This window comes from Cryptomeria japonica, chromosome 3 (genome assembly GCF_030272615.1).
Source record: "Cryptomeria japonica chromosome 3, Sugi_1.0, whole genome shotgun sequence".
NCBI lineage: Eukaryota > Viridiplantae > Streptophyta > Pinopsida > Cupressales > Cupressaceae > Cryptomeria > Cryptomeria japonica.
In genome coordinates, this window is record NC_081407.1 from 146,479,307 (window position 1) to 146,551,395 (window position 72,089).

The window sequence follows — 72,089 nt, forward strand, 5'->3', positions numbered from 1 at the left end:
ATCCTATTTAATTTAGTCCATTAATCTTTAATACACAAACACATATTTAATCAAATTAAATACTGAGGACTAATTAATCAATTTAACCATACACACCAGACACGCAGACCAAGAAGGTCAACCAGACAGACGACTCGCAAACCCAACCAAAAGGGAATACCGACGACGACTGACGGTGCTCACTTGAGCACGACTATGGTCAAACTAGGGTCTTACGACCACCTAATCCAACTCTAAGGATTAAAGAGGTACATTCAAACCTGCAAATCCAAGTGAAGATGAATCTCGTACTCATGCGGTGTTGTACTTGAAATCTCTCGCAACCAAGAGTCATACATGCATACATATATAAACTTAATGAAAGTGTTAGCCCGATTTTAATACCATGAAATAGGAACACTAAACAACTTGCATACAACTGGTGTGAAAACCACATTAACAGATATGCACTAAATCAACGCATCTGACTATAATCATTATATTACGATAAACTAACCAAGATTAAACCGAGATTAGAAATTGATTAGGGCAGGGGTACTACACAATATCCATAACTAAATAAACTAAATAATAAATCAATCACTTACTCAAAGAACTTACATAAATAATTGAATGATCAAACTCACAATGCCACATACTCACAAGTCATGGTGACGATGACGACGTGGTGATCTTCGCCAGGACATCAAACCATGACCTAGAGTGCAAGAAGGGAACCAACGACATCTCCAAACCAGATATTGCCATTGGGAAGAGGCACACTCACACCTATCAAGCCAGGGGAGCTCACACCCTGTTGCCCAAGAGGAATGAATGCCTTAGTACCTGCAACCTTGCAACCACAAAATGATACATGTGCATATATATATGTGTGTGTGTGTATACATAACAAGAAAGTGGACGAATGTCACAACGACACATCCCGCTCGCAATGAGTGATGTGACGTTGATTCCCCCACACATGTACAATCAAGAAATAGTCATACAATGAGCAATGTATCATACGTAAATCACAACTAGGGGTTAGTATATCCATCACAAGATGAAGCAAAAGTCAATGAAATCTATCCATCTAAGCATCAACATGACATAAATACATCTAGCAATGAAAGCATCATCATGATATCTAGATCACATAAGGTCACAACGAAGCATGAGCAAAAATCAATATTATCTATTGTCACAAGGCATACAATATCTATCAATGATCATCAATGAAGCATGTATAAAATCCAAAATACATTTATGCATCATATGAATCCAAACAAGTCCATCATATCCATCACACAAAATGAATGTCTAATCGAGTCTATCAAAATGGAATAAGAGTCTGCTCAATTGTGAGCATTACAATAATTAAAATGGTTTAATAAATCCAATTTGGAGGTCGATCATTACAATTTCATTTTAAATAAAGAGAGGGGTTTGGTTTATATATAAATTAGTTATCACAACTTTTAATTAACAATAAATAATAAAGGCAATGATTAGGGTTGTTATATTGGCCAATATTGATTTTGAGTTAGAAATGATTAAATTTGTCAGTGTTGATAAGTTGGTAAAACATGCGACACAACTCTATATTTTAACCCTAAAGTTATTAAAAACCTCATAGGGTAACATGATTTGAGGATTTGATATTACTATAATGGGTTGAGTCCCAATTAATGAGGATATGTTATTTGAAATCTCCTTTTAAATAAAAATTTGTGTCAACCTATATGATGTAGTTCCCGCATCAGTCCTTAAATTTGCGACCCCCACACACAATGAACTCTCGCATCACTTTAACAAATGCTATTCCTTTTTGGTTTGACATCATGGACCCATTTTGATGAACACAAAGTTTTTTAGCTCATCTTGAAGATGTTATAACTATTGAAAAATACATTTTTAACAACCCACAATTCCCTTTAAAGTAGCATTACCTTTATTTAAGTCATTTCAAACATTCCATAATTATGTATACAAACTTCACCAAAGACTATCGATATTCCATTATATTTCCAATGCCCTCCTTCATATAGTATGAAAAACTAAAAGTGGTAGCTAGGGTTTCTAACAATGCTACACCCCCTTTTGACATTATAAATATCAGATGCACACACACACACACACACACATACACACACACATTTATATGTCTCAAAAAATATCAACTAGAAGAACTCGAACAAATACTCTTCAAATATTAGCACAATTATGAATCCTATTTGAATCCACCTTTGTTAATTTTATGGTAGTGTTCGTTAACCACAAGAAAACATCAAATTTGTTGCCTTCCCAACCATAGACGATAAGCTCTTATTGTCACCCTCGAGTACACTACATGTCCTCCATGTTATTGAATTCATATCTATTGATGCAATAATGAATTTTCATATATATGAATCAATACCTCCTAATAAACCTCAAGTCAACCATATACTTTTGGCACCAAGGATAGGGTCAGACATATATATATATATATATATATATATATATATATATATATATATATATATATATATATATATATATTACAAGTTACATATGAGTCTCCCTTAGTTGCAAGTTACATTTAATTTAATCACAAGTTACACACAAGTGGTTCGCCCAAATAGGGCCTGCCCCAAATTAGACTCATACAACTGAGATATCCAAATGCCAAGGCCAACATGCCACTTGGCATTTTGTGTACTAGGTTGGCCCTAGAAGGGATCCAACCTAGCTACACAACAACACTCCCTCTTAGATAGGGAGTATTCCTTCTGAATAACCAAGTCACATAGTGACTACCACCATGGCTACTCCCATGAGTAATACATTCACCATAGCTACTCCTAGAGGGTGAACAAGCACATCATGGAATTTCTTCGATGATACCCACCATACCTACTCGCAGAGGGTGGGCTCACCATACCTACTCGTAGAGGGTGGCTCCACCATGCCTACTCGCAAAGGGTGGAACAAGGGCTCTAACCTCAGACTTCTCCCAAAGAAGAATGCATATCCACCATGCTTACTGGAAGGGGGTGGATCAACCATACCTACTCGTAGAGGGTGGACTGAGGGCTTTAACCTCATACTTCTCCCAGAGAAAAATGCACCACCAAGGGATTGCACCTTGAACTTCTCCCTCACAGAGAAGAACTCATTAACAAGGGATTGCACCTCAAACTTCTCCTTCATAGAGAATAACTCATTAACAAGGGATTGCACCTTGAACTTCTCCCTCATAGAGAAGAACTCATTAACAAGGGCTTTCACCTCAAATTTTTGCATCACAGAGAAAAATACATTAACCAAATCTTCATGATGATGTGGCTCCCTCTAAAGAAGGAATAAATATCTGATGCCTATGCAGGCATCAACGAAACAAATGCTTCATGTGACTCTCGAAGCTTCTAGGATAATGTGAGAGTTGTTACAAGACGTTATTGCACAGGGGCCTTCTCCACCATTCCTGATCTTTAGGTGCCTCCATTCGCTTTCGTCCCCATACATACACATTTCACATTTGTGTACATCTTAATGTGATCATCACCAAACTCGCCAATATGTTGTTGCTCGATCTCAATCTTCCATTACACTGAGAAGTCGATAGCATGTGTACTGAATTGCGTCACTTCGTTGAATCCTCAGAATGCTTGCTACCACCTTGTCAATGTCGCTAGCCATGAGAGTCCTGAAGCGAATGATCTTTGCCACTTTCATTTGCTAGTAAAATGTTACGATTGCTAGAGAGAATCCTCCACAAAATGTTCTCCTCCCCGAATGAAGAATTATAATATAGAATGTTAAAACAGACAGAGATGTCCATAGTGACTCCACTTACCAACATTTCGATACTAGGCTTGATGACTTTCAACACCAAGGCATCATATTGAATCTGTCATTGAGCACCAATGACAGATCTATGGCGATCATCGACACCTCAACGGGCATTACTCATCGTAGAGCATATGCGATGCTCACTTCTAAGTTGAGAGGCTCGGTAATTGACTTTTGTCTGCACTTAAATTTCTTAGTCTACAAATTACTTTGACTGAACTCCCTTAAAAGAACAAGATCTACCTTCAAGTGGTTAGGTTCTATAGAAGGAACCCGCTTTAATACCATGTTAATTTTATGGTAGTGCTCGTTAACCACAGGAAAACATCAGATCTGTTGCCTTCCCAACCATAGATGATAAGCTCTTATCATCACCCCCGAGCACACTACATGTCCTTCATGTTATTGAATTCATATCTGTTGATGCAATCATGACTTTGCATATATATGAATCAATACCTCCTAATAGACCTCAAGTCAGCCATATACTTTTGGCGCCAAGGATATGGTCATACCTATATATATTACAAGTTACATATGAGTCTCCCTTAGTTGCAAGTTACATTTAACTTAATCACAGGTTACACATAAGTGGTTCGCCCAAATAGGGCCTGCCCCAAATTAGACTCATACAACTGAGATATCCAAATGGCAAGGCCAACAGGCCACTTGGCATTTTGTGCACTAGGTCGGCCCTAGAAGGGATCCAACCTAGCTACACAACAACAACCTTTGCATTGACAAGGAATCAATTCTTCTGTGAAGCTAATTCTCTTAGGATTTTCAACTTAGGCTTTCAAATTGAACAAAATGTCCAATCTTCATAATATTAAGTGATTTTTCCAAAAGATATCCAGTTTTGATTTACAATCCCCTTTATATCACCTTTCAAGAAATTAATTTTATTTCTCATAAAATGCCCATTTTCATTTTTTATATAATTTTGAACCAAAATAAATCACTTTATAATTAAATGTTGAACTTTTATGAAAATAATTTTAATTAAATATTCCCTTATCAACCTTATTGTTAGTCTATAAAAATGAGAATGAAACATTACAAATAATAAACATAATTAAATAAAATATATAAGAAAATCACATAAAATTTTGAAATTAAATTATAATTTTTAGAGAGATATATAAACATAATTTATTATTTAACAATTAAATAATTAATTAAAATATAAGAAAATAAAAAATGATCAACTGTTTTATTTAATTAAAATTTATCTAGATATTTAAAAAATATATATTAATTAACCTTTAAGAAATCCTATTTAAATAAAATAAAACTTTAATAAACAAATTAGTTAAAATATCTATACTAGTTTAATGGAATCAAATCAGAATTACAAAATATAGCAACATTTTTTTCAATGAATATTCCTATTAAACAGTGAACATATATTTGCTTGCTAGTAGAATAGCGTAAAAATGTCCAAAACTAGGGCATGCATTTGAAATTGTTCGGAATTATCACAAGGGAATCGCGACCCAGTAGACATTTTAGATCCTCCGGAAAATATTTGATTAGCTCTATAGATTATTAACAAGGTTTTTTGAAGTTTTCTAAACGGGAATGTCAATATGATAGGAAACCCTGAAAGACCTTCAGCTGTAGCAGCATGATGGAAAATGCGGACGCAAACATTACTCCATTCTACAATATACCGAAGCAAGGATTTCTTCCTCCACTACCCAATGATCAAAATGTTTCAAATTTACATATCATTTATTCAAGAGCAAAACTACTGTACTGTCAACAACAATACATCTCAATACCTGCAGAAAAGACAGTTTCGCCCATCGGGAAATGAGCTCCGCAGCTTAACACAAAGTGCTGTATGCAGAAACCGTAGGTATTTCATTTGTGGTTTTCCCCCTTTTGATGGAATTATTTCGGTACTACATTTGAGGAGTTTTTCTGGTTATTCAGATACAAATTCCAAGCAATGCTCTGTTATTAGGGCAGTCTCTTCAGTTGGGTCAGACTCTCAGGATGGGTCAAAACCAGAGGATGATGCCAACGAGCATACCGTGGCTGGTAATTCCAGAAGAATTTGTGAACTTGTAAAACTAGGTGAAGAAATAATGGAAAATAAACTCACTGAGATGAATGTTAGACTATCCCCACAATTAGTTCTAAAAGTTATCAGAAATACATCAAAACATGCAAATTCGGCATTAAGGTTTTTCACATGGGCAAAATCTCAGCCTCAATATAGTCATAACTCTGCTGCCTATAATGAGATTATCAACATAGCTGGGGGTAGCGGGGACTTTGAAGCAGTTGGTTCTTTGATAGAAGAAATGGTAGCAAAAGGGTATTCATTGATGGAGAGGGCATTCTCATTTACACTTTCCTGTCGTTCTATAAGGCGTGTCACTGAAAACTTGGTGAATATATTTGGTAAATTGGAGCGTTTGGCTCGATTGACTGCATTTTACAGTCTCTTATGTTTTCTCCACAGGCAAAAATTTCTTGCTATTGCAAATTGGGTTTTACAACAAATGGCTGATAGAGGGCAATATTTAAGTGTATCTTATTTTAATGCCTTAATTGCTGCAAGATGTCTGCGGAGACAAATTTTGGAGGCCAAAATGCTTCTTGACGAGATGAAGAAATATGGATGTGAGCCAAATACAAATTCATATAATTACCTTATAGGTACCTTATGCAAAATGGGAAAGATTGCTGATGTTTGTCAGCTGCTTGATTTGATGGAGAAGTCGGGCCATCAGCCAGATCCTATTACTTATGAGATACTGATTTGCCATGCTTGTAAATCGAATGAAATATATGGTGCTCTTGAATTTCTCAATAAAATGATTGCAGAAGGTTTGAGACCACGGTTTAGTACATATGCTGCTTTCATTAAGGGATACTTCCGCACTAAACAGTTTGAAGAGGCCTATAGTTTCTTAGTTGAAACTAGTAAGAAGGATCCATCTGCAGATTCGATGAATTATATGTTACTTGCAAGCTTATTTCAGAAGTCAGAGATGATGATTGAGGCCCAGAGTGTGTTGCTTAAAATGATTGAGAAGGGCCTCATTCCCAAGTTTTCACTTTGCAAGAAAGTCAGCACAAGTCTTTCTCAAAATGGTAAGCAAGAAATGGCGCAAGAGCTCCAGTGCAAATTTGCTGAGATCAGAAATACTCTAAGGAAAAGCACGCCATCAGGCAAAAGCATGTCAAAATCTAGCCCTACAGATGACTCAACATGACATTTCCTGTCAGATGTGTGTACAAAAGACTTTGAGTTTGTCAATCTGGAAAGCATTGTGCAGTACCTAACTTTTGCTGTCATGTGGATCCAGCATTGTTCAGCGCCCAACTTTTGCTGTCATGTTGATCCAGCATTGTTCAGTGTCCAACTTTTGCTGTCATGTGGATTTTTGGAGGCTACGAGTGAAATGAAGAAATTGCAGTAAAGAGTACAATCTATACTGCAAGTTAAGATGATTCTTGCTAGGACTTTCAGAGGGTGCTGTTTCAATGAAGATATTCTACCATCTGGAAAACCTACTCCTGGAGGCTTATGTTGTGCATTGCCTGCAAGGTAGCACCTGTGTATTCACGCAAGAGGCTCAGGTAGGGCAAGCTTGCTATTAATTGCATATTCTTAAAACTCCAGAAGCTTAAACATCGCTTTAATTAACTTAGGACACTCGTTCCTTTTAAAACCAATACAAGGATGACTTCTTTGATGCTTTTGCATAAACATGATAATCAGTCAATATTGCTAGTACATTCACAGATCTCAGGAGCTTCAGTAACATGCATCGGTTTGAGTGCTAAGGCAACCTAGCTAAATACCAGCATCAATAGTTTTTTGCTTTCCATTGTTTAAATTAAAACACAATTATTTAGCATGAGCAGACTTGTGTACTGTATCATGACTAGAGAAAAATTACAAGTCTATTAACGGACTAAGTCAGAAACTGTTAATATTCTAGTTGCGTACCCTTTTTCTTAAAATTGCTAATACACAATGAAATATTGGATATCAGCATTTGATATAATTTTATCTGTTTTAAAATTCTAATATATAATAACTCACTTGTATTACCGGCTTCGACTTTATATAAAAATGTACTCCAAGGCCCACCTTAAAAACTTTTTTGAATAACTCTGGTAAATTTTCTGAACAACTTTTTTACGCTCTCTCTATTGTTCTTTTCAGCTATGGACTGTGATTCCAAACTTGCATATATCAATTCTAGTGTCTTTCTCCACTTTGATTATTTAGTGCCCTTTCTTGCCACGTTTATTCTCTTCTCTTTGCAACTCCTGAATCTCTGCCTTTGACCTTTTGTTTCCCAGCCTGCTGCCTGCTGCATTAGTATTCTCCTCTCATATCTGTCTGTACTCTGCAAATAATGGCCCAAGTGTCTACCATTTTTTCTGAAATATTTTTTTATCATTTTCAACATATTTTTCTTCTTTCTTTCCACTAACACAATCCTCTTGCCCCTTTTCTGCTGCCATTTCCCTTTTCTCTTGAACTAACCACTCCAAGGTCCCTCACTCTTCTCAGATGCTTCTCTGAAATTGCTTTGTTTCTTCCCCTGGGTGCTTCAATTAGATGCTGCTATATTCTTTCATTTTCCAAAGACGCTTAAACCAATTCCTTCTTATTTTTCCTCTTCTTGCATGGGTGTGAGCTCAACAATTTCTAACTAATTATTTTTTGTTGAGACATGGACCAGCTAGGACTCGATGTTGATTTTGTAACTAGGTTAGGAAAATAAATAGGATTCGGATTGCCTTAAGGCATCATCCAAATCCTTATGGGGCAGGGCCCTATCTATTGTATTTATATGTAATGTGTAAAACAAATAGGGCTGGGCCCTATTCCAATGTTGTCTGAATCCCAAAAGGGGGCTGGGCCCTGCTTCATTAAGGAGGCGTGTAAATAGGGCTGGGCCCTATCTCTATGTGCACAAACTCGAATAGGGCTGGGCCCCTTTATCTCCTACACGCCAAGCAACATGAAAGGCATTCATCATATTATAGGGCCGACCCTATATCACTTCATGTAACGTGTGGCCCTAAATAGGTGCGCTCCCCTTGCAATATAACTTAATCATTATTAAGATGCCAAAATAGGGCAAGACTTAAAGCAACTTGTAAGCCTTATAATTGCAATTAAATCTTGGCACAAAACTTAAGGTAAAGCCGACTTGAATTGGTCCCCACGCCACATACAAATAGAGATTCATTTGTATGTATTTATCATTCAGTTTTAATCATATAAAAGTGAAGTTAGCTCTGCAAGATCTGGAGGTTAGCGAATATTCATTGAAGGCAAGTGAACCACCTCTGAAGATCAGCGAATTACTTCTGCCATCAGCATTTGCCATACATGCGATCTTGGACAGTGAATACATTGAAGAGGATAGCGAGTTCCTCTTGAAGGTCCACAAACATCATTAGGTCTGCAATCTTCAGTGAAGAACTACGAAGAGCTGGAAGTTGTATGCTGATAAGTCTGTTATCTTCTGCTGTTGTATTGTGCCCTAGCTGGGTAAGTGAATCTATATTTTTCAGAATAATAAAAGGATCTAGATCTGATTTGTTGCTGGGTTTTTCCTCCAAGAGGGAGGTTTTCCCAGGGTAGTCTTGTGTTGTGTGATCCTCTATTTGTATGCTTTACTATGCAACTTTAGTTTTCTGTTTATTGTGGATAATCTGATCACGAAAACTAACAATCGAACCTAGCACCTTCCATACGCTGCTGGAGTGCTCTACCACTGAGCTACTGGCCCCTCTTGGACTAGTCCATTGTCGGTCCGGGTGTGGCTTATTTCCAACACCAACACCCCCCCTTAAGCCACACCTCTCGTGTGCTTGGGGCTCCTAGCCTGGACCTGGCTCTGATACCATGTTGAGACATGGACCAGCTAGTACTCGAACCTAGGACTTTCCATATGCTGCTGGAGTGCTCTACCACTGAGCTACTGGCCCCTCTTGGACTAGTCCATCTTCGGTCCGGGTGTGGCTTATTTCCAACACCAACACCCCCCCTTAAGCCAACCTCTCGTGTGCTTGGGGCTCCTAGCCTGGACCTGGCTCTGATACCACTTGTTACAAGCTAGGGTTGTCGTTGTACCAAAAGATCGACCTTTCAATGCCCGATACAACCACTAGACTTATATAATCCACAGGAGGCTGTTAAACCATGTCGTGAATCACCGCGAGGGATGTTGGCCCACTGCCAACAATCCCCCTCCCAGCGTCACTCATCGCGGCCTGTGTGATTTGAACCCGTGACCAAGCTCTGATACCATGTTGAGACATGGACCAGCTAGGACTCGAACCTAGGACCTTCCATACGCTGCTGGAGTGCTCTACCACTGAGCTACTGGCCCCTCTTGGACCAGTCCATTGTCAGTCCGGGTGTGGCTTATTTCCAACACCAACATTTTTCGCTAAAAGTAAGAAGTATTCACACACCCATGATCTTCACAATGGGGTCTATAGATGCTTGTAAGTATAAGCTGAGATCTAAGAGTGATCCATAAACTCCATGGATATTACAAAGGTAGTTTCACCAACTTGAATCTTTTATTCATTAACTAAATACTTACAAATTATATGCCTAAAATTGAGCAATATGGAAAACTTTTATTAAATTAGATGGCAAATATTCACATTATCTAACCTCTTTGTATCTTAGCTTTGAATACTTGGAAAACATAGCATATGCCAAATAAATTAAAAGAACACAACAAAATATGAGATTTGCTCTGGAGAAATCCAATGTGAATGAAAGCTTGAGCAAAAATTCCACTATCACAATCAGATTGTACTAGCTTTCTCCCTTGAAAGCCCTCTAAGAACACATCTTTTTTATGGTTTCTCACTTGCATCTAATTTAGTGAACTTAAATATGGTCTTTGTACAATCACAGATGCATCAAGAAACATGGCAATGGACTAGCATGATTAGAATGCAACTTCCTCAAGTGAACTCTATCTCTCTAATTCTTCCTCACCTTCCTAAGAAGGAAAAATCTCCCTTCCCACATACGTCAATGGGTGTATTTATGCTCAAGGATGAACTCAAGAGTCGAGAAGAGATATTGAAACTTCTACTGTATGAAGAGACAAAATAAGAACCAATTCAACTTCCCAAATGAGTTTCAGCTCTGCTATTTTGTTGTACATCAGATGAGTTTGATCACAAATGAACCTATAAGGTGCACCTAGTCCCATCAGACAGTTGAACCTGTAAGACAAGTGCGACCTCAGTTGAATCTTTTACTGATACTGATAATTATACTTGCAACTTGTAGAGGCTTTAGAGTCAATTGAGGTGATTTTATTTAAATGTGGAATATTTTTTAGAGTAATTTGAACACATTAAAGTTTTCACTCAGAGAACTCCCTTATGCTGCTTCTTCCCCTGCAACGGGACTGCATTTTGTAGCTGTCAACCGTCCAGCTGTATGTGAATGTTGGTCCAATAATTTTCGGTTTAATGATGTCCAAGTTAAATGCCAAGTTTATGTTAATACAAGAAGATGGCCATTATAGAATTGAATATAAACCTTGCTGTTGTTATTTGCATAAACAAAATCTCTAGTTGTTCTTCACATTCTGCAAAATGAAACTGAAATTGTAAACTCTCAGCTATCTGATTTGCTGTAATGTATATTTATGTTTTGCAGTATCTTCTTCCTGTCAAAAAAATTACTGAACCTCTAGAGTTGTTCTTCATATTGCAGCAGTCAACGTAATTTCAAACAATGTGAACATTAGTGTCGCCCAAATTTCCAATTGGATATTTTCTATGTTTCTCACTTTTTCTTTCTTCATTTTAAAGTTCTTGTATGCTGACACAGTTGATTGCCCCACTAAAAAAACTCGGTTCCAGTCCACATTGTTTATTCATTGGCATAATATATCTATAACAATTGGTTTGTGAATATATGACAAGATACAACTTTGCCACACTATTTTCCACCTCAAGTTTGTTGAAAGCATTACTGTCTCTCCTGTCAAAAACTTGAGCAATGTCATATGGAAACTGTAATTTTCATTGCAAACTTTTTCCAAAAGTCTTTCATACTTCTTGGCACTGGCTTCTTATGTTCTTAAATTTTACTGGGATTTTGCATCACCAATCAAAACTTCCTTGCGAGTTGTGTCACTATTCAAACTTAGATTGCATTTCCTGTCCAAAACTTTAGCAGTGGCATATGGAAACTGTAACATTCATTGCAAATTTCTTTCAAAAGCATTGCACACTTCTCCCATATTGCACTGGCTTCCTATGTTTTACTTGGATTCTGCATCACCAACCAAATCTTCTTTCTGATTTGTGTCACTAATCAAACTTAGGTTGCACCTTTACACATTGAATATAAGAAAGTTGCAACCATCAACAGGTATGGTCCTATAAGTAGTTTAAGCACTGTGCATAAACTGAGACATCTCTACTGGCAACCCTGCTGAAGACATAATTTTCTTTTCTGCAATAGGTTCTATCTGTTTTCTATTGAGATTCTTTTCCTTCCAAGATATCTTGATCACCTTCTGCCCTGTACCTCGTGATTTGATGAAAATTCTTCTGTTTTTAGCACAGAAGAGCTAAATATGACTATTCTCATTTCCTTAATTTTTTAAAGATGTTAAAAGGTTCTTTTCACTATCCTTTTATCATGACACAAGTGTTTGCCTCCCCATCGTAATAAATGGCCTTCTGCATATAGCATTTATGTCACATCGCCAAGGCCTCCCAAGCACCAAATGTCATACACTCATGGTATCGCATAGGATTTTTCTTTATATATATATATATATATATATATATCTTATAGGGTTCAACAAAACAGAACACAGTTGACTTATTTAGATATCATATCTCTTATGATTTTTGTTTTTAAAATAATTAGTGAAGAATCTAAAGGGTTCCTCACCCTTGAAACTTAAAGCTAAACATTTGGCATAAAATGGTCAATAACTAATGGTGGACTGTAATCCACTGATTTCATCTTCTTTGACTATAAGATCTTACATTCTTTTGAAATTTGGCTTTGCTGCATGACACATATTTCCAGCCATCTAGCTGTGGAGAGGTCTTATTTAACGTTGGCATCTTCATAATACTGGCCTTTTAGGAGAAAATCTATCTCTGAATTCTCCATATTCCTTGAAGATAGATCCCTACCAAAATTTTAGGACTGGCAGCTTCAAAATACCTTCCTCCTTATTCCTTTTTTGAGGGGCTACCAGCTTCCTTCCGTGAGCAGTAGATGTATATGCTCAGATGTATATTCTCGATTTTCTCTAGAATAATATTTCTTCCAAATCCTTCTATAATAGTATACTTTTGAGGGAAAACCTGTTGAAGCTCTGCACTATCTTTAAGGCTTGAATATGCCTCAGCCATAGACTTCCTCATATCAATAACTTGATTAATCTCCTTAGGAGGAACCTACATAGGATTATTGAAATTCAGAGATTCATTCTCCTGTCCGACTTCTTTCATTTTCTTGTCCAGAGGCATCTTTGTTTTATTCTGAGCAACCACAGAAGGCAAGGTTTCAGCTACTAAATTCTGCCTTGAGGAAAAGGTCAAGACTCGAGTTTTCCATTGTACCGAGCAAGCATAAACATATTCTGCTTCTCAGCATTATGCCACCATAACACTTTACCATAAGATTTTCTTATTCTGCCTTGACAAGAAACAGACAAATGGCCAATTTCAAAACAGATTCTAAATCTAAAAGCCAGCTTTTTGTAATCAAGGTGCTGCTTCCATATACTATTTCCTACTTTCAGCTAACTTTTTGCCGGCAACCTCATCAACAAATTCGTTTACTATTATACCAGAATTTATGCAAAGTAGAAAGAGAAATCTTTTCAGTTTCAGAAGAAATGGATACACATTTTCTCGGTGAATTTCCTGTACTTCTTTTTCTTAGTTGGAGGGTATTATGTCAAACCCAGAACATTTTTGCAACCCAATACAAGAGCATGAATCTAAGCTGACTCCTTTTTGGCTGTGGACTTTGTAAACCATTCAAGTGAGTAGTTCTCAATGCTTTTGTCACTATCCTGGTCATCTCTGTGCTCAACTAAATCCATTTTGAACTTCGCATTTTGAGAGGACATTGAATGTCCTACAAAAAAAGAAACTAATCAGATCCTCTTTTGCCCTAATATTCTGTCTGTGTTTTGTCTTTAACATTTTATTTGTCCTCATTCTTCTCTCTGGTACATGACAAGTATAATAAATGTTAGCTTACTCTCTATTTTTTATTCCAATGCTCTATAATGACTTTCAATCACGTAAAACACTCTATAGCAATATAACTCTGTCCTCCAATATCCTATTTTATTTTGTCAACATCATGGCATATTTCCATGCTATGAAACAAGTTGACTTGCAAGTATGGTGGTACGTGTGGCTGTTCCCTTGTGAACAAGGCTGCCCTCCAGGGTTGACCTGCATCATTCTGACTATCCATATCATATCTCCATGACAACTTGTTGGCTATGTTTGAGGTTTTGGTTGCTTCTTTCTTGTCTTTCTTGTCCTTGATTTTACTTATAATTTATGTGATGAAGATGATGACCAGGTTATCCATTACACTTGTTGGGGTTTTTAACTATAGTAATGTTACTATGTGGCCTGTTTCCATTTTTTTTGGCTATTACATTCAGCAGTCTGCTTCATGAATACCAATTTTGTCGGATATTAATGGTTACCCTTAAAATCAAGTCAACCTCCTGATGGACAATTGCTCCTGAATTCAAGTCTATTGACCTTCAAATTCATTGGCAATTTACATCTTCCAGACAAGTTCTGCTTAAGCTTGATTCTGATCCAACATTTTCTGCTGGAGCCTCCTATCAATGTGTCATAAATATTGTCTTTATGCCCCAGGATGATATGGTTTGCTGGAATATAAGGTTTTGGCCCCAGTGGTTTGTCTATGACATTGAACATTGCAGGAACTGGAAGTTTGAAAAAATAAATGTGCTTCTGATTTCGTTGTTGTTTGCCCATGTTATTTTTAACAAGGAAAGAATTTTTAAATGTAGGACCTGGTTTTGTAATCTGTCAGGACTTTTCATATGCTGCTGGACTATCATGTTCTATTATAACGGAGTTTCCTTCTAAAATGCTAGTTTGGAGCCGTGATATGCTTCAGGTAAGTAGCGTTTGACTTGGTGGAAATGTGTCAATCTCTGCTTTTAGTATGGATCCTAGTATAGCTAAGTTATGCTAGAAATTGTATTTACATTGGCACTAAATAGCTTCTCTTGGAAACCATAAAATTGAAGCTTTGGGTATGTGTTTTGAAACAACTATTATATCTTGGAGCTCTAACTTTCAGATGTCAGATCTGTCACAAGAACAATTGTTTCTCAAGAAGTTATAGAGGTGCTGATTTCATGGGGAAACTTTATTTCAGACTTCAGTAATGATCCCAGTGCTGTTTTATAGATCAAAACAGAGCTCCCATTGTTTTAATCCATCCCAATCTTTTGTTGCCTCTTCTGTCACTGGTCTTGGAACTGCCATTCCTTTCTCACAAGGAAGGCACTTACTAAGCATTTCTATGATACATTTGTTCAAATTGGAGCTCTTAAACGACAAATAAAGAAACTATAGTGATTTAATTTCTTCTGTATTAAGGGGTTGAGGAGATATTTAATCGGAACATGTATGCGGTCATTGAGAGTTGGGTTAAGTGCATTATTAGGAAATTTATTCTTTACCTTGAATCGGCATGGTTGAGGTTGGTGGAATCAGCATGGTTTGAGGAAATTTATTCTTTACGTTGAAACACAGCGCTGACAAATACAGTATGCACTTAGTGATGATTTGAGTCTGTATTTCCTGATAAATATGATACCCTCGTTTGAAATGGCTTGGTGATGATAGAATGAGCAAGTTCTGACAAATAAATATACTTGGTTTGAACGCAGTCTTCCTACTTGTTGTGACCATTTCACACATCGCCCCATTAGAATGGGGACCTGTTGACGTGTATTTTGTACACCATCATACACAGAATAAAATACCTAAGGGTATCTTATCCTCTCTTGAATAAAGTCGCTAACTGCTGAAGATTCGCATGAAGGATCAGTTAGGATGACTCCAAGGTTCCTTTTGGTAGGGTCTCTACATGTGGATAAGCTCGCCGTGGTATGATGTGATTTGCTGGAATCACAAGGGGACTTACATGTGATGATTGAACTTCCGATCTGCTTTGCTGGACACAGGCTCTTACTGACTTAGATTTGAAAAAATGGAAAAGGATGAGGGCGAAGAGAGGATCTAATCCTAATACTAAGAATGTAGGAGCAATGACTTGATTTTTTGATGAAACTCTAACTAGGTCTTGTTTTGACATCAATGGAACATCTACACAAGACTAGTGCGATCTTCTAAGGGAAGCTTTATGATGTTCAAATCATCACCGCAGGCATAGATACCATCCAAGTTGATGCATATCAATGAAGAGGCGACAAATTGAAATTGAGCTTAAGCTGAACGATTCCAGTTGACTACGCAAGGCAAGTCTGCAATCAACAAACTGCTAGTAGTATGGATGTACGAATTCCATCATCAATCAATCACATTTCCTCCATTCATCTAATCATCTACCATCTAGGATTGAAGACTAAACAAGAAACCATGCAAACTGCAAGAAAACGACATATTTCACCATTACTTCAATGAAAATGGAGTTTGTTTACAATCAATGGCAACAATTTCTTGCCTTGTCCTCCTATTCTACTCTAATTGCTTCCAACTATTCTCTAACTATTCTAACTATTTACATACTATCTCTCACAATTGCTAATTAACCTTTACAAATGAAATGCCTGGGCTTATATAGTGCCCACAATACAATTCGATGGCTCAGATCAATTCAAGATCAATGGCCAAGATTCAACAATGAAAACCCTAATTAGGGTTTGTTACAACCATTACATAACATTTAATGCTTGACCAATGACAAAATTGTATTGCTTGGACACATGTCCCTTCTAGAAAAATCGACCAATGGATAGCCGGGGTAGGTACATCGGAGTTTGTGCCACCTTCCATGAGTTAAGTACATTGAATCTGGACATGCTGAGGTGGACCTCACTGATTGGAGAAATGATGACTAGGACGCCACCTCATCTGACACTTGTAGCTTGCTAGATATTCAATTTGATGTCGTTGAGAGGCTATCTTCAATTAAATCTTGTCCTAACTCCTTTTGTCCTTGATTTGCAAGATGATGATGTACCTCGCCTTGGAATGCTGGATTGAAAGAGGTCGCCCTTGTCCCGGCTTGATCGTCCTGGCGAAGACCGTCCTTGATCCGGCTTGATTTTTCTTGAAGAGATCTCCATTTGATGCCTACACAACATTTCATAATTAGCAACATGATTTTGCAATGAATAACTAGATTAGATTAATTTTAGGAAACTTCATGATAAATCCTTGAGTTATCATTTCCTAAAACGATTGAGCTATTACAATTCAAAATTTCAAAATTCAAAATTTAAGCTATGACGATCAACGTTCAAAAATCAAAACAATAAATCCATATCGCCATACCTCTTTTGAGAGCTTAACTCAACATGCAAAACAAAGAATTTGCCTAGGCAAAAATCAAAATTTGATGGCCTTCAACGTGATCTTTTTTTTCAAAATAGCAATTTCGCCACCTTTGATATGTCTTTGACGTGATCTTCAAGCCTTGGCAAATTCGCTCAAATGAAAACTTTAAGTTCGCACCACCTTGCTTTGAAACAAAATTCGCTCCTTTGAATACAACTTCGCACTTCTCCCTTTAATCGCATTTGAATGATAAAATGGTGATGTAAAAATGAAATCTTTCACCCTCCTTATATAAGCGCCTCTCATCATTCACCCTAAGGCCGACTTTTGTGAAATAAAGCAATTTTAAACGATTTTTAATTAAATAATAAAGGCCGACCTCCCTATCTAAGCGCTCCTCTTGATTTTTATTAATTAATAAATAATTAATTAAATGCCTTTATCATTTAAATTGACAAATTCGATTTTTACAAGGCAAAATAATTAATTAACATTAAGCGCAATATTTAAATGCTATTTTTAATAAAATATCGATTTTGTTAGCATTTAAATAAATTAAAAAAATGTGTTTTAAGCGCCAAAATGAAAAAGTGAGAAGATACGTACCTCATCGCCCTGGTCCCTGACTGGGGGACAGGAGCGATCCATCAATTTGATCATAATTCTTGCATTTTTTACGTCCAAGGTCTTCATTTCTACGTTGAATTTGCCATTTTCCTTGGGATCTTCGAACTTGATTGACTTATCCTTGCGATTGAATGTCCTTTTGTGGTGATATCGCCCTGGTCCCTTGAAGAGGGACAGGAGCGATCCTTAAATTTCCACATTTAATTTGCATTTTTGATCTTCGATCTTCATTGTGATATCCTCCAAACGTCATCCCTTGCCTCGCTTAACCTCGCCTTGTTTCGATTTTGGAGGAATATGAGCGCTTTTGATAGGATCGCCCTGGTCCTTGTCCAAAGGACAGGAGCGATGGGAGCTTTTCACCTTGATCGGCAATGTTTGGACGTTGAAAACTCTTGCATTTATCTTCAAACGATGCCTTGGACCATGCATTACCTCATGAAATCTTGTTCTTACGTAAATCTTGCACAAAATGACTAATGCATCTAACATTGCCCTGGTCCCTTGGAGAGGGACAGGAGCGATCTATGCCCTAGGATGCGAATTTCATCATTGTGACGACCTTTTAATGCTTGTGCTTGCTAAAGACGCCTTGAAATGTCCCTCGCCACTTTGTCTTGACTTGGATCGACCTTGAACTTTGGAAGAACGACCTTGAACTTGCATAAGAAGCATCATCACCATTGTATCGCCCTTGTCCCTTGGAGAGGGACAGGAGCGATCCTCCCTTTATGGCCATTATTTTCACCTTGCCAGGTTCCAAGTTTATATTCAACGGACTCGTCACGCTCTACTCCATTCGTCCATGCCTTAACATCATCTGTAACTTTGCAAGAAAATCATTTATATCAAAAATCGCTCTGGTCCCTTCCTGAGGGACAGGAGCGAACTAGGCATTTAGGACCTTGTGGACGTCTAAAAAAATCTTCAATTTGTATTCAATGCGTCCATCTCATGTTTTCCCTTGTTTTTGAACGTAAACTTGCCTTGACATTTGCCTGGATTCTGTCTAATGAAGGAAATCGCTCTGGTCCCTGGGAGAGGGACGAGAGCTACAAGGTACCTCGCCCTGGTCCCTTGGAGAGGGACAGGAGCGATTTGGTCATTCTAGGTCATTCTCCTTCATTTCTGCATCTCAAATTATATTCATTTGGCAAAGCATCTTCCTTTGGACCCTTTCAAATTGCTAAGTCATCAAAATCTTGCAAGGACAAGGCGAAATTTGATTTGTAGCTCCGGTCCTTCATTGAGGGACAGGAGCGATTTTCCTCCTGGAGGCATTTCTGTGCTCATGAAAATCTTCAATTTATATTCAATGGAAAGATATCGCCGTTCTCCATCACTTCCAACTCGAAATTTGTCCGGACTCTGCAGGAGTAGTGAGATATTTGAAAATGAGCTCCCGTCCTTCACTGAGGGACAGGAGCGATTTTGCTCCTACAGGCCAAAATAACATGATTTTACACATTTTAAAACTTCACAAGGCGAAAACAAATCATTTGAAATGCCTAGGATCAAAAATCAAAAATGTCAAAATTTGGTCAAAAATATTCAATTGGACAAAAATTCATATTTCATCTTCAACACTTAGACAAATTTAAGCTCTGCATCAACATTCCAATTGAAAATTAGACCATTCTGGCGAATTCATTGCATTCAAAATTTGCATCCTACGAAAGGAAGCTCAAAAAGCTCTCAAAACTGACTGGATTCTGGCCTGAAAAGACGGTAATTAAAACCCTAAGGCTTGACCTTAAATCCAGACAACTAACAAACTAACAAAACCCTAAAAAAGCAAAGCGAAAACGAACAAAACGAGCAAAAAACATGGGTCCCCATTTGCAATGGGGCGATGTGTGAAAACGTCACAACAGGACCCCCTCTTTTGCTTTTTGGTTTTGCTTTCTCTCTGCTTTTAGGATTTTGAGTGAGTGAGTGGTCTGTCTGAGCTAGCTGGATTAGGGCTAAACCTTGGAAGCTCATTTTAGGGTTTCATTCAAGCTAAGTCTAACCAAATTTTGGAAAATTGTTAGTCTACCTGAAGGTTCAAGATTGTCAAAGTGAAATATACCTTTTAGGAGAGTCAAATTGGTTAGGTCAGGGATAGGATAGGTCTCAGGTCAGGTCTAGATTGGAGGAGGGTTTTGCTTATCGGGGTCCTGTTTGTTTTTGAGTCTAAGTCAGTTAAGCATAGTCAGTGAAGAAAGGGAGTTGGTTTGGTTAAGTTAAATGGAGAATGAAATGAATCAAGGGCCTGAAAATGTCAATTTCGCTCCTGACCCTTCTTGAGGGTCCGGAGCGAATTTCATCCTAAACACAAATTTCTTGTTTTGAGTGGACTTGCAAACTGGTTTCTGGCCTTGAAAATGATCTAACTTTGCCTTGCGAAATAGTTTGAAACTTTAAAAATTGAGCAATTTAGCCTGGAATGAGGAAATTCGCTCCTGACCCTTCCAAAGGGTCCAGGGCGAAAATTTTGTTTGAAGCTTATTTTTCACTGACTTTGGCTAAATTGTGATGTGCAGGGCATCTTGGAGGAAAGATTGGACGTCACTTGATACATTTGACAATTTGGAAGCATGCAGAATGATGAATTTTGGACAAGGAAGGCAAATTCGCTCCTGACACTTCCACAGGGTCCTGAGCGAAATTTTGAATATCTCTTATCTTGCAATGAAAAAGGTCAAGTCTGTGGCATGAATGAAACAAGAATAAATTGCTTTTGCCTATTGAGGTTGTTTTGACTTGGAAAAATGAAGGATTTTGCCTAAAACCAAATTTTCGCTCCTGACCCTTCCAGAGGGTCCAGGGCGAAATTTCTTCAATCACCTGTTTTCCTTGCAAAATCAAGTCAAGCTTGGGTTTGGATGAGAGAGGAATAGTGTCTTCTTTCTTGGAGAGGTGAAATCAACTTGAAATGATGATGGAACAAACTTGAATTGAGAAATTCGCTCCTGACCCTTCTAGAGGGTCCAGGACGAAAATCTCTCTAGGGGACATTTCTTGCTTGGTTTGGTCGAATTAAAGAATCAAAGGTGTGATGAAAGGTGAAATAAACATGATGAAGCCCCTAGGCCTGTTTGGAAATGAAGAAAACGAAGGATTCTAGCCAGGAAAGGCAATTTTGCTCCTGACCCTTCTAAAGGGTCCAGAGCAAAATTCCTTATAAACACATTTTTGGTCTTCCTTGGACATGAAATCCTATTTCTAGCACAGTGAAAGGTGAAATCTTACTTAACAAAGAAGTTTCAAGGTGAAAAGTGAGAGATTTTGGTCAAAATTGCAAAATTCGCTCCTGACCCTCCCAGGAGGTCCAGAGCGAAATTCTCAAAAACACCTTTTTCATGCAAGATCAAAACGATTTTTGTGGTTGGAGTGGATGCGAGGAAGTATGTTTTGTCCTTTGAAGATAATTTAGATAGTCAAGAAGAAGCAACCAAGCCTAGAATGGGAAAATCGCTCCTGACCCTTCCAGAGGGTTTAGGGCGAAAATCAAAAAACCTATCTTTTCTTCCAAAGTTTGAGCGAAGCTGAGCCTAGGCATGGGTTTAGAACAATGTTTGGATTGCCTTGAAGTGAAGAGGGATTGTTGAAAGTGAAAGTTTTGAAGCCAAGATGGAAATTCGCTCCTGACCCTTCCAAAGGGTCCAGAGTGAAATTTCCAAGTCGTCCCCTTTTATTGCAAATTCAAGACAAAATCTTGCTATTCATGACTTAGGTGGGAGAAGGACATGATGTTTTATGCCTTAGAAGTGATTTGAAGCTAAAGGAATGAAGGAATGTGCCTAAAAACTCAAAGTTCGCTCTTGACCCTCCCAGAGGGCCCAAGGCGAAAATCATAAAATCAACATATTCCTTCTAAGTTTTTGCTAAGGCAAGGATGCACTAAGGTAGAAATGACCTTTAAGACCATTAATGAGTAATTGTTTGCTTCAAAACTTGATGATTCTAGGCTAAGGAGGGAAAATCGCTCCTAACCCTTTCAGAGGGTCCAGGGCGAAAATTTGAAAAACCCCTATTTTACCTTGCAGAAACAAGACTAACTTGGGTGGAATGAATAAGGAAGAATATTGCCTAGCGATGAGTGAAGGATTCAATGAAAGATGATGAAGGAAATAGCCTAAGGAGGAAAAATCGCTCCTGACCCTTCCAGAGGGTCCAGGGCGAAAAACCTAAAATCACACTTTTCCTCCTAAGTTGAATAAAACTAAGTCTGGAATGCAATGAAAGAGCCTATTTGGAGTGCCTTGAAGAGGTTTTGAACTTTGAAAATGAAAATTTTGAGCCCAATTGTGAATTTCGCTCCTGACCCTTCCAGAGGGTCCAGAGCGAAATTCTCCTAAATGCATTTTTTCCTTCAAAATTTTGGTGAGCCAACTCAGTGATACAAGGAAATGAACCCTGGAGATTGCCTTGGAAGAGTTCAATGATCAAGCTAAGGTGGATTATGGCCTAGAATAAAAAAATCGCTCCTGACCCTTCCAGAGGGCCTAGGGTGAAATCCACATTTTCACCTAATTTCCTCCTGTGAAATACCAAAATTTGAAATGCAAGACTTTAATTAGGTATGAATTCACCCTCCAGGAGATTTTGGAGTCAAGGTATGAGATATTCAGGATTAAATTGAGAAAATCGCTCCTGACCCTCCCAGAGGGTCCAGGGCGAAATCATTAGCAAACTTCATTAGGCCTTGATCAAACATTGATATTCTCCAATTTGTACTAAATCACCAAATTTGCTAAATTCGAAACATTTGGGAGGTTTAAATAAAATTCGCATTAATTAAAGGCATTTTTAATTTAATAAATTAATTTTTAGGCCTTGAAATAATTAAAAAATTCACCTTGGAGGCATTAAAATTAATTTTTTGAGCGCTCAAAAATCATTATTATGCCTTTATAGGCAAGTCGGCCACCTTTTCAAGGAATTTTTATTTATTTTTACCCCTTATTTGCCAAGTCGGCCTTGAAGGGATTAGGGTGAGCGCCCTATATAAAGGGGGAGTGTTGTTTCAAATTTCAAATCATTCATTCATTCCATCTAAGTGCGATTTTGAGAAGCAAATTGAGGAGCGAAATCCAGCAGATTGGAGGCTAAATTTCCAGAATTTGCTAAGTGTTGAAGGATAATTTCCAGATTTTGAAAGGCTAGTGAAAGGCGTACTTCTTTTGAAGGTTAATCAAGACAATTCATCCAAGAAGGCCAGCAATTCAATCCTTATCTAGCAAGATCTGATCTTGTTTCTTCCATTTACCAAGGCTCATAGTTAGGCTTTCAAAGGAGAAGGTATGAGGAATCAAATTATTTGAAGTTCTTATTCAAGGCTTGTTTTAATTTCATAGCATTTTTTTTTAGAAAAGGGTCTAAGTCTTGAAAGTTTGATTCCATTCATAATTAATTGAGAAATGAGGAATTCTAGATTTATCATTAATATCTTGAATCTTCCCTTTGAAGAGTCTTAATTTCTACACTTTAAGGTATGATGCTTAAAGACTAATTTTGAAATTTTTGTGTAGGCATCAAATGGCGACCGCCAAAGCCGGAGGAGCTACTAGTCGGCAGGCTCTCATCAAGGAAGATCAGAGGAGCGAAGAATTGGAGACCAGGATCGTGTCCAAGTGGAGTAATATCGGAGACACCAACTTAGGAAACTTCAATGTGAAGAAGTTTCGAGAGGTTCCCTACATTGGCAAGCCATCACCTGTTGCGAGGAGGATAATTGAAAGTGGCATCATCAAGGCTGCAGGTTTCCCTCCCGCTGTCAAGTGTCATGAGCTGATGATCGAGTGTGCACACCACTATGACTCACAATCAAGGACGATCGTAACCAAAGACGGGAACATCTTAGCTTACCTTTCAAAGGAAGCTATAAGCGAAGCTCTTCATCTTCCAGACCATAAAGATATGATTTACAAAAGCTTAGAAGGAGCAAGGTCGATCTATGAAGATGATCCTGAGACTTGTCTGAATCTCATCAATAAGAATTGGTTGATCAAAAGTCGGCCTCGTTTGAACAAGATTCCCAATACGCCGCATAGGATCGACTTCCAGGAGGAATACAGAGATTTGATAACTTTGCTCAATCGAGTTACAGGGGCTCCTCAAGCCTTCTTCTTCGAAAAGTGGATGTTCTTCTTCATTCAAATGATAGTCCAAGGAAAAGGAATGCTTCATTGGGCCAGAATTATTAGCAATTATCTGGACGTACAGTTAAGAAGGCTAAGACCCACCAAATCATTCCACATGAGCTCATATGTTATATATGCCTTAATCAGGAGTTTCGAGTATGCAGGGCTACCTCACAGAGGAGTGATCGGAAGAGGACCCGGAGAAATGAGGGTTTGTGATTCTTATGTTCATCTGCATCATCTGCCTAGAAGTGACTACAAGTTAGTCAATGACACCTTCACGATGAACATTACCAGGATGTTGCAAGGTGGGATTCACAATCGACTATCTCTGGATGCGCAGGAGCTTGTGAAGAAGTATGGTGCATGGTTCATCCAGTTTCAAAAATTCACATATATCAGAGTTCATGGGTGTCCTTCACCTCCCTACATGTTGCCAAGATATCCAACAGACAGGATAGTACTACTTGAGGTGACTAGACAGTTGGTAGCTTATGCGAAGGCATCTAGACACAAGCATGGAAATGGAATTCCCGTGCCCATCATACTGGGGAATTCAGTTGAAGTATGTCCTAATACTCAAGCCACTGAAGATGCAGCAAAGGAATTATCTTTATACTCATTCTCATTCTTTGCCTCGCGGGAGAATTTTGATCCTCATGGTTACATGGAAGAGACAGTCGGCAGGAAATACAAGCATGAGTTTCAGGTGGAGGACTTTTGGACGAATCTCCCAAGTGATTTAAAGGTTAAGAGAAAGATGCATTCCCGGCTACCCTTAGATCTCATCAGGAAATGCAAAGTTTATAGAGTAGTCGATCAAGCCCAAGATAACGGTAGATACCTCCAGTCGTCCTATGAGAAAGAAGACAAATAAGTGAAGATAGATTGGAATGAGCCTGAGGTTTTAGACTTGAGAGCTTTGATGGCCCCCGTTTTATCCTACACTCGCAGATGGGTGGATGTACAACATCAGAAGTTGAAGGAGCAGAGTGTATCAATGACATTTACTTTGGAGGCAAGGTCAGAAGAAGGAGAAGCAAGCGTGAGTGAGAATACTTCTCATTCCAAAGGCTCAAAGAGGAAAGAAAGACCTAAGAAAAGGGAATCCACCAGGAAGAAGCAGAAAACAAACCCCGATCACCCACCAAGCACATCTTCTCGACATGAAAAGAAGGCAAATCAAGGAGAAGATCAGGGGAAGATGGTATATGAAATTGATGAATCTATGGAATCCATGGTACAAAATGACAAGTAAGAAAAGGGACAGACACCTCAACAGTCGTCGATTCAATCTCCCCTAGTTGATACTAATGAGCTACATGAAGAGAAGAATGAAGATGAAGCGACATCTCCTTTCCGAGAGGATAGACCACTGCTTAAAGAAATACAAGTAAGGGAAACAAGATCCGCCATTCCGGATTGGTTAAAGGAGAGACTGACAAAGGTAGTTGTGGTTGAAGAGGAAGAAGATGTATTTGATTTAGAAAGCCTTATAGGAAGTTCTCAAGAGGTGATGGAAAAGAAGAAGGCCACAAAGATGTCCAAGGTAATTAGAGATGAGGTAGGATCCAAGAAATTGCAAGTAGCTACACCAGTAGTGGACAAATATGAGGGTGAAAATCTTGCAGATGAGTATGACTTAGAAACATTTGAGCTTGGTCCACTTACCTCCGAGCAAGCGATGGAAGAAGCAACCGATTCATTTGAAGCACTTAAAAGACAAACTTAAAGAAGAAATGGAAAAGAATAAGAAGCTTGAGAGGGAGGTCAGTGCTTGGAGAAGCTATTTTAGTCATCTCAATCAGCCCTTGAGACGTCAGGATCCAGCAGTATCTCCTTTACAAGCACTCCATCTTGAATTAGTAGGCGAGGAAGAAAGAGTAAAGAGCTTGGTTCAGCTTATGAGCTCTTGGATTGATAAATCCCACATGGTAGCCATTGAATTTGCAGCAAGAATGATGAAGACAGTTCATCGAGCTATCCAGGTCCTTGAGATTATCCATAATCTAATGATAATTGTAGCTGCATTCACTCACACTAGAGATGTTATCATTCATGTCTTACAAGTGATAAGACAAACACCAAGACGGATTCTGGCACAAGAAAAGATAATGGATGGAGGAACCCATAATCTCCTACAGTGGTCAGCTCTGCTCCAGATGAAAGAGGTCCTTTTTGAAGACATCAACACCAGATGCAGTCAAGTTGAAGGTATCATTCATCCGATTCAGGATAAGGTGTTTGAGGTGTTGTGTACCATTCTTGGCAGGCGGATCGAGATTGAGACAGATGTGGACATCCAAGAGTTGGAGGAGAGAGTCAAAGTCATCTTTTGCAAAGAGGAGAACATCATCACAGATAAGCAACGAGATCAAATGTTCACTACTATGTTCCTGATCGAGAAGACCAAAGAGCCTGAACCTGGATGGGAGACAGCTCTTCTCACTGCTTTTGATCAAGTCCTTCACTTGGAAGAACGAATGAAGAATCTTCCTGAGATTCCCATTGCTGAGATCGAGAGAGCTGTGTCCAGATTCATTGAATATGCTAAGGAGCATAGGAAAGGGAACAAAATTCTAGATGAAAAGTTGTTACAGGATGATGTGGCAGCTTAATTCCTATTGGTCTATGTTTCCTTGATATTTGTGCCAATTAATTATTGGCTATGCATTTAATGATGACTATCTAAATGGGGACCTTTTGTAATAAACCCTAATTAGGGTTTAGGTGTCAAAATCTCAGCCGTTGATGATCTTTCGATCTGGGCCATTCATTGTATTTGAGGATGCTATATATACCCTCACTCATTTTCATTTTGATAGTTAGAAGAAGTTAGAAAAAAGGAGAGCTTAGAGAGAAGAAAGTTATTGTGTAGCAAGATTGAGTAGTGAAGAAAGAATTTTGAACAATTGTTGTCCATTTTGGCTTTGAGATCAATAAAATATTGAAGTTATGGTGTTTTATTGCAATACTTGTGGCTATCTTCATAATTGTTTATTTTCTTGAATCACTCTCAGTTGAAGTAGTATTTAAGTTTAAGTTTGAAGGACTAAGTGTTGTGCTTGATCTTTGGTGAGATTCACGTTCCAAACCACTAGCTTCTTACTGATTGTAAGGATGCCTTGTGTGGTCAACTGGAAATATTGAGATTGCTTAAAAAATTCAATCATTTTGGGAAGTATTGATATGTATCTCTATGATAGTATCTATGTCCTTGATGATTTGAAAGTTACTGAATCACCTTAGAAGATCGCATCAATTCCAGTAGAGTTGTAATTTCTTGGCGATACTGAAATTGGTAGAATCTTACCAAGTCTAGCCTTCATTGAGTCATTCTTAGGATTAGATTAGCATTCCTTCCTTGAAACCCTTATCCTTTTGACATTTTTTTTGAAAATCTGTTAGTGTTTGGAAAATCCTGTTCCTGCAGTCGAAAAGAGAGTAACACGGACAAGCTTTCTCTGAAAGTACGTAAGGCCTCTTGAAGAAACAACATATACAACGACCACTGGTGCTTATCCACACTTAGAGATCCTACAACGAAGAACCTTGAAGTCATCCCGATTGATCCTTTTTGCGACATCTTTAGCATTCGGAGACTTTAATCAAGAGATGATAAGGTACCTTTTGGGTATTTTATTCTGTGTTCGGTGGTGTACAGAATACACATCAACACTACTATAGGCAGATTAAACAACTAAACTACCAATTGTTGAGGTTAAAGAGCAGATTAATTAACAATAAACATCAAAACTTAAAAAAAAATAAAGACAATAAAAAAAAAACACATAACACAGCGAATTATGTGGTTTACCATTAAAGGCTACATCCATGGGAAAGCAGGGCAATATCTTTATTTAGTTTTTCTCTCATACACAATACATAATCTGCACTCATCCTTTCAGACACATGTTTAACTCTTCAAATATGAAGAGACAGATAGCAAATGAAGAGATAGGGAGAAATAGAATGGTCAGATGACCGTTGGACTTGACATTCTGTGATGAACCCATGAAAGATGAGGCCAACTGGTCTGGACGGCAGTACTGGCTGCCAACTGAGCAAGTTTGTCTCCTTCCAGAAAAATCAGAGGAAGAAATCAGATTACTGCCAGCTGTTAGTCTTATCTTTTGTAGGAGAAAAAAGAATCAGATTTGGTCTGGAATCTTCTAGTTAGAACCATCAACTTCTTGAAGAAGCCTAGTTTTGTTTTGTAGTGACAGTTGTATCTATTTTGTCTTGTTGTGACAGCTGTATCCTAGAAGAAAAATTAGATCTGTTTTGTCTTTAGTAGCAAACCTCCTTAGGGTTTCTTGTGAAGGTGGTTCCCTAAACTGCCCTATGTTATTATATATTATAGTCTCAGTTTGATTTTGGGGTATGCTGGATAATTTGTATGCTGTTGTGCACGCCTGGGTGAAGGGACGAAACCCCCAAGATTCACCTCTTCTCTATTGTGTATTGCCCAAACTCCATTTTGGATCTGCATTATCAGTAGCTAGAAGTCCGTTGTTAGAATATTCAATGTTCTGTAAGCAAACTGCTGTTGTTATGAGTTTTGTTCCAGTTTTCTATGAATAAATCAAAATTCCAGAATTTGCAGTTTCTAAGTAAATCTATAGCACGATTACATTTTTGCATGATCTATAAATAATTTTGGGGTTCAGTTTCTTTTCTTATATTTATAATGTGTTGGCAAGTCTGTTTTTGAATTTAACAGCTTAAGAAGAGCAAGAGATTCAGATCATATAGATCTTAAGGTCTTTACAGTGGTATCAGAGCCTCAGCCCTGCTACCTGTGGGTTCGTTTTATGAGTGAGGGGGAACATCAGTACCATCTAAGAGAAAGAAAGAGGAGTCCCAACATGGGCGAGAGTGATGAAGATGCAAATGCCTACCTTAAATGTTCTGAAGCTTTGCAACTTGGTCTAGCAGAGACATTAAAAGAAGTCACCCAATTGTTGAGAGGGCTTAAACAAAATCAAGATGGCAGGAATTCCACCAATGAGAAGGGTGAAGGAAGTGTTGCCAATAAAGGGAAGTCTACCCTTCAGGATGAAGGAAGCAATTTCAATGAAGCAAGATTTGCCCTAGGCAATGAAAGGAATTCAGCCAAAACATTTAGGGCTAAATTTTTGCCAAATGAAGGATCAACCGGACTGGCCAGATGAAACAGACCGCCTTTTGGTGGAATATAATACGTTAATCGAAGTAGTTAAGAACAACATGTCTTTCCTTGAGTAATGTGAACTGAAATCCAAAGGTGGATATAGGAAAAAGGAGTATGATGGAAGAAAAGACATTCAACAATGCCCGGGCAAAATTACTTTACCAAATTTTGATGGAACAAGTAGTACCACAACAAGATCTTGGTTGCAAAAGCTAGATGCTTATTACTCATTAAACCCAATGAGAGAAGAAGAAGCTATCAAGTTCGCCACTTTACACTTGGAAGGAGTAGCTCATAAGTGTTGGTACCACAAACTCGTAACTCAAGGACATGACTCAGTTTCCACCATAATTGATTTTAGTCAAAGGTGAGTGAAAGATTCGATAGAACCGACCCCTAGGTTTATTTCGTAACCTAGCTTAGTTGAAGCAAGAAAGTAGAGCGGAAGACTATGTAGCAGAATTTCAGAGACTTGCGGTAATGGTGCCCGATGTGATGGATAGGAGGCTGATAGTACTCTTTGTGGAAGGATTAGTTGAGCCACTCAAGGGGTTGCTCAAAGCCTTAAACTCAACAAGATTGTGAGAAGCCACCACAACAACCCTTAACTTAGAGGATTCAATGGTCAAGGATACTTTCAGCAATAGGACAGCCCCACCCATACAATTCAAAAAAAAAATTCAGAAAAATCCAATACCTCCTAGAATGCCTTTAACAAGGTCCAGTCAAATGGAAGTCAGTAGAAATAAGCTGAGACGAAAGAAGTTGTGCTTTACATTCAAGGAATCATGGCAACCGGGGCATCACTACTTAGGTAAAGGGCAAATACATTATATTGAGGTGATCTCTGATGATGAAACCAAAAGTGATGAGGCTGATTTTGAAAATGAAATAGAAACAATCAAGGGGCCTAAAGGCGATACACTTGTAGCACTTACTGGAGAACCACATTATTGACAATGGATTGCGAGTAATCATCCTTATTGACAATGGAGCCACCTATAATTATGTAAATGAGGAAGTAGTGAGGAGGCTTGGTTTGAAAACAGTTCTGATTGAAGGGTTTGGAGTAAAGGTAGCCAATGGTACTACTCTTTCTTGCTCTCAGAAGGTTCCCCAAATGGAGTTGTCTATGGGGGAATATAAATTGAAGGATGATTTTTATGTGGTTGACATGGACATGGAAGTAGTCTTGGGCTGTCAATGGCTGCATGCAATTGATAAATACAAGATTAGCCACTGTAAGTTGGAAATGACTTTCCTACATAATGGAAAAAGGATAGTACTTCAAGGAATGTCCAACCAAACAATGTAAATATCGACCAAGAGGATGGAGCAGGTGTTCCATAAGAAACAGGTAGGCTGGGCAACAGAGTGCCTTATTACTAATGCAAATGATGCAAAGAAAGAAGGTGCTAACAACATGCAGATCCAAATCATTTTGGATAAACATAATAAAGTCTTTAGAGACATAGTCCACGGGTTACCACCTAGTAGGGGTTTCCAACACATCATTGAACTTGAAGAGGGGGCAAAACCAGTGATGATCACTCCATATCGCCATCCAAAGGTTTACAAGGAAGAAATTGAAAAGGCAATCAAAGAATTACTTGACATGGGGCATATAAGGCCTAGTTCCAACCCTTTTGCATCTTCTATAGTGGTGATCAAGAAGAAAGATGGAACCATGAGAATGTGCATTGATTACCGAGCCTTCAATAAGAAGACTATAAAGAATCGCTACGCAATACCACACATTGATGAATTGATTGATGAATTACATGGAGCTAGTTTCTTCTCCAAAGTGATTTGCATTTAGGATACCATCAGATCAAGGTGTGGGATGAAGATGTACACAAGACAACATTCCAGTGTCACTACGAGCACTTTGAATTCTTGGTGATGCCCTTTGGTTTAACAAATGCCCCATCAACTTTTCAACCATGTATTTATTCAGCAATTAAGAAAATTTGTCCTTGTTTCTTTTGATAACATCTTAGTTTATAGCAATTCTTGGGAAGATCATCTACCACACTTAGATGAGGTACTGGGAATCTTAGAGCAGCAGTCCCTTTATGCCAAAGCATCCAAGTGTGAATTTGGGTTACAATCTTATATCTAGGCTTCAAGATCAGTGAACATGGAGTAAGTGTTGATGAGGATAAGATCAAGGCCATTCAAGAATGGCCTAGATCAAACAACTAGACACAGTTGAGGGGATTTGTTGGACTATGCAACTACTACCAGAGGTTCGTTAGTGGATTTTCATAGTTGGCAACCCCCTTAACAATTCTAACCAAGAAAGGAGCATTTAGATGGATAACATCAGCCCAACAAGCTTTTGATGAGCTTAAGGAGGTAATGAGTTCGTGCTCCGTCTTAGCAATTCCTGATTTTTCACTCCCTTTTGTTTTAGAATGTGATGCATCTAGAGAGGGAATATGGGTTGTTTTGATACAAAATAAACACCCTATAGCTTTTGAGAGTAGGAAGCTTAAGGAGGTTGAACACAATTTCTCTATTTGTGATAAGGCAATGTTAGCCATAATGCATGCAGTGGCCAAATTCAAGCAATATTTAGTTTGCAGTAAGTTTGTGGTAAAAATTGATCATAATAGCTTAAAGTATTTCCTTAATCATTGAGAATTGAATGATAGACATCAAAAGTAGATCAACAAAATCCAAGCTTATGATTTTGATATTGAGTATGTGAAAGGAAATAACAATAAAGTGGCATATGATTTTTCTCGGAAACCTCATTTGCATTCTATTTCTAAAATAACCTTTGATTGGAAAGCATTGATTACATCTGAATATGTAAAAAATTCATTTGCTAGTGAAATCTTGGAGGGCAAGGTACAAGATGATAGGTTCAAAACAATGAATGAGTTGATTCTCTACAAGGGGTGAGTATATCTTACGCTTGAATCTAAAATGAAGGAAAAAATCTTGAAGGCATGCCATGACACTCCATTGGCTGGCCACCTAGGATTCTACATAACATATAAATAGGTATAGGAGCATTTTTTCATGTAAAGGATTAAAGAAGGATGTGATGTAGCATGTAAGGGAATGTAAGGAATGTCAACAGAACAAAACTGAGTATGTTTTTCTAGCAGGGCTACTGCAACCTCTACCTATCCCCAGCCAAAAATGGGAAAGCATATCTATGGATTTTATTACCAGTATGCCAAAGGCCCAAGACAAGGATTGTTTATATGTGGTGGTAGATAGACTCACCAAGTATGCACACTTCCATGCTCTATCATTAGACTTTAAGGCACCTCAAGTGTTTGATCTTTTCTTTAGGGAGGTCTTTAGGCTACATGGGTTGCCGAAAACAATTGTAAGTGACAAGGACAACAAATTTCTTAGCTTGTTTTGGTAAGAGTTATTTCTCTTGACAAGAACGGAGTTGACACCCAGTACCAATTATCATTTGCAAATGGATGGACGAATAGAGAGAGTGAATAAGTGGATTGAAGGTTATCTACAGAACTATGTAATAGGTCAACAAACATCATGGGTCAGATGGCTACATCTTGGGGAGTACTGCTACAATACTACTTATCATATGTCGATTAGGATGTCCCTCTTTAAAGCATTGTATGACTATGATGCAACTTCCTTTGTGGATCTAATTCATGTTGGCATTGTGTTGTCATTGATGTCAACCGGTATAGCATGTTACTGGTATAGATTGTCACTGGTAAGTATGAGATGTCAACCAGTATGTTACAAGTTAGAGTTAACCGGTGAGTAAGTTTGGAGACCGGTATGGAGTGTTAACTGGTGAGTTGGCATTATGGCAATGTCAACCAGTGAGTAATGTGTTGGCAGTGTGTTGTTGCCAACCTGTAAGCATGTGACTAGTAAGAAAGCAAGGTTGATCCAATAAAGAATGTGCAGGCAACTGGTATGTTGTTTGATGTCATACAACAGGACTGCCACCGAACGAAAATGTTGTCACAGGATGAAGAGAAGACTGACAAAAATTTTATTGCCTCGAGATAGCAAGCAATACAAATTGGCAGTCTACCAGATCACATGTCTGGTTGAACATATATCTACTCAATTCCAGGAGAGGCATATGAGTGCAATACCGAAAGCAGAGAGCACAATGTAATGACAATCAGTTCCCACCAGTTATTGGCTAGCAGGTGACAAGGATCCATTCTCACCGAGTGTTTGGCAGATTGAATGCAACGAGCTATCTACACCTACTGGTGGTTGAAGGATTATATCAGATGACACAAGTGAAACATAAAGATGCCTCAGGTGTGTGAAAAGAGAGATGAGCACCAGATCAACAAGAGAAGGCATAATGTGCCACCGAGACATAAAAGGAAGGATAAGAAGTGATGAGTTTGACACTTTGGCAAACCGGTTGAGATGAGGTCCGGGCTAAAGAAGGAGAAGGAAAGGTGTAGCATTTGTAGACATGATTTTACTTTGGGATGATGATGTCAACCGGGATGCAGATGGAGATTGGTGTCACCACAGTTGGAGATTGATGCCATGAAGTCATCAAGGATGTTATTGGTATGCAGGCAGCGTATTGTCAACCAGTAAACATGAACATATTGATAATCAAGCAACTGGTATGAACGATTAGAGAAGATTCAGGTGCTATGGTTCAGAATATATGTTCATAACATTGGCAAGTCTGATAAACCGGAGTGTACATTTATAGTTGTCTGATATGAAATCTGTGAAGAAGAATGAGTATCGGTCTGGTATGTAGGTAGGTGTTGAATCAACTGGTAAACATGTCCACCGGTAGGCATGCAAGGGACAAGTTGAGCCCAGAGGAACAAGGCATCGAGTCATATGCAGAGAAATGGTATCATGTCTTAACCGGTTGAACAAAGAAGAACATGGCTTGAAGAGCAACCAATTAATGTATAACCGGTAGGGCAAAATGAATCAGTAGGTATACACCGGTTGTATGCTTGGTCGGTGACTCATCCTAAACCGACACAGTGAATTGAGGTGGATGCCGATGAAGATGACATGCAGGATCTAGGTGGCTAACGTGCAGAGGTCGGTGAACGAAGAGTTGGTGTATTGAATGAGGTAGGCGTCAACAAGATTGAAACAGGTCGACATTAAATGAAATTCACAAGTCGATTGCAGAGGTTTGCAGCTCGATGCAGACTGAAAGGCACGTATTTGTGATGCAATGATCGATGAAAGACGTCTAGTTGCAGATCTAATTTGGAGTAGGAAACAACAAGATCATTTAATGTGATTGACAGAAGCAGAGCCGATGTTTGCTAAAAATAGTAAACGTGTACTGGAAGGAAGAAAAATTGCAGTGTTGCGTGACTTGTTGTAAGTTGTCTATCCCTGAAGCAAGATCTGATTGGATTCGATACGATTTGTGGTCGGTAGAAGAAACCCTTGCACGTCAAAGCTTGAATCGTTGTTTTGGCGGGAAAGCACAAGTATAAATGTGCACACCAAAGATCTAAGTTGATGATTTTGTGATGCCAGATGCAGGAGAATAGAGCGTGTGCATCAAAGAGTTAATCAATCAGAGAATTCATCGAAGAACATTGAAGCAACTGAGTGCTTGAGAAAACCGGTAAGAAGGGTTTAATCGGTAAGCAGAGTAACCGATAGCCAGGTGCATGGTCTGACAATTCATCTAACTGGTAGAGTCTGAACCGGTAAGGCAATAGTAGTGAGCAAAGGAGAGCAAAGAGAGAGTGAGAAGAGGCCAGACATGGCAGAGGCTGAGTAGCAAAAGATTCAGAGAGGTTGAGCAGAGTACCTGTGGTGACAAGTAGTAGTGGGTCAGAGTGAGCAGAGAATCAATAGAGAATAGAGAAGAGTTGAACCGGAAGAGAGATTTAATTGTAGGGGTTACATAATTCATTTGTAATCGGGTTATAACTATCGTATCAAGTTGATAGCATTCATTGTAATGCTTAAGTTGGTGCTCGATGCAGGGGTTGGTGCCTTAAATCAGTAGGGGTTGGTGCTCCTTGGGTTGGTGCCCTAAACGTTGTAATACAATTTTTTATTGTGAGGTTGGATTGGAGCAGTAGACTCCAACAACATTTCTCATTGAGGTTTTTCCCATATTGGGTTTTCCTCATATATTCGGTGTTATGTGATGTGTCTTTGTGTGTTTGCATCTTGATCTCTTCCCTTATCTCACCGGTATATTCACTTAGTGTTTGATCTGCTAACCAGTACACATATTTAGGTATAAGTGGTTAAGATTATTGAAAACCACTGATTCATCCCCCCCCTCTCAATGACATCTTGTGTTCTACAATTCACACTAGTAACTTAGAGTACCTAGTGCTACGGATTTGATTTAGTAGAGTAAGGATATTTTGGAAGCCCTTAAAGAGAACTTGCAACAAGCCCAAACTTAGTAGAAGATGCGTGCAGATAGACATCGGACAGAAAGAGCATTTGAGGAGGGTGATTTGGTGTTTCTAAGGTTATAGCCTTTTAGACAACCGTCTATGAAGGGAAGTGGAAAAGAGAAGCTAAAACCACACTTTTATGGTCCTCATCGGGTGAATAAAAAGGTGGGATAGGTTGCTTACAAGTTGGAATTACCACCCAACAACAAAATTCACAATACTTTCCATGTTTCATGCTTAAAGAAAGCCCTCAAACAACAAATTAACCCATCCATGGAGTTCCCTCTGCTGGACTATGAAGGAAAATTGATCCTTGAATTGAATTTGTTTTGGATTTAAGGGAGAAGAGATTACGTAACAAAGCCATTCCAAAACATCTAATCAAGTGGAAGGGACTACCACCAAAAGATGCAACCTGGGAAGGAGTTGAAAACTTTGAACACCCTAACTTGAAATTGCTTGAAGAGAAGCAATTAGGGGACCGGAGGATTGTGATGAACTCGTGAAAGATGAGGCCACCTAGCCTGGATGGCAGTATTGGCTGCCAACTGTGCAAGTTTTTCTCCTTCCAGAAAAATCAAAGGAAGAAATCAGATTACTGCCAGTTGTTAGTCTTATGTTTTGTAGGAAAAAAAAGAATCGGATCTGGTCTGGATTCTTCTACTTAAAACTATCGACTTCTTGAAGAAGCCTATTTTTGTTTTGTAGTGATAGTTGCATTTGTTTTGTCTTTTAGTGACAGCTATATCCTAGAAGGGAAATTAGATCTAATATCTCTCTAGTAGCAAACCACCTTAGGGTTTCTTGTGAAGGTGGTTCCCTAAACCGCCCTATGTTATTGTATATTGCAGCCTCAGTTTGATTTTGGGGTATGCTGGATAATTTGAATGTTGTTGTGCATATCTGGGTGAAGGGACGAAACCCCCACGAATCATCCTTGCTTTGTTGTGTATTGCCCAAACTCCATTTTGGGTCTACATTATCAGTACTTGAAAGTCTATTGTTGGAGGATTCAGTGTTCTGTAAGCAACTGTTGTTGTTATGAGTTTTGTTCCAGTTTTCTATGAATAAATCATAATTCCAAAATTTGTAGTTTCTAAGTAAATCTATGCATCACGATTAAATGTTTGAATGATCTATAAATAATTTTGGGGTTCACTTTCTTTTTTTTATATCTATATTGTGTTGGGAAGTCTATTTTTGAATTTAACAGCTTAAAAAGAGCAAGAGATACAGATCATATAGTTCTTAAGGTCTTTACAAATTCTCAACAATATCCAATTGTGTCCTTGACTACAATATAGTTTTGTCTTGATACAATTATGTTTCTTAGGTGCAACCATTGAAGTCTCTAGAACTCCATATTGATGGTGTAACCGATAATGTCATTAGAATATAACTGGGTTGGGCTTTCTCAATGGCAAGCTTCATGATAGGGTACTTTCACATTCAAAATCCTATTAGTTCAAGTCACTGTTGTATTTTATTAGTTTATTGTCAATACTATGTAAGGAAAGGAATAAACCAATGATAATGGAAAATACCATCAAGTTGTGTACTTCCAAGTGGCACATCTTACATAGATGAGAATATAATGGGAAGGATGAGGCATCAATGTGAAGGAATGGTATTCCCATGATGATTGTCCCTAGAAGGTTCATTGTGTCAGGGGTAAGGTTCACACCTAACCCATGTCTAACTAATGCAATTGCATTGAATAATTAAATCAGGCAATGGAATCAAATTATTTTTGCTATACTTAATCGCATAGCATAATTTCCTTCCCAATAAGTAGTGTAACCATAATTTAGAATTTTTGCTAACATTTTAGCTCAGACAAGGAATTAGCAATAAGGTATTGTGTTGGTGAACATTTTGACATGTTAACATTTACGATAAAAAATATATCTGATAAGAAGAGAGGTATGTAAAATAAATTGTCACACATCTTCATTTTTACATTTTGCAATTGAGATAGACATAGATTCTTTCATCTTACCACCCATTGCTCACCATTTTATGCTCTTGTTTTTTTATTATAAAAGCAGAAAAACAAGGGTGTTGGCCCTATTGCAGTACTTTCACGTTACTTATCAATATTTGGTATCAAAGTTAACAATTTTGTATAGAGAGGGACTCCTTTCTATTATTTGTTGGGAGACTTTTTTGGCTACAATGGAATCTTGTGCATTGTTTGATTTTATATATTTGTTGAAAAGATTGAAAAACATGAATTCTACTTCCCTTACGGATATAGTTACTAGATGTGTAAATTAAAGATATAAGATCTACTAGAAGAAATAGATCACTTGTTATCTATTTCAAAAGAAAAAACAAACTATCGGATATGTTTGATGAAGATTGGTTGAAACTTGACAAGAATACACAAGGAACCATTCAATTATGTCTTGCATGTTCTTCCCTCTCAAATGATTTTTAAGAAACCATTGTACTCAAGTTATAGAAGAGAATAGGATATATCTATCAAACAAAAAGTCTTACTAACATGTTGTATCTGATAAGATAGTTGTATTTATTTAAAATGATATGGTGATTTTATTATAGACCATTTAAATGTGTTTAATTTGATTTTAAGTTATCTTTCTTTTGTAGATGTTAAGCTAGAAGAAGATGATAAATATATCTTATTACTTTGATCTTTACCGAATACTTGGGAAAACCTAATTGTTGTTATTAGTGGTAATGGCATAGAGCCAATATTAGATAATCTTATTGCTACTTTTTTTTTAAAGGAGATAAAAAAGAAATCTACAAATGAAGGCTCAAAAGATGCATTGCATGTATGGGAAGGTCCAAAGAAAAATGAGGGTCAAAAGGGGATAAGAAGAAAGATCAAATTTTAAAAGATGTGTTAAAGCTCTAGAGAAGAGTAAAGTGTTGGAACTATGTGAAGAAGGAATGCAAAAATAAGAAAAATAGTTCAAATTATTTCATAGAAAAATCTTTTGATAGTGGTCATAATGATTTTTTGTTTATTTTTGCTAACACTAATAGTGATGATGCTTCGTATTGATTTAGGTTTCTCTTACCATATGAATCCTCAGAAGGAGTGGTTTTCGAGATATACAACCTATGATGGAGGAGTTTTTCCCTAGATACAATATTAACAAGTGAATTTATTGGTAAATGAAAGGTACAATTGTGTTTAAATGATGGAAGGGCTAAAAACTCTTATGATGTTTTGTATGTCCCAAGACATCTAAGAATTTTATTTATCTATCCAATTTAAATTACTATGGTGAAAATATGACATTTGGCAAGCTTGGTTGCATGTTGAGAAGAGAGAACTTGGTGATTGATAGAGGATCTTAGATTGAAACCTTACGTAGGTTGAATGCCTCCACATTTTGTAATTCTACCAATGTAACTTGCATTGAAAATGCTTGTATATTATGACACTAATGTTTGGGTCATACAAGTTAAAAACTTCTTAGGACCATTGCTAATAAAAGGTTGGTTGATGATTTTTCTAATTATTCTACTAGCAAAAATATTTCTGTGAGTATTATGTGTTAGAAAAATAGAATAGTAAACATTTATTGTTGGAAGTAATGGAGCTATGAGATTGTTAGAAATCATTCTTTTAGATTTGTTTTGGTTCAATGGATATGGGTTCTATGGGAAAATCTCATTATTATGTTGCATACATTAAGGATGTTTTTAAATGCACCTATATTTATTTTATGTATTGAAAATATAAGTTTTTCACTAAGTATAAGTAATTTAAAGCCTTAGTTGGAAAACAAACATGTTATAAGATAAGGGCGTTGAGATTTGAGAAAGGTGGTGGATAATGACCCAAATAATTTAATGATTCTATAAGAATGAAAGTCTTGTTTGCAAAAATGCTACACCTTATACTCCCTAACAAAATATTGTAGGAGAAAGAATGAATTGAACCTTAATGGAAAGAGTTTGAAGTATGCTAAGTGGTATGCAACTAGATCAAAGTTTTTAGGTAGAGTTTATAAGTATTGCTTGTAATTATTAATCAATATCCTTATTTAAAATTTGTTGATAAAACTATTCATAAAGTGTGGACAAGTAAGAAGCCCTTCGTTTCACATTTAAGGATATTTGATTGTGAGGCTTATTGTCTTATTCCTTAGGAAAAGTGATCTAAGCTAGATTTAAATGATTAGAAATGCATCCTTGTCGGTTATAATGACAATGCTTAAGTTTATAAGCTTTAGAATCCTCTAACTCAAAAAATGATTTTTATAGAGATGTTATTTTTAGGGAGGTTAGAGCTTATGTAGGTGAACAACAATCAAAAGAAATATAAAGAATAAAAATAGTGCACTTTGAAACAAACATAGAATAGAAAGATGTACGTGTGGAAGAATAGTTAAATGGAACAAAGAATAGGGAGGAAGAAGAGGGTCTATATGAGAATTTAGATGATGATGTGTAGGATCAACACATAGAAAAACAAGCAAAGTCCATTATTCCTACCATGAGGATATCCACAAGATAATGGAATCTAGTTGATAGTTATAACCTTGTTGATTTACATTATGTAATTTCTTTGTTGAGTACTAACAACAAACCTAGATCTATTAATGAGGCTCTCTCTTTATAGGATGAGAATCTTGGATTTAGGCTAACACAAAGATCATGGTCTTGGATGCTTGTGACACCAGGAATATTATTAGTTTTCTCAAGGGACGAAAGTCCATTAGGTTTAAGTGGATATGAAAAGATCATTTCAATAAATACAATCAGTTAGAGTGAGACAATGCTAGATCAATGATTGATTTTTACTCCCAAAGAGAGGGAGTTTATTCTGGTGAATTTTTCTTTCATGTCACAAACATATCTTATATTGGATTTCTTTTGTAGATATTACTAGAGCTTGTGATTTTGAGATTGAGAAAATGGAAAGTAAAGATATTTTATTGCATGGGGATCTTGATGAGGATATTTATATGTGATAGCTTGAATCTTATGTTGTGAAAGGGAAGGAACATTTTGGTTTACAAGTTAAATTGGTCATTACATGGTCTAAAATAGTCAACCTATCCAACTCCAAGTATCTTGAAACCACAAAAAACTACCCTTCGAATCGGGGCCTCGGGCAAGAATATTTGGTCCTTTCAAAGGAATTACACAATCTTCTCCCCAACCTCCACTGATCCTCTAGGAGCCCACTCATGCTATTCTTTCCATCTAGCCACTTCTTCTCATCCCAAATTCAATGTAACTTTAAAATCCTCAACTCTATTGCAACCCACTTCAAGAAAGTTATTGCCAAGATATTGCAATTGTGGAAATTGAGAGAGAATGGGAGGGAATCCATCCCAAGAATCTTGTAAGAACAGAGCTTCAACACCCTTATTATACAAATAAAAAAGAGTCATTACTTAATTGACTTCGCTCCACTCTTAAGAGTATTCCAAATCATGGAGCCATTACCTGTCATATTGTATAGGGGAACATCCTTACCATCCACTCCCCCAAGATATTTTATATTAAGAATTTTAACTCGTCCTTGGTTTAGGTTGATGCACCACCTTCAAAAAATCTTAGCAAATAGAACACAACCATTCATACTTGCTTGACATAAACTAAGACCACCATCATGTATTGACCTACGAATAGATCCCATTAACCAAACTCCATTTTGAAGAGAGTAAATTACCTGACCATAAAAATTACCTAAAGAGGACATCATCAAATTTCTTAATGAAGCTTGTTTAAGCCATTTGCACAAAACATCTATAGATTGAGAGAATCTGAACCACATAATTCAAGAGTGTCATTCTTCTAGTAGTGGAGAGTCATCTATATGTCCAATGACTAACCTTTCTACAAAGCTTATCCAAAATATCTTGCCAAAGCCCACTAGGCAAAGGTTGTGTCGAAATAAAAACTCCAAGATGACAAAAGGAAGAACACCAACATGCAACCTCAAAATCCTAGCAATCCTAGCCTAAATAAGAAGAGGCGTATGAAAAAAGAAGATAAAAGTTTTATCTTTATTAATCTTTTGTCTTGAGGTTGCCAAATATATATCTAGATCTTTTATGAAGTTAGCAACCTCATTGATTTCAACAAAACCCATCAAAGTAGTATCATCCACAAATTGAAGATGGGAATAAGAATGAAGAACATGACCCCAATTCCAACCTTGAAACAATCCTTGCCTTACATGAGACTTGATAAATCTTCCAAGTCCTTCAACCATTACAATGAACAAGTATGGTGAGAGGACATCCCCTTGTTGAAGATCTCTAGAGGCACCAAATAACTTTGTGGATTCATTATTCAGAAGAACCACAAAATAAGAAGAGATGATACAACTCATAATCCAATTGGTCCACTCAATTCCAAAACCAAAGGTTGCAAGTACTTTATGCAAGAAGTTCCATTTGACTCTATCATTGGCTTTCCATATCCAACTTTGTGAACATACTCTTTTCCTGAGAATCTATCATAAAATGAATAGATTTAGTCTCTATGATAATCCCATCCAAAATTTGTCTTCCAACAACAAAGCCTCATCGCTCTTCAGAAATTAATTCACTAAGCCATGGCTTGAGCCTTTTAGCAATCAGCTTTGTTATTATTTTATAAATCACATTACACAAGGCTATAGGTCAAAAGGAGTCAAGAGAGTTAGCTCCTTCCTTCTTAGGAACGAGATAAATGAATGTAGCTTTCATAGCCCTAAGCATCTGCTTGTTTCTATAAGACTCCTGCACCACATCCAAAAGATTTAACTTAACTATTTCCCAAAATTCTTGATAAAACTCTATAGGAAAACCATCAAGACTAGGAGCTTTACCCTTCTTCATTCCAAATACCACTTTTTCAACCTTAGATAAAGATATAGGTTTAATGAGATCCCCATTCATCTCATTGGAAATAATGGATGGAATATAATCAAGCGCGAGCGCTTCCTCCACACTCATAGGTGGAGAGTCATGAACAAACAAATTTGCAAAGAATCTAGTGGCTTCTTGAGTAATCTCTCTATAACAAGAAAGATGAACCCCTTTTGAGGAAATGAGAGAAACAATTGAATTCCCATATCTTCTATCCTTCACCGTGTTGTGAAAAAATTGTGTTTTTGTCACCTTCTTGGAGCCAATCAACTCATGACTTTTGCTTCCAATAAATCTCCTCACGAAGCACCCATTCCTCTAACTCCTTCACTGCAATAGATACCTCTTTATATAAATCCTCTGATAAACCTCAATCTTTAATTTGGTGAGTAATAGTATCAACCCAAGAGTGAGCATTCATCTCTACTAAGAAGATATTTTCAAAACACCACCCCTTCCATATTTTAAGCTTATACTTGACAAATTGCAACTGCTTGACAAAGGAGTGCATTATAGTACCAAAAGCAGGCTTCCCCTCACTCCACAAATCTAGCATAAGGTCATGAAGAGAAGGGTCTCAAAGCCACATAAGCTAAAATTTAAAAGAAGGGTTTTTTGAGACCTACAACTGAGAAGCATTAAACTTGATCAACCAATGGTCAAATCCCCTCCAATATAAAAGCTTTGAGCTTGTCACCCAATTATCACCCATCCAATAGTAATAGATTAAAAATATGTCTAATCTCCAAGCTATTGCCTTCACTCTACATCTTTTATTGTTCTAAGTAAACAAACTATTTGTGTGTTTAACATCTACTACCTTTAGGAACTCAATATTGTTCCTCAAAACACCCATTGAAGAATCAAGTCTGATATTACCTCCCGTCTTCTCATTCAGACATGAGACAACACTAAAATCTCCTACCAAAATCCAATGAAATAAAGGGACAAGAGATCAAACATATTTGATATACAACCAAAGCAAGGATTTTCCTATAAAATTAGAAACAATGGTAAAAAGAAGGGTCTCACCAAATTCACAACTTGTAGCCACAAAAGAGATAGAAGACCTACTAGAAATCCACCAGAGTGGGACAAGCTTCTATGGATCCCATGTTGGAGTAATAAGGTTTTTTACTTAATTAATTAAATCATATTGATTTATTAATTAAGTCACCTTTTACTTTATTTTCACTTAAGCTAAATTTAGGAAGCTAAACTTAGGCCCTTTAATAATTAATTAATTATTAATTATTAATTGCTTTTAAGGTTTATGCTTTTTAGGTTATGATCTCCTTTTATAAGGATTGATCCCTTTGTAATCTTTACATTGATTCATTATTATTGCATAATTTTGCTCTAGGGTTTCAAAGCAACTATTGTGTTTTGTGTGAATCTTCCATTGTTGTGACATGTTATTTGCAAATAGGTGTTCATTGGGTTCTATGAGGTTGTATTTCACAGCTTTAACATGGTATTTAGCTGCAACGACCACTGCAAGCGGCCACCGCCCTCAGCGTCGTCATAGCTACGCTTCGCCCGTCACAATGCCACCAAAGCAAAACCGTTGTGCCGCCTCCACCGGGCCGCCACTAGTGAAGCCCACCAACTCAATATTTTTGTCCTTTTAAGACCTATTGGTCGTTTTTTCACGATATCTTGAGCAAACGGAGGCATTTTTTGACAAACCATATATCGTCAAAAATCTCTTTCCGAGTCAGATCCATTTCTGGAGGTTTTTTTTTCCAGATTTTGTTATTTTGCTACATTTATTGCCAATCAAAGTTTGAACTTCTTTTTGCGCTTTCAAGGGCATATCTTTTGATTACACACTCTATTTTTTGCAAATGAATAGGCATTGGAAAGGTTTTGGAACGCTCTTTCCAGATCCGCAGCTTATTTCATCAGAAAAATCATTAGGTACACAAAGAATAGTTAGAAGTTCTTTTTTCTTTTTCATGCTTTCCAACTTTCAAAATTGTACTGGGGTTTGGTTTTTGTGTTGGGGGGGGGTGTATTTTTCTTGCTTTCTGTATTTTAATATCATAAATTAGAATCCTCTCTTTAAACAAATTTCAAAACCATAAACATCATGGCGGACACCTCTTCATGTGACCATCTTACTCCACACAATTATCATACCTAGAAAGCACATATGACTAGACTTCTCATGTTTAAGGGGTTATGGTCCTGTTTGGATGAGGTTCAACCTCTATTGACACGTCCCTTTGAGGTTTTACAACATAGGAATAGAATGGATGAGGTTTGATGTTTTTACATGTTATAGATAGTCTTCTTTTTCACCTAGAGGTTTGAACAACTCCTCAGGCTATGTGGACTAAGTTTCATGATCTTTTTGGCACCATTAATCAGTTCAGGGCACTTCAGATTGAGGTATAATTGACCACCTTCGCAGCTAATTCTTTTCCATCTATTGAGGATTTCTTGATGAAATTAAAATCATTGTGATCATTGTTACAGGGTTGTGGTAAGACCAAAACAAACACCAAGTATATATACCTGTATCTATCTAAGCTTCGAGGTTCCTTTCAGATTTTCTTTTCTACCTTCTATTCCACCATGGATGCTTTAGGTCCATGATTTGCCATGCCTACGTTTGAGGTATTATGTGATCGATCGACACGAGAGTAGTCCCACCTCACATAATTGGATGCTCTCCCAGGATCTAAGAACTAAGCATTGGTAGCTCAACCATCTCATGGGAAGCAGAATTAGAAACAAAAGTCGAAGACAAATTCAATAGGCAGTGAAAGTTCGTCCAGGCCACCACCAAAGGCTACTTCTAAACCATAATCCAACCCTAAGCAAGGTAAATCTTCTAAGTCTGGTGAGTCTTCCTCCAAGACTAAGAAGAAATTAGGTGAACCTTGAAGTTTTTGTGGCAAGGAAGGTCATCCAGTTTCCAGGCGTTGGAAGTGATTAGAGGCTTTAGAGGAGGCCATGCAACAACATCACATTGCCTCACCTCAGACACCTTCTCCACCCACAGGGAAAGGTCATTCTCTTTTTGCACGATAATTTCCTCTAGGATCCACTTGGATCCTAGATTCTCGTGCTTCTCACCATATGCCACACACTCATGAGTTTGTCATCGCACTTGCCCATTGTGGTACTTCACAAATTGCAATTGGTGACCTTACACAACTTTCTGTTATGGGTTCAGGTACTGTCTCTTAGGATGGTGGTTGTCTTTAGGAATTCCTTGTTGTTCCTGATATTTTGACAAACCTCCTTTCCATCTATCAAATTTGCCACTCTAGCACTGGTAAGATAGTTGAGTTCTCACCATATGATGTGGTTATTCGAGATCTTCATGATCTTGATTTGGTTGTGGCTACTGGGAGTGTTGATCCCACATCCTACTTATACAGATTTGATGGCTTTTACATGACACATGGTACAGGTTCATCTCTTATAGCACATGTAGACATAGTGAGCAAACTTTAGCACGAGCGTTTTGGCCAAATCAATTATAGATATCTACAATAGATGAGTACACAGGCACTGGTGATTGGGCTCCCGCATATTTCTTGTACTAATGGTGTTTGTTGAGGTTGTGTACTTGACAAACATCACCAGGATTCTTTTCCTATGAGTGGATCTCCACGTGCTATGGTGCCCTTGGAGTTGGCACATAGTGACCTCATGTCATTTCTGACTCCTTTTTCAGGGGCTAGATATGTGCTCACATTTATTGATGACTTCTCCAAACGTAAATGGGTGTACTTTCTTAAGTACAAATATGATGTCTTCGATTCATTTCGGATCTTTAAGACATTTGTGGAGAAGCAATTTGGACTTTCTATCAGGCGGATACACACAGATAACGGGGGGGAGTATGTGAATCAAGCATTCAGGGATTTTTGCACTGAGCATGGTTTGCAACATTAGTTTATAGTACCCTATACCCCTCAACAGAATAATGTTGCTAAGAGAAAGAACACGACTTTACGAGAGATGGCCAATTGCACGATTCATTCACGGTCTATGGATTCTTCTTTTTGGGCTTAGGCAGTCAATTGTGCCACTTATATTTAGAATCAGATGGCTCATAAGGAATTACAACATATGACTCCTAAGGAGGTTTGGACCCATGTCAAGCTCGATGTTTCAGCTTTCTAAGTATTTGGTTGTGAGGCTTGGGCATTTATTGCTGATACTCAAAGGAAAGCCATGGAGAGTTAGAGCTGATCACTCATATTTGTTAGCTACTGTGAGGATGTGAAGACACACAGGTTGTTTGATCCTGATTCCAGAGAGGTCTTGTTTCAGCAGGATGTCTAGTTTGATGAGTGCTTTCCTGCAACAGATTCTCCTTCACTAGCTTCTTCCCCACTACCTACTCCTCCCTCTTCATCTCTTGAGGATGATGCAAATGTTCATCCACAACCTCCCCCACCACCTGATTCACTGCATTTGCCCAAGTGGGCCTGCTTTACTGTAGAGGCAGATGGATCTATGGCAGGTGACCCTTCACATTCCTATCATACACGAGCACATACTTCAGGTGATAGTCTCTTGAGTCATGCCATTTCAGATGATCCTCAGATGTTTTCAAGGTGACGAGTTGACTTTAGTGGGATAGGGCTATGGAGGAGTATTCTTCTTTGATGAATAATAATACTTGGGATCTTTTTTCTCTTCCTAAGGGAAGAAATTTGGTTTGGTGCAAGTGGGTGTACCGTACCAAGTATGTTGCAGATGGTTCGATAGATAAGTACAAAGCACGTCTTGTTGCGAAGGGGTTTTCTCAAGTTAAGGGTATTGATTACTTCGAGAGATTTTCTTCTATTGCCAAGATGAATTCCATTCACTTTGTACTATCACTAGTAGCTTCACAGGGATGGCCAGATATTCAGATGGATGTGAAGAGTGATTTCTTGCATGGAGACCTACATGAGGAGATCTATATGGAGCAACCTTAGGGATTTCTGCAGGACACTTATTTGGTTTGCAGACTTAGGCATTCTTTATATGGTCTCAAACAAGCCCCTCGGGCTTGGTATGATAAGATGGAATCTTTTTTGCTCTCCTCTCACTTCACACATTGTCATTCTGATGCCATAGTTTACATTCATCATCTAGAGGGTAATCTTTTGATTCTTGTGCTATATGTTGATGATCTCATTATTATAGGTAGCTCATCCTCTGTGATTCAGAGTGTTTAGAGAGCTTTGATGGAGCAATTTGAGATGACAGATCTCACTTTTCTACACTATTTTCTTGGTCTATAGTTTGTTCAGTCTTCGAATGGGATTTCCATATATCAACAAAAATATGCTCTTGACATGCTCCAAAGATTTGGCATGCTTGATTGCAACCCTACCCCACACCATTTGTGTTTTTTTGTTCTATCTTCTACTTGCTCTACTCCTTTAGTAGATTCTACATTATACAGGCAGTTGGTTGGCAGCTTGTTGTACCTGACGCATTCACATCCTGATCTTTCCTTTGCACTTGACCTTGTCTCTAGGTTCTCAGATGATCCACATGAGAGCCATTGACAAGCTGCCAAACGTATCTTGAGGTACATTTAGGGCACTACACAATATGACATTCACTACACTTCATGGGCTCCTCACATTGTTGGCTTCACTGACTTAGATTGGGCTGGGGATGTCAATGATCGGAAGTCTACTTTTGGCCAATTGGGATATTTTATGGCTTTGACAGTCGATGACAGAGTTTGGGTTTCCTCCTGATAGTGGCACACTTCTTTGGTGTGACAATTAGAGTGCTATACACATTTCCCGCAACCCAGTGGAGCGTCAGCGGACGAAGCATAATGAGATCCACATGCACTTCATCAGGAAGTTCTTTCAAGATGGTTCACTCATCTTGGAGTACATTCCTATGAAGGAGCGGGTTGCTGACATCTTCACAAAACCTTTGGCATCACCACACTATCTTCAGTTGCGCTCTATGCTTGGGGTGAAGGAAGTTGTCCTTCAGGGGTCTTTGTGAGGCCTTCCTTCCTTCATATTTTATTTAGCATGCTTTTATCTCTTTTAGGAGAGGAGTTTTTCCAGCTGGGTTTTCTCCTTTTTTCTCCACTTTATAGAGATTTCATTGTACTGTTAGACACAATGCACCACTGAGAGGGGGGTGAATCAGTGTTTCTTAATCTTTTTCCCTTTAACTAACTTATGTGTGTATACCAGTTATGGGATCTAACACAATGAAGACTTACTGGTTAGTGAGGAGACCAACACAAAATCAATCACACACAAAGGGACATCTCATAACACCGATATGTACGAGGAAAACCCAAGATGGGAAAAACCTCAGTGAGCAATGCTGCTAGAGTCTACTACTTCAATCCAGCCTCACAATCAAAACTCTTTTACAATGTTTAGGACTACAACCCCTGATTTAGGGCACCAACCCAAGGAGCACCAACCCCTGATTTAGGGCATCAACCCAAGGAGCACCAACCCTTGACTTATTTATGGGCTACAACCCAAAGGAGCTACAACCCATGCACCGAGCTACAACTCGGTGTTCACAAAAATAACTTCAAATAAAAAATTAATACTACTGTTACAAGTGAATCTTGTAACCATCTCATATACCTCTCTCTTCCGATGAGACACCTTCTCAGCTATACCGACTCATTCTTCTGTTGCTTTCTTACCGATAAACTCTACTGGTTCACCTCTCCTCTACTCTGCTCTCCTGGATCTCCTCCTCTCTGCTTTGATCTTTACCGATACTATACTCTGTTAGTTCTATGTTTGCCTTCTCTGCAACTTCCTTCACTTCTGCTCTGCCGGTATGGACACTACCAGTTCTGCACTGCTACCAGTTGAACACTTCAACCTAGTTCTCCCTCACATTCAATCTCTTCTCTGATACTTGTTGAGTACTTGACTGATTTTCTCTTAACTGTAGAAGTAACACTTAATCTCTTCGCAACAACACTTTCTACTTCTATTCAACAACACTATCAATATCTTTGGCTTCCATATTTATAGTTTGGTTTTCCCGCCAAAAGCCAATTCAAATCTCAAGCGGTTAGGGTTTCCTCATCAACCTTGAGGAAAACCAAATCCAATCAGATCTTGTTCGATCTGATCTCCCAGAAAGCAAACCATACATCTCTGTCATTAATGTGCCTTCCAATACACGTCTTCTAATCTTAGCAACCACGACCTCATCTCTATTAAAACACCATTAATGTTTCTGCTATTTCCTTCTCGAGTTCTTCTCACAATATGATCTTCTTTCTTAGATCCAAGCACCAACAACTCCCTGATTTGTCTCTGTTTCTCATTCTTCCTCGATCCGCACTCTTTTGATCCAATCCACAAATCACGAGATCCATATTAAGTGCACACTTGTAGAGGCAACTATCTGTGCACGACACTCCACCGACCTCTGCATGCTTGCCACTTCATCTCCACATGGCTTCCATGTCGACATCCTCCTCTTCTTGAACAACTATGTTGGTATGGATTGGATCACTGACCAATTCCATTACTGGGTTCATCTACCAGTATACTAATCCTGTCAGTTAAGCCCTCAAATCTGTCTATCATCAACCTTGCACTCTGCTTCTCTTCCGATGGACTACTCAATTGGTCAACACTCTTCCTAACCTGCCTTATACACATCTTCATCAGATGGGGAGTCTTTTGCATTTGCACCTTGTCCATATTACCGGTGGACTTACATACCGGTAAACACTCTTGATGACACCATGTCATCAACCTTCCACAAACTCCATCTTCAATTAGGCCATTCTCCTCTATCTGCATCTGCTCAACTTTTCATTCCTCTTGATCAGCTCAGACCATATCTCAATTGGTTTGTCAAAGTGACAAACTCATCACTCTTTATCTATACCGGCATCTTAACATGCCTTCTCAGTCAGTCCAATGCATATCCCTGATTTCATGCACTTGAGGCATTCCTTTGATTCACCAGTAGATCCGGTTGTGAGCCTTCAAAACACCTGCATTTGCCTCATCTTCCTTATCTCACATGACTATGATGCAAACTATGCATAATAGGAGATAAGCTCCACTTACCGGTGGGAGTGAGTCCTTGTCATCTACATCTTGTAGTGTGCTCATGTGGCTTCCCTATTTGTGCAGCAAAGCTTCAAACAAACGCATGTGATCCGGTGTTGGCACATTCACTATCAATCATCTCTTCACATGGTGACTGCATCTTCATCCGGTGGGAGTCCTATTGTTCTACAACCTCACAACACACCGGTGACCTGTTCATTCTTCTCCTCTAGTGTTGACATGATTTATGTAACATTCTGCTTCTTCAACACAAACAACATCCAAGAATCCTGCCTATTGTCAACACTCCACTTAATAGTTGACATACTCTCTTTACTGGCGATACACTGTATCAGTACTGATAACCTTACCATTTCATCCACATAAGTCAGGCACTAACTCGTGTACCGGTGACACCAGTGATTATTCTTCTGAGTGGCATGCTCTTTCTTACCTTACCGGTGTTTTGCAACAAAGGTGATATCAAAGATATCTCAACCTGTACTCATCCTTAACATTGTTGCATATATATCTCTCATACCAGTAGTCATCCCATACCGATTGACATCAATGACAACCCAATGTCAACTCATGTAGTATCCGACATACTACATAATCCTTCTCCCCCTTTCTATAATCTATGGATTCTCACACATGTAGCATGTTGTATACTTACAAAATCCTTCTCCCCCTTTGACAACAATGGCAAAGAGAACTGTCAGGGTATCATTCCTCCTTGAAGTTACCAGGCACTAACAAAATTCTTTCTCCTCCTTTGATACCGATTGTTACAAATTATTACATCCTCAAGTCACAACACTTGAGATGGAAGACTCAACTTATCATCTGACACCAATTGAGCATGCAAATTTTATACCATTTGTTAATATACTCAATTGTAGAGGGATGTGTCAGTGAATACTACACACCTACCAGTCAGACTGCATCACCTCCTATTTGATCCCAAATTTCTTTAGAATCAAGTGTGATTGTACTATCAATACAACCAACCAAATGACAAGTAGATACCCATAACAATGAAGTTCTCCAGGTATTCCTACTGTAACTTCCATCATCTACAATTTGGGCAATCATTGTACTTACACTTTCAAGTTCAAGCATGCCGATCTTGCATCATAACCACTTGAACTCCCCCTGAGTCATACATCTCAGGTTCTCAACTCCGACGAGGTCTAATACTGGGGCTCCACTCATCTCCGTATATTGGTTGAGCTGTACATATGTGATCATTTGATGATCTTTAGCTCCATCATATCCACCACAGCCTATGACATGATCCTGAATCCACACAATGCCATACAATGACATCACCATGCCATAATTAAATCGGTTGGCCCAAAGACATGCATGCCTGCATGATCAATAACCAGGCCAATCATGCATCATTCAGGTCTTTTCCAATACCGCCTAAGACATAATCTCCACATTCCATGCTACTGGGGCTATTGCAATGATCTCCACCCTCACTGTCTTACATAACCTACAAGTACCTGTTAGCATTCATGTCGGTAACATCCTGCACATACCGGTCTCCTGTACCAGTTCACTATCACTACCATCCTGTGACTCCTGACCATTGTGTCACTTTGTATCTAATTCCAATTAATATCTCATCATACTTTGACACATCAGTAGTGATCCAACTCTAATCTGTAGGTGTGTAGTCAAGGCAACCTCTACACACTTTATCATCTAATTTTCTTCTTTCATATCAGCAGTACCTTGTTCTTCCAAGTGTTCTTCTTCATTGAGCGAGTGAATGATCTTATCAGCATTTAGCTCCCCCTGAGGTCCTAGATCTCCTCTAAGCCTTAAGAGATATTGCCTATGAATTGACTGCACAGTGTCGGTCCATCTTCCTCCATACCTTCTTGGTCTCATTTTCATCCCCTTTTCAATCCGGGGAGCAGGTTTCTTCTTCTCCTGCTGATTGATCCTTTTACTTCTAGATTCTGCATCACAGCCAGAAGTAGTGCTATAGTAGCACACAACATCCATCCCAACTACATGATTGGGGAATCTCTTAGCATGTCGATTAGACCATCTTCTTCTGGCCATCCCATTGTATCATGTTGTCGGAACTGGTGGACCCCTTGATATTATGGGAACAAAATCTCTTCTACTTTTGTTCCATGCAATATTTTGTCTCTCATATGTGTGTGTGTGAAAAGTGGACCTGGATCTGTATCTGCAAGACACAACACTTCAATTAAGTCATTAGATGCATGGCTAGTAAATCAATAATCAACGAATAATAAACCATTACAAAGCGACCCATTTCCTTCTAGTAGATGCGAGTTTAAATTGCTCTCAGATTTCTAAGCTATCCAGTGACTAGACAACACCTAAACGAAGGATTTTTAAATCTATATGAGCATGAATTCAAGCTAGATGGATGCAAGATTTAAGCTAGATGAATAAAAGATATGCAAGATTAATCTATCATGATTTAAGCAATATTAAGCTAAATGATTTAAGCAATATGAAATAATTAATATGCAATATCTCAATGCAAATTCTCAATAAACCTAGTGCAAAAACAACATAATAATAATACATTCTCCAGGATCTTTTTGAATGAGACATGAGAGCCTGAATTTATAGAAAATTTAGAAAGAAACCAACGGCTGAAAATGATGATGAGCGGTCAAGATTTTTCAAGAGAAAGCACAATCCAGGTGAATTGATGTGATTGGATGCTTTTCTCAGTTTTAAAGGAAATTGAACTAAAATTAAGATTAAATCAAGAAAAAACTGATTTATTCTCTATTTCATTCAATTTTAATATTTAATTGTTTTAATTGCTTTCTTTGAGATTATTCATCAATTTTTAATTTGTTTTTCAAGATTATCTCCAATTGATTTCTTTTCTCAAATTTTTAATTCTTTTTTGGTCAATTAATTCCTTTTTTGATTTATTTCCATTTTTGAAGATTTGTGCTCATAATTTCCAATTCCTCTTTCTTGATTTGTTTCCCTTTTTGAAGATTTGTGGCAAATTGATTTATTTTCAAATTAATTCCTCTTTTTGATGATTTAATGGCAGATTGATTTATTTAATTAAATATGCAAAAGATATTTAATTAAAATAAATAAGATAATTGTTTAAAATGATTTACTTGGAATGATTTAATTAATTAAATAAATATATTGAGTTGATTAATTTTGCCATGTGACATTTGATGATTAAAGAATTATTTATGTGCTCAAGATTTATTTAATTGCCTTTGGTTAGGACCTTGGTGACGTTGTCGAGATTAGGGGCCCATGGTTTAGATGACCATTTTTAGGGTATTACAATATGCTCTATATCCATTTCTATGTTGAGCATAGCTATTAAACCGATAGTCATGTGACTGCAAGTTAATTCTTCTGCATTTATGACTTTTATGACCAAAGCCATTACACCTCCAACATATGACATTATTGTTTCTAGGAAGAACATACTGTCTATTCCTAGACATCATTTTGCATTCATCTTCCCTATGGCTGTATTCCTTGCATGCAAAACAATAACCAAAAAGAGGAGGCACATTACTTACAAATTTGTTTTGCCAGGCTTGAGGAGACCTTACCAGTTTAATGTTTCCATTTGTGCTTCTCTGGGTGTGAATCTTGGATTTTCCGCATCCTGTAGCTCTTCCATCCATTTTCTCCTTTTCCCATACATGCTTTGTCTTGTGGACATCAACATTTCCTTGTCTTCTATCGGGAGGAGGTCTTATGTGTTGTCTTCTCATGTTCTTTCTTTCGGTGAAGTCGCCTTCTCTCAACTTCCCTTTTCCTTTTGGATCTGTATGATTCCTTCTTGCAGCATATCGGACTGTGAAGGTTTGTCCTTTGCCTTTTCCATTTGAGGAGACAAACTGGAAGTCTTTTAGAGAAGTTTCCTTGCTAGTGGAGTATTCACTAGCACCACATCCTAGTCCTCCATTGTCTTTGGAATGTTTTTGTAGGCTTAACATCCTATCCAAGGCTTCAGTGCCACCATCATATTTCTTTCTCAATTTAAGCTCATCTTGGCACTTATCCAACTCTAATGTGAGTTTTGCAACTTCATCCTTAAGAGCATGACACCCCTTTCCTTTAGTCTCCACCTCTTTCTCTAACACTTTGCACCTACAACTATTGGTATCCGGATCTGATCTGGATTCCACATTCACATTCTTAGCATCAACCACTTGTGCTTTCAGATTGGCAAGGGCTAACTCTGATTCTTGAAGACTATTGACCAACCGGTTCTATTCCATAATAGCAACATTCTTGAACATCTTGTATTCTTTCCTTGGAATCTCTATTTCACTTTCCTTAGAGTCCAAGACTTATTTCAAGCCATCAATCAATCTTTTTGCCTCTTCTAGTTCAGTGGTCAATAAACCAACCTTTTGGTTTGATTCTTCAAGGTAGGTTCTCAATTGGCTGCAATCCTCATGAACTGATCTTTTGTAGTTTTTAAATTTATTTCTAACATTTTGCAGCTCTTTTTGAGCACTTACCAATTCACACTAAAGATCTACTTCTGCATCTTCTTCTTCTTCATCATCATTTCCAAATAGATCTTGTCAGCTACATCTATCTACCTTGTCTCCTTCCTCTTCATCTTCTTCAAGGTCACTACCAAACACATCATACTGGTGGGATCTATCTGCATTATCCCCTTTTGATGTGTGATTCTCAATGTCTGTCTCATGGGCCATGAAGAGATGAGTCTCCTCATCACCATTGCTACTGCAACACTCTGATATGCCTTTGTCATCTGCACATGTATCTGCTATAGTGTTCTTCTCACTCTCACAAGCTGATCCAGCAGTGCAGGGTTCATCTCCACAAAAATTCTTCAATCTTTCCTGTAAGCTTTTTGTCGATTTATATCTGTCCACCCGCGAGGAGACATCATCTGTTAACCCACAAAGAATAGCCTTTCTAGATGTTTCATTGCATTGGTTTCTTCTTCTGCATCTGAATCGGTGGGAGAACAAACTTTACTAAGGCAACCATTTACAACAAACATCCAGACATCATACCCTAGAGAGGATAAGTGAACTTCCATTCTACAACTCCAAATGCAATAGTTAGACCCATTAAACACTGGAGTAGGGATTGACACTAAACAAACCATTGTGTCCTTAAGCCATAATCTACCCAAGCGAGAGAAAGCTTGATAAACAGGGTACCTATGCTCTGATACCAATTGGTAGACATAATGCACCACTAAGAGGAGGGTGAATAAGTGGTTCTTAATCTTTTTCCCTTTAACTAACTTATCTGTGTATACTAGTTATGAGATCTAACACAATGCAGACTTACCGATTAGTGAGGTGACCAACACAAAAGCAATCACACACAAAGGGACATCTCATAACACCAGTATGTACGAGGAAGACCCAAGATGGGAAAACCTCGGTGAGCAATGTTGTTGGAGTCTACTACTCCAATACAACCTCACAATAAAAACTTTGTTACAATGTTTAGGGCTACAACCCAAGGAGCTACAACCCCTGATTTAGGGCACCAACCCTTGACTTATTTATGGGCTACAACCCAAAGGAGCTACAATCCCTACACCAAGATATAACCCAATGTTCACAAAGATAACTTCAAATACAAAATTAATACTACTGTTACAAGTGAATCTTGTAACCATCTCATATACCTCTCTTTGTCAATGAGACACCTTCTCAACTATACTTGCTCATTCTTTTGCTACTCTCATCTGCTGCTTCCTTGCCAATAAACTCTACCGGTTCACCTCTCCTCTATTCTGATCTACTAGATCTCGTCCTCTCTCCTGATCTTAACCGGTACTATACTCTGTCGATTCTATGTATACCTTCTCTGCAACTTCCTTCACTTCTGCTCTGCCGGTATACACACTACCGGTTCTACACTACTACCAATTGAACACTTCAACCTGGTTCTCCCTCACATTCAGTCTCTTCTCAAATACTTGTTGAGTACTTCATGGGTTTTCTCTTACATGCAAAAGTAACACTTAATCTCTTCACAATAGCACTTTCTACTTCTATTTAGCAACACTATCAATATATTTGGCTTCCATATTTATAGCCTGGTTTTCCTGCGAAAACCCAATTCAAATCTTAGGTGGTTAGGGTTTCCTCATCAACCTCGAGGCAAACCAAATCCAATTAGATCTTGTCCAATTTGATCTCCTAGACATCAAATTGTACATCTCTTGTTAGGATTCCCAAAGATACTGAGAGGGGGGGGGGGTGAATCAGTATCTAACCGGTTAAGTGATTTTCTGAGCTTATTAAGTAAATTGCATTCCAAAACAGTGTATCGGTAAACAAAAATTAATGCAGTAAATAAGAACAATGAACACAACATAGAAAGCACACCATAACACAATATTTTTGGCGAGGAAACCCGGTGTGGGAAAAACCTTGGTGGGATTTGTGACCCACAATATTCGCTCACTGGCCAATAAGTGAATATTACATACAAAAGATGGGGGCCTGCACATGCAGGAAGGCCAAGTGCCTAGAGCTCACTGCTCAAATACAAAGGGAAGTCTCACTGACTTACAAAAATGGATTATAGAAATACAAAGTGATGTATTGCTACAAAAAGCATATGCTATGCCAGATTCAGTACCGGTTTAAGTTCTTGCAATAATTATAAAGCTTACATCAATATTCACTCCTCATATCCATGTTTTATCCTTTTCATACATCTTACAAAATGATCCTAGAAGATCTCATACTTATATGAGTCTTATTACAATATGCCATGTTGGCTTACAAAAAGATATTAAAATTAAATACATTAAGCAGTAAACAAAATCATGTCGACTTAGGGTGCCGGTAACCATCTTGGTCGTTGCCGGTGGACTATCTGTCGGTGTGGAGTCTGTTGGTGCCAGTGCCTGTCGGTGTCATAAGATTGCAAGGTTGCCATCAATGACAATACCTTCAATCACCTACAATTTCTCATTGGAGTGTGCATTTGCCAACAATCTCCCCCTTTGGCATTGATGGCGACACTCATGAGAAAAAGCCAAAATTGTGTCCAAAAAGTGTTGTCAAAAAATCAAAACGTTGTTACCAAAACTGTGTGCTCCCCCTGAGTAGATTATCTCTTCTATCATTCATTTCCCATCCTACTACTCCTTACTCCTTTTTCTCATCCTCTACTACTCCCCCTTTGGCATCAATGACAAAGGTTGTCAATTAATGTCAATTGAGTGTAGTTCCTGTCTGGATCCCTGCAACCGGTGGGTTACAATCTGATACAAATCCGCTAATGCAAAAGTTAGGTTGTTACTAAACCTCTCACTTTCCTTTAGTGTTGCTTCTGTCCTTTGAATGGTATCGGTGAGTATGTGCATTTTCTCTTCCGGTGTCTTAAGTCCTGGAACAAGAGCCTTTGAAATCTCTTTTCTCAAAGAGATGAGGATGTCTAGTTTAGAACCTAGTCTACATTTCAGTTCCTTTGCCTTCAATTTTAATCTCTCCTTATCTTTTTCAAGTTTTTCAATTTTCTCTTCAAAGCCTGCAATTTCCTATTCTACTACCGATATGGAGTCTGATGAACCTATTAGATTATCAGCAATGTCATTGATTTCCTTTTGTGCTATGTTGATCTCTTTATCTATATCCTTTGTCAAAATGTTTGTCTTGCATGAATCTTTGTACAATTTCTTGAAGTCCATTATTGTCTTTCCTAGTACCGGTAATAATGTATCAATATGTTCCTTACATCTGTTTATTGACTCTACAAAGAATTTTTCCTTCTCTTTATTCATTTTCTCTCTGAAAGTCTCCTCATTAATCTGATCAATTGTTAGTAGATTGCCAGTTATGTATTTAGACAATGTGTCTAATTGGCTTAAAGAATCTTTATTTTCTATATTACACTTGGGTGCAATCATCTTCAAAATTGGTAAGGTGTCATCAATTGCCTTGTATGCAAGTGCATTGCAATCAGTTATTTTCTTAATAGAATCAAGCAATAACTCTGTTACATTTGTTGGTCTAAATTCTGTCAGTGAAGAACCAGATGATTGACCAACTACCTTAACAATTTGTAATCCACCAGTGTGAGTAACCTCTTTGCTTATGGTGACCTCTGGTAGGTTAGTTTGAGTTTGCATCTCTACAAGTAAGGGTTTTGGTTTCTCAGCTAATGTTGGTGCCACAGTCTCTACATTAACCTTTACCTCATCCTTCTTCTCTTTTGATTTCTCAGTGTGTACCTCTGCCTGTTTCTTAGAGCTTTCCACTGCCGGTTTTTCTGATTGTGACTCTGTGTTTTCTATTGGTTTCTCTCTGTTTACCTCTAAATTGTCTACTATCGGTAACTTAGTAGCCAATTTCTCAGTAGGTTTTCCAGTATGTACATCAGTCTTTCCAATAACCAAGGGATCAGTTGACTGTTTAGTTTGTTGCTCAGCCCCAATTTCAATGTTTCCACCTGTGTCCTCAACATTTGTCTCAACTGTAATGTTTTCTGCCAGTGGCTCAGTTGCCACATTTCTCTTCTTAGTTGTTTCTTTATCGACCACAATGTTGACTTCTTGTGTGTCAATTTTCATTGTATACAACACCTTTGAATCAATATTGGTGTCTTCATGTGTTGTCTCCATACTCTTCACATTCTCTGTTGCTGGTGGTGTATCAATATTTACAACCGGTGGAGTATCAAAAGGAGGTGGGGGCAAGTTATCTGTTACCTTTATGCTCGGAGGATCACCTACCTTGCCTTTACCTTTATCCTTGTCCTTTTGATAGACTTTGAAAGTCTTTGGTCGTTTAAGCTCTTCTTGTTTTTCCTTCTCAATAAAGAAGATATCCCATTTGTCTGTTGTTTCTTCAGATATCTCATTAACTCTGCCAGCCATTAATGCTACATGTTGGTGACCGGTGGAAAATACACTCCGGTTAGCCTCACTTATTAGTTCATCAATCTCTTCAGCTGATCTTACTGGGTGAACTGCAAGTAATTTCTCTACCTTTATCTTTTTGTCTGGTTCAACAATTGCTAACCTACTTGCTTCTAACCTTCTATACAAGTCATTAGGTAGATCATTTACAACTTCTATAAAAAATTTCTTGTAGATATCTAAGTGTAGGATAACACTATTTTCTATGCTTTCCTTTTCCTCATTTTAAAATGTATTATACAACTTGCTGTTATTTGACAAGTTACCATCTTCAGTTATTTCATTTAAAAGGTTGTCTAAGGGAGGGACAACTTGCTTTTCTTTCTTCTTTCTTGGTGTCATCTTCTTTACCGAAGGCCTTACTGCCTGTTGTTTCAGTCTTGTTCTCTTGGGTGCAGGAGAGGGTACCAGTGAGGGTTTTCTTTTTCTTTCTACCCTTTTAAACTCTGTCAGTATTTCATTGTCAGAGGAGGTAGCAACCGGTGAAATATGTCATTCCGGTTGTAATCCTTCCAAGTAACTCTCCTTAATACCAGTTTTATTCAATATATCTTCCTTAATTGCTTTTGCCTGCCTTGTTCCCTTTCTAATTGTCTGTTTAGTTTTCTTTATCCTTTTCTGTGATTGAATTTTGCTTTCAATGGTTTCTGTATTTCCAAATACTTTTTTTGTTGGTTCTTTAGGGGCTTCCAGAAGGGCTTTAGCATAATTTCAATTATGTTCTCGTCTGCCTCATAACCCATCTCTGTAACCCAAACTATCCTTGGAACCACTGCCTCCATCCAAATTTCATCTTTCTTTATAACAAAGCATATCTCCTTTTGAAATTTGTCAACTATAGCTTGAGATAGTCTTATCTTAGTTTTCATTCTAGCCTTCAGTGCCTGAAAATGTTCAATTATGTTCTTCTCTCTGTCATCTCCCATGTTGTTTAGAATATCCAAAAGTTGTTTTACTATAGGTATGTCAAATCTAAAATCCTTTTTACCAATACCGGGAACTTCCTTGGTGATATATAGTAATAGACATACAAGTAAGTTGTCAAATCTGAATGTACATTTCTTGTCACCTTTGATTTTCTTCAAATTGTCTATTAGTTCATCTTTTAAGCATTTGCATATGTCAATCTTTGCATAACTATTTACCATGTCATAAGCACTTTTGATACATAAGCTAGAAACAGAGTTTAATCTGTTGGCATGTGTAGCCTTGTATCCAAGAATCATTGATATCTTTTACATCATTTACTCTCAAGGATCTCTTGTCATAGGTTGCACCAGTTAGGGTCATTATAGTGTCATTTGGAACCTTTTTAGTCTTGTCAGGTCTGCTACCGGTGGAAGGTAAGCCTGTCACTGCCCTAACTGCTTATTTTGTTATCTTGTTGATGCAGGAGCACCCAGGAAGACAAGGTGGAGCACGGTCACTGATAGGCCCTATGGAGGATTTGATGAAAAATGAAGAGAAAAAAGACCTATAAGGTCTTTAAGTGATGTAACATGGCCATGTGAGCCATAAAATGTACTGAAATGCAATGTAATGGTCAAAAAGTGTAAAATTGCCATTTTGAGCAATTAGGCCTAGAAAAGGCTAAAATTGGGTTTTTGGGGTAGAAGTGTGTTTAGGTGGATAGAATATGTTTATAAGGTCATCTAATGACCCTTTTAATGTTTTAGAAGGTTTAGATATAGGTTTGGCAAGTTGACATACATAGTTGTCAAACTTGACAACTTTGGAGCAACTTTTTGTTGTCAAAAAATTGTCAAGAATGCAAAAAGTTGTCATAAGTTAGTTATAAGTTGGTTTTAGGTTGGATTTAAACCTAGAAGGCCTTGAGGGTTATAAATGGATGAAATTTAATCATTTGTGGTGGTTGGGAAAAGGTGTTTTGATCGGGTTTGGAGTTTTGAAGCAATAAAAATATGATTTTCATGTGTATTTTTGAGGTTTCCACGTAGAACAGTATGATTTTCCATTGTTTTGAGTGATTTTATGAATTATTTTTCATTCCTTCATGGTTTTATATGTCTCTATAATGAACTAAGTCTATTTTGTCTTTGGTTTGAAGTGATTTGGTTTTGTTTTGGTGAAGTTGTCTAATTTCTTCTAAAAACAGTCATATCCCTGCCCTAGGGTTAATAGTGAGCATGAAAATGTTGTATATTTTATTTCTAGATTGAGATAACCCTAAAAATGGGTATGATGGTGTATTATATTGTATATTTTCATAAGATTTGGTTTCAGGAGGCCATCCACAAGATGGCATGTGCATTGTGGGAGTAAAGGTCTGAAATTTTAGGGGCAGACTGTTGCAGAAAATACAGTCCTAATACGGGGGCCATATCTCGCATTTACACCGTTGGATTTTACTGAGCTTTGGATATGTCTTTTATAACCAAGTTAAAAATAATTTTACTAGAGCGATCGAATAAATTTGTTCATTTGCAAAAGTTATGGGTGACTGTGTAAGGGTCTATCAATATGGCAGCAAGGTGGTAGTTTTGCAATAATTTTTCTTTGTCAATGCATTGAGGTAGTTTGTAAAGTCTCAAAGGGTCTTGTATTGTTAAGTTTGAGTTGGTTCCATTGAAGCACCACATCAAAGTGGTATCAGAGCAAGAGAAAGGTTTAGGATATAGGGGTGAAGATGGAGTTAACAAAATCAAAGAAAGAGATAGTAGGTGCTTACAAGAAGTGGAAAGAACTAATGTTTGGTGGAAAGAAGAAAAGAGAGGAAGAAGAGTTGAGGAAACAAGAAGTAGAAAGAAAGAAGAGAGAAGAAGTAGAAAAGAAACGAGATGAGTTGAGAAGTTTAAGAAGGGCTTTAGAAGCAAATGAAGCAAGATTGAGGGAGCTTAAAGAGGAACTAGAGAAAAAGAGAAAGGAAGATGAACTTAGGGAAGCACAAATGAAGTTGAAATTGGAAAACTTAGAGGGTACAACAAAGATTTGGCACTTGAGGGTGCACAAGAAGGTAGTTTGGCATTTGAAGAGGCTAGTTGCAACAAAGAAGAAGGCTCATGATGAAGCCTTGATGATGGGTGAGGTTATGGTGACATGCCAAGGAGAATGGCATTTTAAATATGAAGAGATTTCAATGGGTTTGCTGGAACAAGATGATATTGTAATCAATGAAAAAGATGTTTTTGTTTATCCTAATGTTTTGTATGCAGGTTGGTTGAGTGTTTACAAGGATGATCATGTTGGAGGTGCTTACCTTGAGTACCATTTTTTTGAGCGGAGGTACCATGAGTTGCCAAATCATGTACAATTTTTTGCAGGGAATAAAATGCAAGTTCCAATGAATTGGAAAACTAGAAAGAGGAGGCAGCCATGAAAGGGGACATTGCATTCTTTTTATCCTCGGAAGTATATGGTGCAGGAGCACCCAGGAAGACAAGGTGGAGCACGGTCACTGATAGGCCCTATGGATGATTTGATGAAAAATGAAGAGAAAAAAGACCTATAAGGTCTTTAAGTGATGTAACATGGCCATGTGAGCCATAAAATGTACTGAAATGCAATGTAATGGTCAAAAAGTGTAAAATTGCCATTTGAGCAATTAGGCCTAGAAAAGGCTAAAATTGGGTTTTTGGGGTAGAAGTGTGTTTAGGTGGATAGAATATGTTTATAAGGTCATATAATGACCATTTTAATGTTTTAGAAGGTTTATATATAGGTTTGGCAAGTTGACATACATAGTTGTCAAAATTGACAACTTTGGGGCAACTTTTTGTTGTCAAAAAGTTGTCAAGAATGCAAAAAGTTGTCATAAGTTAGTTATAAGTTGGTTTTAGGTTGGATTTAAACCTATAAGGCCTTGAGGGTTTTAAATGGATGAAATTGAATCATTTGTGGTGGTTGGGAAAAGGGTTTTTGATCGGGTTTGGAGTTTTGAAGCAATAAAAATCTGATTTTCATGTGTATTTTCGAGGTTTCCACATAGAACAGTCTGATTTTCCATTGTTTTGAGTGCTTTTATGAATTAGTTTTCATTCCTTCATGTTTGGACATGTCTCTATAATGAAATTAGTTTATTTTGGCTTTGGTTTGAAGTGATTTGGTTATGTTTTGGTGAAGTTGTCTAATTTTTTGTGAAAACACTCATATCCCTGCCATAGGGTTAATAGTGAGCATGAAAATGTTGAATATTTTATTTCCAGATTGAGATAACCCTACAAATGGGTATGATGGTGTATTATATTGTATATTATCATAATATTTGTTTTCAGGAGGCCATGCAGAAGATGGCATGTGCATTGTGGGAGTAAAGGTCTGAAATTTTAGGGGCAGACTGTTGCAGAAAATATAGTCCTAATATGGGGTCCATATCTCACATTTCCACCGTTGGAGTTTGTTGAGTTTTGCATATGTTTTTTATAACCAAGTTATGAATAAGTTCACTAGAGCGATCAAAAAAATTTATTCATTTGCAAAAGTTATGGGTGACTGTGTAAGGGTCTATCAATATGGCAGCAAGGTGGTAGTTTTGCAATGATTTTTCTTTGTCAATGCATTGAGGTAGTTTGTAAAGTCTCAAAGGGTCTTTTATTGTTAAGTTTGAGTTGGGTCCATTGAAGCGCCACATCAAAGTGGTATCAGAGCAAGCGAAAGGTCTCGGATATAGGGGTGAAGATGGAGTTAACAAAATTTGACAAAGAGATAGTCGGTGCTTACAAGAAGTGGAAAGAACTAATGTTTGGTGGAAAGAAAAAAAAAAGAGGAAGAAGAGTTGAGGAAACAAGAAGTAGAAAGAAAGAAGAGAGAAGAAGAAGAAAAGAAATGAGATGAGTTGAGAAGTTTAAGAAGGGCTTTAGAAGCAAATGAAGCAAGATTGAGGGAGCTTAAAGAGGAACTATAGAAAAAGAGAAAGGAAGATGAACTTAGGAAAGCAAAAATGAAGTTGAAATTTGAAAACTTAGAGGGTACAGCAAAGAGTTGGCACTTGAGGGTGCACAAGAAGGTAGTTTGGCCTATGAAGAGGCTAGTTGCAACAAAGAAGAAGACTCATGATGAAGCCTTGATGATGGGTGAGGTTATGGTGACATGCCAAGGAGAATGACATTTTAAATATGAAGAGATTTCATTGGGTTTGCTAGAAAAAGATGATATTGTAATCAATGAAAAAGATGTTTTTGTTTATCCTAATGTTTTTTATGCAGGTTTGTTGAGTGTTTACAAGGATGATCATGTTGGAGGTGCTTACCTTGAGTACCATATTTTTGAGCGGAGGTACCATGACTTGCCAAAGCATGTACAATTTTTTGCAAGCAATACAATACAAGTTCCAATGAATTGGAAAACCAGAAAGAGGAGGCAGCCATGCAAGGGGACCTTTCATTCTTTTTATCCCCGGGAGTATATGGTGCAGGAGCACCTAGGAAGATAAGGTGGAGTAGGGTCACTGATAGGCCCTATGGAGGATTTGATGAAAAATGAAGAGAAACAAGACCTATAAGGTCTTTAAGTGATGTAACATGGCCATGTGAGCCATAAAATGTTCTGAAATGCAATGTAATGGTCAAAAAGTGTAAAATTGCCATTTTGAGCAATTAGGCCTAGAAAAGGCTAAAATTGGGTTTTTGGGGCAGAATTGTGTTTAGGTGGATAGAATATGTTTATAAGGTCATCTAATGACCATTTAATGTTTTAGAAGGTTTAGATATAGGTTTGGCAAGTTGACATACATAGTTGTCAAACTTGACAACTTTGGAGCAACGTTTTGTTGTCAAAAAGTTGTCAAGAATGCAAAAGGTTGTCATAAGTTAGTTATAAGTTGGTTTTAGGTTGGATTTCAACCTAGAAGGCCTTGAGGGTTATAAATGGATGAGATTGAATCATTTGTGGTGGTTGGGAAAAGGTGTTTTGATCGGGTTTGGAGTTTTGAAGCAATAAAAATCTGATTTTCATGTGTATTTTTGAGGTTTCCACATAGAGCAGTCTGATTTTCCATTGTTTTGAGTGCTTTTATGAATTAGTTTTCATTCCTTCATGGTTGGAGATGTCTCTATAATGAACTAAGTCTATTTTGGCTTTGGTTTGAAGTGATTTGGTTATGTTTTGGTGAAGTTGTCTAATTTCTTGTGAAAACACTCATATCCCTGCCATAGGGTTAATAGTGAGCATGAAAATGTTGAATATTTTATTTCCAGATTGAGCTAACCCCACAAATGGGTATGATGGTGTATTATATAGTATATTTTCATAAGATTTGTTTTCAGGAGGCCATGCACAAGATGGCATGTGCATTGTGGGAGTAAAGGTCTGAAATTTTAGGGGCAGACTGTTGCAGAAAATACAGTCCTAATACGGGGGCCATATCTCACACTTCCACTGTTGGATTATGCTGAGTTTTAGATATGTTTTTTATAACCAAGTTATGAATAATTTCACTAGAGATATCGAATAAATTTATTCATGTGTAAAAGTTATGGGTGACTGTTTAAGGGTCTATCAATATGGCAGCAAGGTGGTAGTTTTGCAATGATTTTTCTTTGTCAATGCATTGAGGCAGTTTGTAAAGTCTCAAAGGGTCTTTTATTGTTAAGTTTGAGTTGGGTCCATTGAAGCGCCACATCAAAGTGGTAGAAGAGCAAGCGAAAGGTCTGGGATATAGGGGTGAAGATGGAGTTAACAAAATCAGAGAAAGAGATAGTAGGTGCTTACAAGAAGTGGAAAGAACTAATGTTTGGTGGAAAGAAAAAAAAGAGAGGAAGAAGAGTTGAGGAAACAAGAAGTAGAAAGAAAGAAGAGAGAAGAAGAAGAAAAGAAACAAGATGAGTTGAGAAGTTTAAGAAGGGCTTTAGAAGCAAATGAAGCAAGATTGAGGGAGCTTAAAGAGGAACTAGAGAAAAAGATAAAGGAAGATGAACTTAGGGAAGCACAAATGAAGTTGAAATTGGAAAACTTAGAGGGTACAACAAAGAGTTGGCACTTGAGGGTGCAGAAGAAGGTAGTTTGGCCTATGAAGAGGCTAGTTGCAACAAAGAAGAAGGCTCATGATGAAGCCTTGATGATGGGTGAGGTTATGGTGACATGCCAAGGAGAGTGGCATTTTAAATATGAAGAGATTTCAAAGGGTTTGCTGGAACAAGATGATATTGTAATCAATGAAAAAGATGTTTTTGTTTATCCTAATGTTTTGTATGTAGGTTTGTTGAGTGTTTACAAGGATGATCATGTTGGAGGTGCTTACCTTGAGTACCATTTTTTTGAGCGGAGGTACGATGAGTTGCCAAAGCATGTACAATTTTTTGCAAGGAATACAATGCAAGTTCCAATGAATTGGAAAACTAGATAGAGGAGGCAGCCACGCAAGGGGACCTTGCATTCTTTTTATCCCTGGGAGTATATGGTGCAGGAGCACCCAGGAAGACAAGGTGGAGCAGGGTCACTGATAGGCCCTATGGAGGATTTGATGAAAAATGAAGAGAAAGAAGGCCTATAAGGTCTTTAAGTGATGTAACATGGCCATGTGAGCCATAAAATGTACTGAAATGCAATGTAATGGTCAAAAAGTGTAAAATTGTCATTTTGAGCAATTACGCCTAGAAAAGGCTAAAATTGGGTTTTTGGGGTAGAAGTGTGTTTAGGTGGATAGAATATGTTGATAAGGTCATATAATGACCATTTTAATGTTTTAGAAGTTTTAGATATAGGTTTGACAAGTTGACATACATAGTTGTCAAACTTGACAACTTTGGAGCAACATTTTGTTGTCAAAAAGTAGTCAAGAATGCAAAAAGTTGTCATAAGTTAGTTATAAGTTGGTTTTAGGTTGGATTCCAATGTAGAAGGCATTGAGGGTTATAAATGGATGAAATTTAATCATTTGTGGTGGTTGGGAAAAGGTGTTTTGATCGGGTTTGGAGTTTTGAAGCAATAAAAATCTGATTTTCATGTGTATTTTCCAGGTTTCCATGTAGAACAGTCTAATTTTCCATTGTTTTGAGTGCTTTTATGAATTAGTTTTCATTCCTTCATGGTTGGAGATGTCTCTATAATGAACTAAGTCTATTTTGGCTTTGGTTTGAAGTGATTTGGTTTTGTTTTGGTGAAGTTGTCTAATTTCTTGTGAAAACACTCATATCCCTACCCTAGGGTTAATAGTGAGCATGAAAATGTTGTATATTTTATTTCCAGATTGAGCTAACCGCACAAATGGGTATGATGGTGTATTATATTGTATATTTTCATAAGATTTGGTTTCAGGAGGCCATGCACAAGATGGCATGTGCATTGTGGGAGTAAAGGTCTGAAATTTTATGGGCAAACTGTTGCAGAAAATACCGTCCTAATACAGGGGCTATATCTCACATTTCCACTGTTGGATTTTACTGAGTTTTGGATATGTTTGTATAACCAAGTTACAAATAATTTCACTGGAGCGATCGAATAAATTTATTTATTTGCAAAAGTTATGGGTGACTGTGTAAGGGTCTATTAATATGGCAGCAAGGTGGTAGTTTTGCAATGATTTTTCTTTGTCAATGCATTGAGGCAGTTTGTAAAGTCTCAAAGGGTCTTGTGTTGTTAAGTTTGAGTTGGGTCCATTGAAGCGCCACATCAAAGTGGTATTAGAGCAAGCAAAAGGTCTAGGATATAGGGGTGAAGATGGAGTTAACAAAATCAGAGAAAGAGATAGTAGGTGCTTACAAGAAGTAGAAAGAACTAATGTTTGGTGGAAAGAAGAAAAGAGATGAAGAAGAGTTGAGGAAACAAGAAGTAGAAAGAAAGATGGTGGTTTTTCAATGATTTTTCTTTGTCAATGCATTGAGTCAGTTTGTAAAGTCTCAAAGGGTCTTGTATTGTTAAGTTTGAGTTGGGTCTGATGCTCTGCAAAAAGGATTAGAAAATCTGTTTGATGGCAACACACACAAGAGCACAAGAAACAAACGTTAGTGTTAGCAACAAAAGATTATCCTAAACAGGCATATCAAGAGAGATATTAAGCATGAAATAGAAAGCATATAAACATAGAATAAAATAGCTAATCAAGATGCTCATAGTTGCTCCTCCCTTGTTCCTCTCCTCTCCAAGTCCCAAATGAGTGTAGCTCTCAGCAGCTTTTTGCACTATGGATGCTTATGGAGGATTGAGATTTAATATTAAGCTTCAAATATGAAATGAAAAGCTAAATACTATGCTATTGATGCTAAAATGATTGATTTTACCAAAAAGACAAGATTTTAGTTATGCTATGCTAAATGCTCTCTAAAAATGTCTATAGCCTAAATACATACAAGTTTTCAGGATCTGGATTATGAAGGAATGGGCTCTATTTATAGGAAAAATGGAGCAATGGATGGCCAGGATTGAAAGGTTTAATCAAGGGTCAAGCTTGAAAGTTGGGGATCCATGTGCACAATTTGCACCAATGAAATGGTGACGAGTGTCAACATAAGATTGGGTTGAGAGAAGAGGTTGGAGGCATTAAATGCCTGAGGAGACCTCATGGTTATCTAGAAGGTAAGGGTCAAGCCTAAATTAGGATTACCCACTGGATTAGGAGTTAATGCAAGGATAAACCTTTGTGCAAATGATTAAGAGATAATCATGGTCAAAGCATTAAAGGCTTGATGAGACCCTTGGGTTGGGTAGAGGTTGAGTCAAAACAAATGTTTTAACCATGTGGGAGGGTTTGAGGTAACCATTAATGGTTATTGGAGACTTTGGGGATTAAGTGGTTGAAGGTTGAAAGCCTTCAATGGTTATCAAAGACTTTGAGCCATTTAGTGGTTGAAGGTTGGAAGCTTTCAAAGGTTATCCAAGACTTTGAGACATTTAGTGGTTGAAGGTTGAAAGCCTTTAATGGTTATCAAAGACTTTTAGGCTTTGAGAAGTGACTCCATTTTGCTTAGGAATGTGACAATAATTAGGGGATGGATTAAGTTAATTAGGAAGGGGTTAGAAGAATCTAGAAGGGGATTAGATTTTGCAAGTGGATTTGGTGGGTGAGGGAAAATAGGATTTTATTAAAATAAAAATTCATTTATTTCAATAAATGTGTGCAAGTTGTATTTGGATAAATATTCAAATAAATATTAATTTATTTAAATGAGAAAAAGGAAGATAAAGCATTAAAATGCTTGAAGACTTTGAGGGGAACCATTAAAGGCTTGAAGACTTTAAGGAAAACCATTAAAGTCTTAAGAAGACTATAGAAGGAAGCCATCAAGTTTGAAGACTTTAAAGCCATCAAGTTTGAAGACTTTAAGGGAAACCATTAAAGGTTTCAAGTGGGTGAGGATAAATAGGATTTTAAATAAATAATTTATTTAAAATAGTTGTGCAACTTGCTTTTGTAGGAAAATACAAGTGGGTGGAGGATAAAGGTGATTTAAATAAATGATTTATTTATTTAAATGTGAGAGGTGGGATTTTGGGGGATTTAAATAAATATTAATTTATTTAAATGTGAGAGGTGGGATTTTGGGGGATTTAAATAAATATTAATTTATTTAAATGTGAGAGAAGATTTAATTAAACAAATATGATTTATTTATTTAATTAATGGTATGAATTTGGTTAAGTGAATTAAATCAAATAAATTGAATAATTTATTTAATTAATAGGAGAAGAGGGTTAAGAGGAATTAATTAAATATTAATTTAATTAATTATTAATTGATGGTTAAATAATCAAATAAATACTAAGTATTCATTTAATTAAGTGGACAGATTTATGTGACTACATTTGCCCCTCTTTGAGACGGTGCAGTTTATCGCGTCGTTTCAAAGAAAGAAAAATAGGTGTGAAGAAATGCCCCATAAAATGTAAATTTAATGGGTGGTATGCCCCCTCGAGAGATGGGCCGAATTTTATTTTGAAAAATCGGGCGATCTCTCGAAAAAGAATGCAAAGTGGAGGGGAGGTAGAATAGAAGAAATTAGAACTAATGATGAAAGAATGGGAGAAAATGGAGTGAATATGAAGAAACAACAAGCCAGCGAGTACCCTGAGGTCATGCAAGAGATACATAGCAGATGTAGTGTGGGGTTTGGATTGATGCTATACAATTGATCAAAATTGTTTGGACAATCTGGTGCAATCGGTTTAATTGCCCCGGTCAAGTCAAAGCGTGACAGTTGATGTCAGTTGGTCGCTTGGACATGATAAAGTCTGAGTAAGTGAATCAAAGTGACCTGATGTGACTTAGACAATTGATGTAATTGCCCGATGAAGTCAAGGTATATAAAGCAAAATACTCGTTGAGACGTAGACAATTGATGTAATTGTCCGTTGGATTGTGTTTGATTGGTTGATCAATTGATAGTATGTGCGTGTGATGGATGGTTGTGGGGAATCATGGCAGCCCCGTTGAGACTAGGTCATTATGATAAATGCCTGATGTAGTCTAGGATTACCATAATTGATTACCTGTTGAGACCCGAAGATACTTGATCAGAGTATCTGTTGATAGTCTAGGTGTGTGGGAGTTGATGTATCTGTGTAGACAGAGTAACTTGCTTGATTGTGTGGATGAATGAGGATGGGAAACACAATCCCTCCTATTAGAGATGGATGGTGATGAACGTGGCTTGATTGGGTTGATGGGAAACGATGAAGGATATGTGATTTTGATTATCAAGATAGGGAGGGTGAGGGGGGATTTGATGTTAGATAGAAGATATGGAGGACTTATGACTCATTCCTATGGAAGAAGAGGAAAATAAAGTATGCATTATTATGACTATGTATGCATGATATGCAGCTATTATGAATGTATGGATGGTTGGAATGCAACGAAATGTAGTATATATAGATGAGATGGAATGACGATCCATAGTGCTCTATTTTCATCATTGAGCTTTAAAATGTTGGAAGAGAATACAAGCATCTTGACATAATGATTCAAGATGACCAGAGTATTTCTTACATGGATTTGATATAGCAAGTTAATACAAGCAACTTGATATAATGGATCAAGTTGACCTGAGTATTGCTTGCGGAACAGACAAGGATTATCTCCGTTCATGCATGGCTTGGATCGTCCTCCTTGATCTTAGGCTGATCATATCCTGAGACAAGTGCATACCGTACTAAGAAATAAAAACCTTTATCCAAATTGGATGAGGAGGAACCAAAGAATGAGCATTGTACCTGTAAACAAATAGTATATACATAAAGAATAAAAGAATATGGATCCTTGGTAATGGTTCATGCTCATATGGTCGAGGTATATGCTGTAGTCAGCAAGCCATAATGATCTATGACTGTATTTGGCATAAGATTACATAGCTTAGTGAACTTCCCACGTAGACACCATTAGTACATGCCCCAGAACTTCATCGGAAATAATGCGCAAACGATACAAAACAATGCTGAAAGATCCCGATACAGATAAACAAATGAATTACTCACGAATCAACCAAGCATTTGATAGCTTAACATAATTTTCTTGTCAAAGAAAACGTCACTTTTGTCTTTGTTTTGGTAAGGAAGGATGCATCCTTGTTTTTAAAGACAGTTTCTGATTTGTTGGATGTGGATTGTGTGGTCGATTGATAAATGGTCATTGTGTGAGTACTGTGTTAATGTTGGTTTTGCATCTGCTTGAATGAATATGTACAAGGTG

General features: G+C 37.6%; 1 protein-coding gene across 2 annotated transcripts; it reads left to right on the top strand.

Moving 5' to 3' along the window:
- Positions 1-5,229: 5,229 nt before the first annotated feature.
- LOC131060299 (pentatricopeptide repeat-containing protein At5g18390, mitochondrial-like) lies at positions 5,230-39,196 on the top strand. Of its 2 annotated transcripts, XM_057993473.2 has the most exons (3): positions 5,230-7,410; positions 14,897-14,983; positions 38,748-39,196. In XM_057993473.2, exon 1 carries the CDS (start codon positions 5,451-5,453, stop codon positions 7,041-7,043), a length of 1,593 nt encoding a protein of 530 aa, XP_057849456.1. In that variant the 5' UTR covers positions 5,230-5,450; the 3' UTR covers positions 7,044-7,410; positions 14,897-14,983; positions 38,748-39,196. The 2 variants fall into 2 exon arrangements, with proteins under 2 accessions (XP_057849456.1, XP_057849455.1); XM_057993472.2 differs by lacking the exon at positions 14,897-14,983.
- Positions 39,197-72,089: the final 32,893 nt, after the last annotated feature.

What these genes read in the sequence shown, in the direction of transcription:
- LOC131060299 (XM_057993473.2), top strand. Translation starts at nt 5,451, where the DNA reads ATGCGGACGCAAACATTACTCCATTCTACAATATACCGAAGCAAGGAT.